The sequence below is a fragment of the Peromyscus maniculatus genome, chromosome 1 (assembly GCF_049852395.1).
Source record: "Peromyscus maniculatus bairdii isolate BWxNUB_F1_BW_parent chromosome 1, HU_Pman_BW_mat_3.1, whole genome shotgun sequence".
Taxonomy (NCBI): Eukaryota; Metazoa; Chordata; class Mammalia; order Rodentia; family Cricetidae; genus Peromyscus; species Peromyscus maniculatus.
The window spans coordinates 15,938,197-16,010,285 of NC_134852.1; the positions used below are offsets into that span (position 1 = coordinate 15,938,197).

General features: G+C 42.2%; 1 protein-coding gene and 3 pseudogenes across 1 annotated transcript; 3 read left to right on the plus strand and 1 right to left on the minus strand.

Annotated features, from left to right (window-relative positions):
* The first annotated feature begins 792 nt into the window (after positions 1 to 792).
* Positions 793 to 3,549, plus strand: LOC143273852 (ubiquitin carboxyl-terminal hydrolase 29-like; annotated as a pseudogene).
* Positions 3,550 to 15,107: 11,558 nt separating this feature from the next.
* On the plus strand, positions 15,108 to 19,100 carry LOC143273858 (pre-mRNA cleavage complex 2 protein Pcf11 pseudogene; annotated as a pseudogene).
* A 7,713-nt stretch (positions 19,101 to 26,813) lies between these two features.
* LOC121826594 (elongin-B pseudogene) lies at positions 26,814 to 27,116 on the plus strand (annotated as a pseudogene).
* A 14,906-nt stretch (positions 27,117 to 42,022) lies between these two features.
* Positions 42,023 to 44,613, minus strand: LOC143272999 (ubiquitin carboxyl-terminal hydrolase 29-like). Its single transcript, XM_076570703.1, has 3 exons — positions 42,776 to 44,613; positions 42,569 to 42,718; positions 42,023 to 42,517 (listed from the first exon to the last, which is right to left on the minus strand). The coding sequence occupies exons 1-3, from the start codon at positions 44,604 to 44,606 to the stop codon at positions 42,234 to 42,236; spliced, it is 2,265 nt and encodes a 754-aa protein (XP_076426818.1). The 5' UTR covers positions 44,607 to 44,613; the 3' UTR covers positions 42,023 to 42,233.
* Between the last annotated feature and the right edge of the window lie 27,476 nt (positions 44,614 to 72,089).

A 72,089-nucleotide genomic window follows, 5' to 3' on the forward strand; every position in this document is an offset into this window, starting at 1 on the left:
GTTATAGGTGACCCCCCCTCCCCAACCCCCACACAAGCACATATAGTTTTAAGTAGCTCTGCCCCACCTGCACATAGATCACGTGATCATGCTGCACACATAGTACGAGACCAAGATGCACAGGGATCAGGTAGGAAGAAAGGCACCCAGAGTCTCACTAGAAATTCTGCCATCCTCTCTGGTCTATTTTCTTTTTAGGGTCAGAGGGGTGAGAGAGAGATTGCCTTAGAAGTTTCTGTGTTTCTTATTTTCACTTGTGGGTCTGCAGTCATCAATACCACTGCAAAAGAAGCTTCCTTGCCCCTCCCCCTCTTTTTGAGCCTTCCTCTGCCTTTGCCCACTTGGTTTGGAATTGTGGACCTTCCTGCCTCAGCTTCACAAGTAGTTGAAATTACAGGCCTGAACCCTAGGTCCAGATATATTTTTGTTTTCATTTGATTTTAGAAATGATTTTTAGTTTTATTTTTTTAATTTTAATTTATTTGTATAGTTGTTTTGTCTACATGATTATGCATCTGCCCTGGTAGATTTCAGTGTTTCTTTTTTCTGATAATTCCTTAGTATTCATTCCTTTTCCATTTCAGAATTTGGAATGTATATTTTGTGGTGAGGTTATATGTTAGAAAAATGTCATGTATATGGTATTCTTTTTTGTAGAAAGGGTTTTGCTGAGTAGCCCTGGCTATCCTGGAACTCACTATGTAGACATGTTGGCCTGGAATTCAGAGACCTGCATGCCTCTGCCTCAGTGCTGAGTGCTGGGATTAAAGGCTTGCACCACCTGGTAGAAATATGTTACTTTACCAGGAGCTGCCAATGTAAGGAGTGCCAAGAGTTTCAGTGTCTGAATGGATTTTGGACTCATTATTATTACATTTACTTCGCGTGTGAGTGTGTGTGTGTGTGTGTGTGTGTGTGTGTGTGTGTGTGAGTGTGTGTGTGTTTGTGTGTCTAACATATTGGGTATTGTCATCAGAGGACCACTTACAACAGTTGTTTCTCTCCCTCCATCAAATGGATCCCAGGAATGGAAATCAGGTCCACAGGCTTGTTCGCAAGTAGCTTCACCTGCTGAGTCATCTTGTCAGCTTGGGCTTTGGGCTTTTAGATAGTGTTGGAATAGTTAATGATGACAGATCTTTTGCAATTGGACTGAATGCATTTTGTGTGATTAAGTCTCTGAACACGTGAAAGCAGTGATCCATTTTGCAGAAAGCACCAGGAGTCAGTTTGTGGATCCTTGAATACTATACAAGAAAGTGGAGCTCCATTCCCCATGAAGATGCCAGTTTCAGAGCCAAACTCCAGCAGTAGTCATGTTGAGAAAGAGAGTGGAGAAACACAGAGCAAAAACAGGAAGATAAATGTAGCATGAATCGTAACAGGTCTTAATATAAACAAACCCAGAGCCAGATATTGGGGTGAATGCTGGAAGATCAGAGAAACAGAACTGTGGAACCAAAATAAGACCAAAATGCTCTCACCCCCAAACTAAAGGCCTAAGACTGCTCCTTTTAGCTACAGGCCATAAGTTACTGGAACAGGCCAGAAGTTACTGAGACCAGTCAGTCCAGATTCCAGAAACCAGGAAGTGTAAAAGTACAGAGCCACAAGATAGTCACGAGGTAATGCCTGCCAGACTATGGAATGTCCTCTCCCTGGTTTCCAGGGTAACTGACCACAGAAATGCCCCCACCTGAGGGCAGCCAATGAGAAATGGTGGCGGGCAACCACTCCCTTAGAAGTAATTTCTAGAAGTCCCTAGAAGCGAGCCAATCAGAATTGTACCCGCACTAGCACCCCTAAATGATGTAACTTTGTGACTTTTCCCTTTAAAAACTGAGCTTGCAGATAGGTGGGCGCTTCCTCCAGCCTCCACTGCGTTGGATGTATTGGACGAAGTCCCTGCCTAGGCTTGTATTGCTTTTGGATATCCAGAATTAAACCTTGCTTTTGCATTCCGGCATGCTCGTCTTTGGTGGTCTCTCTGGGGGTCACGATCTGGGCACAACAAGAATAAGCCACAGCTTCCTAACCTTGCCAGTTCCTCAGATGATCCTGTTTCCTCAGACTGGAAGCCTCTGAGTCCTCATCCAGAATGAATCTCACCTGAACTGCTGCTAAAAGCTTAACCAGCTCCACTTCCTGGTTTTCACACCTTATATACCTTCCTGGGATTAAAGGCTCACTTTGTGGGATTAAAGACATGAGTCACCAGGCCTGGCTGTTTCGAATGTGGCTTTAAACTCAGAGAGATCCAGATGAATCTCTGTCTCCCAAGTGATAGGATTAAAGGCATGTGTGCCACCATTTTCTCCTCTCTATGTCTATCTATGGCTGTTCTGTCCTCTGACCCCAGATAAGTTTATTAGGTTGCACAATATTTTGGGGAACACAATATCACCACAGAGAAAATCCACCTCCAGTGTAGAAATGAATGAGGACATCTTAAAGAAAAATAATCCTGAATCAGAAAAGAAATTCAAGACCTCTAACTCCAGGAATAAAAAAGGTGAAGGAGAGAAACCAATGGCTTTAAGAGATTAGGAAAAGGCTGACATTGGGAAACTTGAACCCTCATTCAATCCTAACATGTGCTTGAAGCCTAAACTGGATGACACTATTCTTCCAACACTAACATGATCTGATGAAAGTTGATCAAAGTTTAGCCAGGAGACACACACATACACATACAATGAAGTCCAGCCTTCTCAAGACATTTATGTAAAGGAATTGAAATGTGAAGACTTCTCCAATTTGGGAAACACAGTTACATGAATTCCATTTTACAGCCTGTCTTTGGGATTCCAACCTTTGCAAAGGACTTGCTCACACAAAGTATCCCATGGGAAAAAGTTTCAAATGATGATCTTATCAAGCCTGTAAGCCAACTGCTTGTCTTGAAAGACATCCAGGATATAGAGGTCAAAGGAATGTTACTCATGGATATGAAGAAATCCATTATCACAGTTGCAGACACATTCTTGGGTGATGAACAGAATGATGCCCATGAATTTCTAAGTCAGTGTTTAGACCAGTTGAAAGTGAACATGGAAAAACTAAATACCATGTAGATTATTGAGAGAGATAATGAAGCCAAGAGGTCATCTCCATCACCGTATGCTGGGACTGCCACCACCAAAAAGTTTGTTTGTCATGTCAGTGCTAATTCTGAATTATAGCTGCAGAGCTCTATTGTTTGTGACCCCTGTCGTGAGACTACTCTCAAAACTGAAGTGAATAATTACCTCTCTGTTGATCTGCACCAAGGAACAAGAGAAGAGCCTCTATCTATTCAAAAGTCTCTTGATCTCTTCTTTACACCAGAAATGAAATTGTTTTAATCATGAGAAGTACAAGAACAAGAATTCATTTCTCGGGTACACTTTGAAGAGGAGCCCCAGTGTCCTCATTGTTCATCTGAAACGCAACCACTTGACTGCTAATGGATTCTTGATCAGTCGGCAGCCAGTTGAGATTTCTAAGTATCTAAATGTATCTTCCCACTATAATGAAAACAGGAAACCACCATTTCCCTTGACTGATTAGGGCCCCCTTGATGACTGTGATGTCCCAAATGTCTCTGGAGGGAATCTGCCTCTCAGCCAGTCAAAAATCATCTAGAAATGTGAAGAACTATGAGAAAATTAATGCAGATGGGATGTGAGATCATCACACTACCACTAAGATTGTCAATTGTTATTGTCACCTTGATGAAGAAACAAATCTGGAAATTTTCACTAAATGGCTAAACAGCTGCTCCCTAATCATTGGAATAGATTCCACAAAGAATACCTTTCTCAGGCATCACTGTAATGTGTTAAGGGTACTCAGGAGGAAACAGAGGAGGATCTGAATAAGTCTTCAGAATTGAGAGATCAGAAAGATGATGAAAATATCCTCAGTACATCAGGGAATCCTAGAAATAACAATGTTCCAGGAAGCAACAACACAGTAGATGCTGACGAGTCAAAAAATGTGGCATTGAAAGATGATCCTCAGAATTATAGTCTTATCAGTGTTGTTAGCTATTTTAGGAGTTCCCAAGATTCAGTTCATTATGTAAGCTATGTGTATGATTTTCAAAAGCAAGCATGGCTCCTGTACAGTGATGTCCAAGTGTTTGAGATCCCAGAGGCCTTGACTCAGGAGAATTAGCTTCACATTGGATATTTTTTTTAACATGCATAAGGTGATATTGGAGTGGCTGCTGAAAAAGGCATCAGAGTGCTAGTCACTTGCAAGAACTAAAGAACAAAAGAAGCTGGGTGGTGGTGGCACAGGTCTTTCATCCCAGCACTCAGGAGGCAGAGGCAGGCGGATCTCTGAGTTCAAGGCTAGCCTGGTCTCTAGAGTGAGATTCAGGACAGGCACCAAAACAACATAGAGAAACTCTGTTTCAAAAACAAACAAATAAATTGAATATTTTTTAAAAAGAGCAAATGAAGAATGTGGATCTCTTCTCATCATTGCTTAATGGCTTTACACACTGCCTAGAAGAATCCTAAATTCTACTCACAGTGAAGACTCATTTAGGTCAACTGAAAACTCAGTAAACAAAACAAACATCATATTAGGACAGACACCCATACATCCACGATGCCATTTAATTTGTTTCCCTTGCATGTCTGTCTGTGTGAAGGTGTTGGGTTTTCTGAAATGAGTGACAGGCAGTTGTGCCCTGCATATTTGTGTAGGGAATTAATCCAGAGCATAGCCAGTGCTCTTATCCACAGAGCCTTCTCTCCAGCCCTAACACAATGGTTTTGGTTTGTGTTTTTTTTAAAAGTCATTCATTACCAATACAACACAGAAAGGAACTGACTAAATGTCCCAATGTTAGCTTCCAACATCATAATGGGTTCAGAACTAATGCCGATGGTCTTCAAGTTTTGAGATGCAGTATATAAAATGTCTCATTTTGTGAGTGTATATATGAATTGCTCATGTCATCTGGAGGATATTCATGATATTGTTTGCTTTCCCTAAATTCATGTATACCATTCTATTGTCAATTTATTAAAACCATTGTTTTCTGCATGTGTCCGTGACTATTGCTGGTGAAATTATCTAACTGCCCACCAACTGGTTTTGTGCTTCCTTCTCAGAATTGCAGGGCATAGCATCAGGGTTGCACGGGAAATGAAATAGAGAGTGTGTTAAAATGTGAAAATTCAAAAGCTCTCTAAAGGCTCAGTGGATAAAAACACCTGCCACCAAGGTTGATGACACCAGTCCTGCAAGTTGTTTTCTGACCTCTAGAGGAGCCAGCACGTGTGCATATATATGGGTAAACGATGAACAAAAAAAATATAAGTTTTTGAATCTCACTATGTAGCTCTCTCTGGCTCGGAACTCTCTATTTACATAATGCTACTGTGAAATGTAGAGGTTCCCTGGCTTTGATACCTGAGTGTTGGTATTTAAATGTCTGGGCCACAATGCCTAGCACAATAACATTTTTAAGGCACTCTTTTAAAAAAAAATTGAAGTGCCAAATATACTTCTTATATTTAAATCCTGATATGAGAAAATGGAGGGGTTCAAGGGACAGGGGGTCTGAGACAGACAGTCCTTTGTGTGAGAGCCTCATAAATTAACACCAACAGCCTGGTGGGGCTCTAAAGAGAACATTTCAGTTCATAAGACAGAACAAGGTTCCCCTTAGTTCCCAAGAGAAGGAAGAGACCCTGTGCCATGAAGCAGCAGGCTTCCTTAATACAAAGTACCAAAGCACCTAGTAGTTTCAACCTGATTCCTGGGTCGCAAGGGGAAGGGAAAACCAGCTGGTGTTGCTGGCTATGAGGTATGTAGCCTGATCTGAGACACCCACACCACATCTATTTCAAATATAAAAATAATATTAGTACAGATCCACTCTCAAGGACCTGGGATGCTAGTTCTGTGGGTCAGAGCACTTGCTGTGCAAGGAGGAGGACCTGAGTTCAAATCCCCAGCACCCAGGTAACAAACTCTTCATTGCCATGTATGCCTGTGACTCAGCAATGGGAGGCAGGCACAAGTAGATTCCACAGCTCATTAAGCAACAAACAGAGCCACAATATGAAGTGTAAGTTTCAGATGTGGGACATTCACCAGAGAAAACTGCTGGGATGTTGTGCTAAGGTCTTGAGCCCTGAGAATATAATTAATGAAGACCACAAATGTAATTAATATCATGAGTGTAATTAATGAATATAATGAATGCATATAAGAAATAAATTTTAAAAACTATGCTTTAATACAAAAAAAGATAAAAGGTAGATTTTTGGACCTACTCAAAAAAAATATAGATATAAGATAAAAAAGGGAGATTATTAAATCTACTTTTAGAAAGGAACTACTTGTCTTAAATAGGATAAGTAATGAAAATTTTTGTCTGAATTTGTCAAATGTTAATGGACTAGACATTGTTAATGTAATTCTAGACTGTATATATTATATATACTTATTAGATATAGTTTTTCTTGTATTAGTTATAAGCTTTTTTAATTTTAGACAAAAAAGCGGGGGAAATGTGGTGATATTGTGTTCCCAGTATATTGTTCACTTTAATAAACTTATCTAGGGTCAGAGAACAGAACAGCTGCTAGATAGACATAGAGACCAAAAAATGGTGGCACACACACCTTTAATCCTAGCATTCAGGAGGCAGAGATCTGTTTGGATCTCGGTGAGTTCAAAGTCACACTGGAAACAGGCAGGCATGGTGACACATGCCTTTAATCCCAGGAACTGATGGCAGGAAACAGGTATTTAAGGGGCGAGGACCAGGAACTACATCCTGGTTAAGCTTTTAAGCTTTTAGCAGCAGTTCAGCTGAGATTCATTCTGGATGAGGACTCAGAGTCTTCCAGTTTGAGGAAATAGGATTGACTGAAAAGTTGGCAAGGTGAGTTTCGCTGTGGCCTGTTGTGTCTCTCTGATCTTTCAGCATTCACTCCCCCTGTAACCCCAAAAAAGAAAATAACACTTTACTTAACCAGGACCACTCAGGAATGTCACAGCTGTTGCTCACGATCCTGCTGTATGCCTCTAACTAAAGTTTCGATCTTGCTGCAGGCTGTCACCTAAAGAGTCCCTCACAAATTGTAGCTTAATTTAAAGGGTCCTACTTTATGCTGGAGAGGATGTGGAACTCGGGGGAACTCTCCTCCACTGCTGGTGGGAATGCAAGCTTGTACAACCACTTTGGAAATCAATATGGCGCTTTCTTAGAAAATTGGGAATCAATCTCCCCCAAGATCCATCTATACCACTCTTGGGCATATACCCAAGAAATGCTCAATCATACCACAAGAGCACTTGCTCAGCTATGTTTATATCAGCATTGTTTGTAATAGCCAAAACCTGGAAACAACCTAGATGCCCTTCAACTGAAGAATGGATAAATAAATTGTGGCACATATACACAATGGAATACTACTCAGCAGAGAAAAACAATGACATCATGAGGTTTGCAGGCAAATGAATGTATCTAGAAATAAATCATCCTGAGTGAGGTAACCCAGACTCAGAAAGACAAATATGGTATGTACTCACTCATAGGGAGATACTAGATGTGGAACAAGGATGACTGGACTGATACTCACATCACCAGTGAGGCCACCTGGAAAACAGGACCCCAAGAAAGACACAGGGATCACCCAATGATGGAGAAATGGATGAGATCTACATGAACAGCCTTGACATGAGTGGGAGCAATGAACAGCGAGGGTCGAGGGAAAGAGAGCAGGAGATCCCAGCTGGATCAAGAAGAGAGAGGGAGAACAAGGAATAGGAGACCATGGTAAATGAAGACCACATGAGAAAAAGAAAAAACAAAGTGCTAAAGAGGCCCACAGAAATCCACAAAGATACCCCCACAAAAGACTGCTGGCAATGGTCGAGAGACAGCAGGGACTGACCTACTCTGGTGATGGGATGGCCAAATACCCTAATAGTTGTGCCAGAAACCCCATCCAAGTACTGAGGAATCTGGATGCAGACATCCACAGCTAGACCCCAGGCAGAGCACTGGGAGTCTAATTAGTGAGAAAGAGGAGGGTTTATATGAGCGAGAATTGTTGAAACCAAGGTTGGATAAAGCACAGGGACAAATAGACAAACGAATGGAAACACATGAACTATGAACCAAAGGCTGAGGGGCCCCCCAGCTGGATCAGGCCTTCTGAATAGGTGAGACAGTTGACTGGCTTGATCTGTTTGGGAGGCATCTAGGCAGTGGTACCGGGTCCTAGGCTCATTGCATGAGTTGGCTGTTTGAAGTCTGGTGCTTATGCAGGGTCGCTTGGCTCAATCTGGGAGAAGGGGACTGGACCTGCCTGAACTGAGTCTATCAGGTCGATCTCAGTCCTCGGGGGTGGCCTTGATCTGGAGGTGGTGGGAATGGGGGGTGGGCTGGGGAGAAGGGGAGCGGGACAGGAAGGGGGAGAACAAGGGAATCTGTGGCTGTTGTGTAAAACTGAATAGTATTGTAAAATAAAATAAATAAAAGAAAAAAATCAAAAAAAAATTAAAGGGTCCTAAAAAGGCCACGCCCACATCTCACATCATCACCTCTTAGGAACAGGGATTGGGGAAAGAAAAAAAGGATGAGTGAGAAAGAAGATACAGAATACAGAAGAGGCTGGAGAGAATCTCAGTGTTGAAGAGCACTTGCTGTTCTTCCAGAGGACACCTCGGGAGTCAGAGGCATGTGGATCTCTGAGTTCCCTGCCACCCTAGTCTACAATGAGAGTTCCAGGACAGCCAAGGCTACACAGATAAACCTATCTAGAAGAAAAAAACAAAAAACAAAAACAGAGAGAATCATGGATAAGACAGATCAGGAAAAGATGTTTACCAAGTAGACATCTAATTCAGAGCTAATACCCAAAATAAATAAAGAATCCAGAAAAATGGATATCAAGAAAGCAACCCAAATAAACACTGGGATACAGATTTAAACACAGAATTTGCAAAAGAGGAAACTCAAATGCCTGAGAAACACTTAAATATTAAATATTCTTAGCCATCAGGGAAATACAAATCAAAACAACTCTGAGATTCTTATACCTTATACCTGTTAGTAATGCTATGGTCAATAACAGAAGATAAGACATGTGGTGGTGCTCACCTTTAATCCCAGCACTTGGGAGGCAGAGAGAGGCAGATCTCAGAGTTCAAGGCCAGCCTGGTCTACAAAGTGGGTTCAAGGACAGACAAGACTTTACCAAGAAACCCTGACTCAAAACACACACACACACACACACACACACACACACACACACACACACACAAAAAAAAAAAAAAAAAAAAAAAAAAAAAAAAACAATGCCTGACCTGATGGCCCATGCCTTTAATCCCAGCATTCAAGAGACAGAGGCAGGTGGATCTCCGTGAGTTCCAGGCCAGCCTGGTCCTCAAAGTGAGTTCCAGGACAGCTAGAACTGTTACACAGTGAAAGCCTATCTCCGAAGACCAAAAATAATTAATAAATAGCACAAGATAGCTCATGCTGGAGAGGATGTGAGGAAACACTCCATTATTTGTGGAGGGAGGGCAAACTTGTACAGCCTCTATGGAAACCAGTGCAGTGGTTTTTAGATAAATTGAAATTGATGGACCTCAAGATCAGCTGCATCACTCTTGGGCATATACCCAAAGGACACTTCATCCTACCACAGAGACACTTGCTCTAACATACACATCACTGCTGTATCCATAATAGCCAGAAAATGGAACGGACCTGGATGATCCTCAACAGAAGACTGAATAATGAAAATGTCGTACTGCTGGGATGTGGTGGCACATGACTTTAATCCCAGTATTCAGGAGGCAGAGAAAGGTGGGTCTCTGATTTCCAGCACAAGTTGGTCTACGGAGCTAGTTCCAGGACAGTCAGGGCTACACAAAAAACTTCATATCAAAAAACAATAAAATGAAAAGAAAGAAAGAAAGAAAGAAAGAAAGAAAGAAAGGAAGGAAGGAAGGAAGGAAGGAAGGAAGGAAGGAAGGAAGGAAGGAAGGAAGGAAGGAAGGGAAGAAGGAACAAAGGAACGAAGGAAGAAAGAAAGAAAGGAAATGTGGTATATTTACAAAATAAAGTATTATTCAATTGTTAAAAAGAGAATGACATCATTGGGTAGTAGTGGTGCTTGCTTTTAATCTCGGCTCTTCAGAGGTAGATTAATAATGATCTGAGTTCAAGACCACACTGGTATATAAAACATGTTCCAGGACACCCAGACTACACAGAGAAACCCTGTCTGGATAAAACAAAATGGAAACCATACCCAATGCTGCTTGGATGACCAAGAGCAAGAGATACATAGCCCAGAGTCCTAGGGTAAAACCAAATATTACTGTTATCCACAAATAAAGAAATGAAATAATGTACTGATTAACTCCTAATGACATTCTGCTATACTCATAAATCAGTGCTTTGCTCAGCCAACATCAGTTAAGCTTCATCCTGGATTAGAAAGGAGCAAATATACCAGGAACCAGTGTAAGACCCAGAGGGGATGGAGGACACCATGAAAACAGGGCCTTCTAACTCAACATGATCAAAGCTCATATGAACTCACAGAGACTGAAGAGGACTGCAGAGGACTCCATCAGGTTCTCTGGGTACACCTTATGGAATCCAGTTTAATGTTTTAATGAAATTCCAGTGTTTGAAAGACTGGTTCTCAGAAGTTTCAAAACTTACCACTAAGCAATGAGTCACAGACATTGTTTCCTGCAAATGTATAGAGGGTTAGGGACATGAATAACACAAGGAACACTTTATAAGGAGATTTTTGGCTTCAATATTATTTTCTTACAGTTTTGGGGATTGAATGGAGGATCTTGAGCATGCTAGGAAGCACTCTGTTAGTAATCTCCATAAATAAACATGTTTACTTACTGAGAAGATTTTGTTTGAATTATTTTGAGACATGGTACTCTATTATTATTATTCATGTTTGAAGAAAGGAGAAGGATTTTTCAGCTGGGTGGTAATGGGGTAGGTGGAGTGGTTAGTTGGTATGAGAAGGAACTTCACAATCTGCATTTAACTTTAAAAGATGACAGTTCCTTACTCATAGATAATGAAAGGCTGAAGTTATTCCTGGATTTTTTCATCCATCTGTATCCCAATAATCCAAGGAACCCAAAAGTTATCAGAATGTTCTTAAAAGCAATAATGTTTTTTCAGGAAGCACCAGGAGCCATTTTGTGGGTCCTAGAATACTACACAAGAAAGTGGTACTTCACTCCCCATGAAGATGCCATTTTTGTGGTCACAGCCCAGCAGCAGTCATGTTGAGACAGTGAGGGTAGACAAACAGAGCAGAAAGAAGAAAAGAAAATCAACATCCAGTATAGAAATAAATAATGACATTGTGAAAGAAAATAATCCTGAACAAGAAAAGAAATCCCAGACCTATAACTCCAGGAATAAAAGAAGTGAAGGAGAGAATCCAATGGCTTTAAGAGATCAGGAGAATCAGAACATTTGGTAACTTGAACTTTCATTCACTACCAACTCTTGCAAGAGGACTAACTTAGGTGACACTGTTCTTCCAACCCTAACAGGTTCTAATGAAAGAAGTAGATCAAAGGTTAGCCAGGAGACCTCCAACAAATAATGATGTCAAGTTTCCTCTTGACACTTAAGCAAAGCAACTGAAATGTGAAGGCTTCTTCTATATGGGAAATACCTGTTGCATGAATTCCATTTTACAATCTCTCTTTGGGATTACAAGCTTGGCAAAGAATTTGCTCACACAAAGTATTCCATGGGAGAAAGTTTCCTATGATGATCTTATCAAGCCCTTAAGTCAACTCATTCTCTTGAAAGACATCCAGGATATAGAGGTCAAGGGAGAGTTACTTATAAATGTGAAGAAATCCATTTCCATCGTTGATTTTCAAAAAGAAGCATGGCCTCTGTACAGTGATGTCCAAGTGTTTGAGATCCCAGAGGCCTTGATTCAGGAGAATCAGCTTCATACTGGATATATATATATCTGAAGTTTTCCTTGTCCTGCCTGTCCCATGGTCAGGACAAATCTTTCTCACCCACCAGTCCCACAGCCACTTGGACCCACTCCAGCACACAGAGACTTATATTACTTTTAAAACGTATGGCTGTGGCAAGCTTCTTGATACCTAGTTCTTATATCTTAAATTAACCCATTTCTATAAATCTAGACCTTGCCAGTGGCTTGTGGCTTACTGGTATCTTACATCATGTTTCTCATGGTGGTGGCTGGCAGCATCTCCTGACTCATCCTTCCTCTCCCAGAATTCTCCTCTCTCCTTGTCCTGCCTACTTCCTGCCTGGTTACTAACCAATCACCACTTTATCAATCAATCATCCACAGCACTTCCCCCTTTCCTTTTTTTTCAAAAAGGAAGGATTTAACTTTAACATAGTAAAATTACATATAACAAAACAATTATCAAGCAAGGATTACAGTTACAATATCTAATCTATTCATAATATCTAGTCTTTTTCTATTTGGCAAAATTAAAGAAGATATCTATCCTATATTTGTGAGTCTAAGGTTTCATATTTACCTTATATTCTATCATAACTAAAGACATTATAACTATCTAGTCTTCACCTACATCAAAGACCTCAGAAGGATATAATATTACCTGAGAAAGAGAGAAGGACACAAGCAACCTTCAAAAGTCTTGACATAGACAGAGACAGCTGGCAGCCTGAACAGTCATCCAAAGTTTTTTGATGACAGTAATATTGGGTTTTACTCTAGGACTCTGGGCTATGTATCTCTGTTTCTTGGTCACCAAAACAGCGTTGGGTATGGTTGCCACCCAGAAGCCATGATGAATGAGATGAGGAGAAAAATGGGATGCGGAGAAGAACGCATGCCAAGATGAAGCCATCGACAAGCCAAGGAGAATGGACAGCTGACTTCCAAAAACACCAACAATTTTCTGAATTTAAAACGCTGAATCATGACAGAACACTAGTGGAATTCTGATGTTTCTGGTACATGGACTACTCTCACCAAATGTGAGGTCAAACTGTAGTCGTTGTGTACATCCTACTTCACAAATAAGTCTGTCAGATATGACAAGCATATAAGCTGAAGATGATGCCCCAATGTTGCAAAGAAACCTCAGGTGACTGTCCAGGCAGCTGGCTCTTTCTGTCAACTCACAATTTTTTTTTGAAAGTCCCTTGTTTGTACTTCCTGTTTTTTAGGTAATATTATTTCCTTCTTTGGTCTCTGAGGAAATTGAAGATTAGATTATTATAGTTACAGTGAGTTAAAACTAGATACGATCATAGTTATATTTAAAGATTAGATAATTACAGTTTTACTTGTTAAGAATTTCAGAAAAGAAACTCACTAAAGAGGTGTAAGTGTATAAATTTGAAAGACATTATAAGATAGTTCTGTTAGTAATATAAATTAGGATAGAAAGTGAATCAGGTACATTTTGGACTTACCAAAATAGGATAGATAATGGAATATTTTCTCTGAGTTTGTCAAATGCAAATGGACTAGAAATTGTTTAAGTATTTATTGTTTGTACATATTGTATATAGTTATTGTACTTATTGTATATAGTCTTTTTTATACTAGTTATAACGTTTTTTCTTTTTATTTTTATTAGACTAGAAAGGGGAAATATGGTGATAATTTATTTGTGCTGAAATGTGACTTTTATTTGTATGTTAATAAATAAAGTTGTGTGGGAATCAGAACTAAGAGCAAGCCATTAAGCAGAAGTCTGGGAGTGGTAGCACACACCCTTAATCTGATCACTTGGCAGGCAAAGTCTCTGTGGGTTCAAGGACACAGGCAGCATGGTGACACACACCTTTAATCCCAGTATCAACCATAGAGACCTGGTGGTTTATAAAGACAGGCAGTGTCGAGGAGGTCATGTGGTTGGGTTTAGAACCAATCAGAAGGCAGACCAGAAAGGCTATAAAAAGAGAGGACACAGGAAGAAGGTCTCTGTGTCTCAGGGGAAAGACGCCAGCAAGTGGTAAGAATATGTGGTCTTGGCTCTTGGCTACTGCTCTTATCTCTAGGCTTTTACCTCTTTATTTGGCTCTTGTGTTTCTTATTTTAATAAGACTGCTTAGAATTTCTTAATTACATGCAATTGAGATTTTTGAGTGGCTGTTGAAAAAGGCATCGGAGTGCAAGTTAATTAGCACATCTAAAAAGCAAAAGAAGAATACGGATCTTTTTTCACAATTGCTTAATGGCGTTACATACTTGATAGAGGAATCCTAAATTCTGTCCATAACAAAGACTTACAGCTCAATTAAAACTCAGCAAACAAAAAACAAACAACAACATATTAGGACAGAATCTCAAACTTTTAGAAGCAGGGTGTGCACCATTCTCTTCTCCAAGGTTATAGTGATGCTCTTCATGGTTCAGTGTTTGTTTGGTTTGGTTTCTTTGAGACAGTGTTTCTCTGGGTAGCCCTGGTTGTTCTGGAAGTCACGCCATAGAGCTGGCTGGCCTCAAACTCAGAGATTCACCTTCCTTTGCCTCCCAAATACTGGGATCAAAGGTGTGTGATATGACCTCCCACCAATTTTTTAAAATGTATTTGTTAGTTACTGTGCAACTGCTGTTTTGCATGCATGTATGTCTGTGTGAAGGTCTAGACTTAACTTCACAGGATCCATCCTAGGGTAAGGGCCACCATCTCAGACTTGACCTTACATGTTTCATCTTAGGGAAAGGATCACCTTCTTAGACCACCTGCTGTGCTCAGTTCCAGGAAGAATCTCAGGAATGTGCCATGACACCTTGAACAGATACAGGGCAGAAAAGTGAAACAGGATCCAGATACTCCTGCAGACACCCGGTCTCCAGTTTATACCGGAAAGGAAACTTTAACAGAATCCAGATACTCCTAGAGAGCTGGAAGTGGACAGAGATTCCAGGTGAGGCTGTGACTTTTCTTCCCCGAGGTTCCAACTGGGTAGTCCCCTGTCCTTCCTCCAAGGTCTGCATGCAGTGAAGCCCCAGCCTCAGGAGAACCAGGGAGCAAGGCCCAGGCTTCAGAAGGGTGGGGGTGTCCAGCAACTTCACCTTAGTTGGTAGCAGACCTTGGAGTGCTGCCTGGGCACAATGTCAGAGCAGATGCTGGCCAAGGCTGGGGCTGCCTGGACACTAGAAGACATCTGTCACGATTATCAGTCTTCACTGGAAGACCTGACTTTCAATAGCAAACCGCACATCAATATGCTGACCATTGTAGCTGAGGAGAACCTGCCCTTCACCAAGGAAATTGTCTCTGTCATTGAGGCCCAAACGGCCAAGGCTCCTTCCTCAGAGAAACTTCCTCTTATGTACCTTATGGATTCTATTGTGAAAAATGTTGGAAAAGAGTATATCACTGCCTTTACTAAAAATCTAGTTGCAACATTTATTTGTGTGTTTGAAAAGGTGGATGAAAATACAAGAAAAAGATTATTTAAATTATGTTCCACATGGGATAAAATATTCCCCTTGAAGAAACTTTATGCCTTGGATGTCAGAGTCAATTCAATAGATCCTGCTTGGCCTATTAAACCTCTGCCGCCTAATGTGAAGACATGTAGCATCCACGTGAATCCCAAATTTTTAAATAAATCACCTGAGGAGCCTTCAGCACCTGGTATAGTGGTCAGCTCCCCCAGTATTTCCACACCTCCAATTGTACCTGACATACAAAAGAATCTTACTCAAGAACAGCTAATAAGGCAAGAGATAATTGAAAAACAAAAACAGTTGTTAGAACTTCAGCAGAAAAACCTGGAGCTTCAGAAGGAAAAAGATGAGCAAATGAAATCATCTGAACACAGGCTGATTGGAAGTAGAAGTCAAATCATAAATGGCATTGTACAAAAACAGGACATGGTTATAGAAGAATTGGAAAAACAGGGGACAAAACCAGGGAGATTAAGCACTCAAAAGAGATCAAGATCGAGGTCACCTAAGTCTTGGTCACCCAAAGGAAGGCAAAGAAGTATGTTTTCAACTTTGGCCTCCAAAGCTGGAAAGACGCAACAGTCAGAACTTACACAGTCACATATGGAAGAGTTCTCAGCATCTTCGAGGGAAGAAAGAAACGTTAAGAGAAGTACTAAGCAGGATGTTAAAGTTCCCAGACTGCTGAAAAACATGCATGATATCGGCCTCAAGAAACTGCAAGTAAACATTCTATGAAGTCAGATGCTGAGCCAAAAGAGAATATAGAGAATTGGCAAAGCTCTAAGTCTGCAGAAAGATGGAAATCTGGTTGGGAAGAGAGTCAAAGCTTCCAACAGTGTGATGATCAGAGTAAAGCACCTCATCTAAGGCATAAGGAGAGCTGGTCAAGCACTAAAGGAATCTTGTCACCTGGAAGCCCAAAGCAGCCCCATGGAGCAAGGGTAGATGCCAATCTTCAGATTCCTAAAGAGATAAGTCTGGCAAAAAAGAGAGAATTCCTTCAAAGGACAAGTGAACGTTTAGCTTCTGGGGAAATTTCACATGATGAGTTCCTTGTTGTTGTGCATAAAATTCAACAGCTCTTTCAGTATCAACAAGGTGGAGGAGAGGAGCAGAGATCTCCATTCAATGATCATTTTCCACTTAAGCGACCTAGATATGAAGATTCAGACAAAGCATTTGTAGATGGCTCAGCATCAAGATTTGCTGCCCTTAATACAAATCAGTGGCTTACAGCTTTAGTTGAAGAGGGACCATTATTTGATGGGCCTGGTAGGCCATCTGTGAGGAGAGATGGCCCAGCCAAGATGATTTTTGAAGGACCTAGCAAATTAAGCCCTAGAATTGATGGACCTCCTACACCGGGTTCTGTTCGGTTTGATGTGTCACCAGGACAAATGGGGGGAGGAGGCCCTATGAGATTTGAAGCACCACATGGTCAGTTAGGAGGTGGGTGCCCTTTGAGATTTGAAGTTTCTCGAGGACCAGTAGCAACACCTCTGTGGTTTGAAAAGACAATTGTTCGAGGAGGTGGAGGAGGCAGCAGTGGCAGCAGCAGTTTTCGATTTGAAAGTTTACCTAGTGTCAGTTTTAAGGGATCCACAGGTGGTTCGGGATTTGAAGGATTTGGGGGTAAGCCTGTGGGTGGTCTGAGGTCTGAAGGTCCTCATGGACAGCCTGTGGGTAGTCTTAGATTTGATAATCCTCGATGTCAGCCTGTAGGTAGACTTAGATTTGAGGGGGGTCATGGTTCATCAGGATCAGGAATTAGGTTTGATGGTCCTCATGGTGAGCCAGGTGGTGCTATCAGATTTGAGGGCCCTTTGCTACAGCAAGGAGATGGAATGAAGTTTGAGGGTCCCCAATGTCAGTCTGTAGCTGGTCTGAGATTGGAAGGACATAATCAACTAGGTGGGAATGATATATCTGAGGGACCACATGGTCGACCAGGGCTTGGGATCAGGTTTGAAGGACCTTTAGTAAAACAGGGAGGTGGAATGAGGTTTGAAGGTCCTGTACCAGGAGGTGGCCTGAGAATTGAATCACCTCTGGGTCAAGGTGGTTCAAGATTGGAAGGTTGTAACTCTTTAAGATTTGATGGACAGCCAGGTCAGCCATCACTTTTGCCAAGATTTGATGGAACACATGGCCAGCCAGGTCCTAGATTTGAAAGAATTTTTCAGCCAGGTCCACAGAGATTTGCTGGGCCACCTGGACAGCAGGTTCAACCGAGATTTGGTAGTGTACCTCCAAGATTTCATGGGCCACAACAGCAGCAAGCATCAAGATCTGATATTTTTATTGCTCTGCAAGGTACGCAACAAGACAATCATCCTTCACAAAAGCTTGAATATTTCAATCAGACTGGCCCATATAATGACCCACCTGGCAATGCTTTGAATGTTCCATCTCAAGGACTACAGTTCCAAAGACATGCACAAATATTTGATACACCTCAAGGACCAAATTTTAATGGACCTCGTGACCCTGGAAACCAGAATTTCCCAAATGCCCTTAAATGCCCTTACCAGAGCTTCAGGACACTATTTTGATGAAAGGAATCTTCAGAGTTCTCAGTTGGGAAACTTGGGCAATTTACCTAGTCTAATGTCAGTGGGAGATATTCAGACATCTGAACAGGTTCTGACTGGTATTTCTCAGCCAGTAGCTTTTGGCCAAGGACAATTGTTACAAGTTCATGCACAGAATGCTGGAACTTTTATTCAGAATCCTTCAGGAGGTCTTCCTACGGCATATCCTGATCATCATCTCAGTGAGGTGGATGTAAATGAATTGTTTACAAAACTGCTAAAAGCAGGAATTCTCAAATTGTCACAGCCTGATACAGCTATAACACAGGTAAATGAGGCTGATGCTCAGCGTCCCCCTGAAGAGGGGAAGGATCAGAATGAAGATCAAGATATTCCAGATCTCACTAATTTTAAACCTGAAGAATTGAAACAATGTTATGACAGTGTCATAAACCGGCTGTACACTGGGATTCAGTGTTCTTCTTGTGGAATGAGGTTTCCCACATCCCAGAGAGATGTTTATGCAGATCACATGGACTGGCATTATCGGCAAAATAGAACTGAGAAAGATGTTAGCAGAAAAATCACTCATAGACGTTGGTACTACAGTTTAACAGACTGGATAGAATTTGAAGAAATAGATGATCTGGAAGAACATGGAAAAAGCCAGTTTTTTGAACAGGTTCATGAAGAGGTTGTCCTCAAAACTCAGGAGGCTGCTAAAGAAAAGGAGTTCCACAGTGTCCCTGCTGGACCAGCTGGAGCACTTGAGAGTTGTGAAATCTGTCAAGAACAATTTGAACAGTACTGGGATGGAGAGGAGGAAGAATGGCACTTAAAAAATGCTATTGGAGTAGATGGAAAGATTTACCATCCATCGTGTTATGCAGATGACCAAAATATAGCTTCTTTTGATTGTACATCAAATCCCATCAAGACTTCAGTTGAAAACCCTTCGAACATTATGGTGAACACTGTCAAAAACGAATTGCAAGAACCCTGTGAAAGTCCCCAAGTTAAGGAAGAGCAAACTGATGCCCCACCAGCTTGTTCAGAAGAAAGTATAGCAACACCCACTGACATTAAAACAGAAAATGATACAGTTGACTCATTTTAAAAAAATGAGAAAGTATGGTTTTGTATTTGTAACAAAAGCTGCTGTTGGATCTAGAAGTTCAAGAATTTTTTATGTATTTATAGACATCTATCTCTATAAATTGACTAGCTGAGGCAGGGCCTCAGCTGTCATTTGGTTTATAAATAGGTTTTAGTATTTGCATTTCCTACTTCCTGCATGGTTTCAGGTGCTTGTTGTGGGAAAGTTCTCTAGATGAGTGCAAATTTAACCAAATGAAATTGTATGTGTAAAAATGTGCGATTTTCACTTGTGAACTTTAAATTAAAAATAAATATATTTGCTGTAGAAGAAACTGTAAACTGGATTTTATAATGTGTACACAGAGGACCGGATGGATTCCCAGGCAGGCCCTGGGCTGGCTTCTTCAGTCTCTGTGAGTTCATATGAGCTTTGATCATGTAGGGTTAGAAGGCCTGGTTTTCTTGGTGTCCTCCATCCCCTCTGGGTCTTACACATTTTCCTGTTCCTCTTCCAAAATGTTCCCTGATCTCTGAGGGGACAGAATGCTAGGAAACATCACATTTAGGGAAGAGTGTTCCAAGATCTCTCAGTCTCTGTGTAATATCTGGCTGTGGGTCTCTATATTTGCTCCCATCTGAACAGGAGGAAGCTTCTCTGATGATGGCAGAGCAAGGCACTGATCTATAAGTATAGCAGAATGTCATTAGCAGTGAGTTTATCACTGTATCTTTCCTTTCTTTACAACAGTAATATGTGGCTTTACCCTAGGATTATGGACTATGTATCTCTGGTTCTTTGTCACCAAACAATGATGGCATGGCTTCTATCTCATGAAGGGGGACTTGAGTCAAATCAGTTATTGGTTGACTACTCCCACAAGCTCTGTGCCCCCATTGTCCTAGCATATTTTGCAAACAGGACAGATTGTAGGTTAAAGGGTCTGTGGCTAGGCTGGGTTTATGATTCTCTTTTGATAGCAGCCAGAGTGCCTTCTTGTACCAAAGGTTTTGGAATGATGGGGTGAAGGCTCTGTGTAGGCACCAGCTTGACTCTTCCTTGTTCATTAGCTGTGTAGGTGTTGTCTTCAGCCATGTGGGCTTGCTGCCAGTTTGTCAAGAGCGAGCCATGGTCTTGGTAACTGCTTGGTTGTTTGGGGATTCCCATGGGACCCCGTGAACAACAACTCAATTAGATGTTACCCAATCCCAGTACTGGAAGCCTCACTGGGTGACAAGTGATGGTCAGTTGGGGCTCTGTCTCCTTCATTAGTGGCAATTTCATCTAGGTTGCCTTCATATACGTATATATTCTAGGAAATTTCTGCTGTTAGGTTTTCATACTAGTCCTCAAATTTTACCTGTCTCTCCCTATATCCTCCCCAACTCCCTTTCCCACTCTATCCTCTCAACCCTCCCCCTTTCATCCATATCTATTCATTTTATTTCCCCTTCCTAAGGATATCTATTTATTCTCTCAGGCCCTCTCTCTGAACCTACCCACTGTGATTCTGTGGGTTGTAGCTTGGTTATCACTGACTTAAGAGGCAATATCCACATATAAGCAAATATGTCAATATTTGTATTTCTGTCTCTTGTTTACTCGCCCCCCCCCATGATTTTTTGCGTATTCATCCATTTGCCTGCAAATTTCACCATATCTTTTGTTTGTTTGTTTGTTTCTGTTTGTTTGTTTTTCTAGACAGGGTTTCTCTGTGTAGTCCTGGATGTCCTGGAACTTGTTTTATGTACCAGGCTCGTCTTGAACTCACAGATCCTTCTGATTCTGCCTCTGAAGAGCTGAGTTTAAAAGCAAGCACCACCACTGTCCAATGATGTCATTCTGTTTTTAACAACTGGGAATCAATGGGGGCGAGAGGGAAAGGAGACCAAGCGCATGAAGAAAGACAGAGTCAGTCTGAGTTGTGTCAAGATCTCATTTATTGGCTGGGGCTTGAGGCTTAAAAGCAGGACTTCAGGCAGGGAGGGGGAGCAGGGGAAGAGAGGGGAGGAGAATGGAAAATTCTTGAGGTCGCTTTGGTCCCCGACCTTGCAGGTGGCCGATAAGCACCCGTCCAGGAAGTTTATCTAAAAGCACGTCTCATGGTTTTGGCTAGAGCATCTTGTCTTTTTCAAGGCCTGCTGGAGCAAGAGAAAACTTATACAAAGTTCAAGACACAGTTTGCCCAGTTGCCCAAGGTTGGTCTCCAACAAATCCCCCTCTTTCTTAAAATAAAATGGACGAAATCCATATAGTCGGTGTTCAGGGGTGGTCCGAGAGGGCCCCTGTCTTAGGCTATACAGGGGGACCCCCACGTGGGCCCTGTACTATTCCCGTCATTGAGTACCCTCTAGTAAGACCGTGGGGACGTTAGGGCCTTAGGACACTGAATCTGAGTCCTTGATGGGGCTCCTGTCCAGCCTTCTCAGAATCTATCCTGTGATAATGAATTGAGACGTGTCGTGGTAAAGCCGAATCAATCTGATTTTTGATAAACCGAGTCAACCGCTGAAAGGCCCAGGGACCAAAGGTAATGAGAAGGAGAAAAACAATCAAGGGGGCTAGAATGGTAGGTAGCAAGGTGAAGAGCCAGGGTGACCCTTGCAGCCAACTTTCAAACCACCCATGCTGATCTTCAGACTCCCTTTTTCTTTGAGCCAGCCTTTCCCTTAATTTTTCCATCAATTCCCTGACAATACCAGTATGGTCTGTATAAAAGCAGCATTCTTCCTTCAAGGTGGCACATAGACCCCCTTCATTCAGGAACAACATATCCAGGCCCCTTCTATTTTGCAGCACTACTTCTGACAGTGAGGTAAGTGATTTCTCAAGGGCAGAAATGGATCTTTCTATTGCCTCCAGATCGGTGGTCATGGCCATCTGTAACTGCATCAAGTGATTATTTTGTACAAGGGCGGTGGTTCCTGTATCAATTCCTGCTGCAATGCCTCCAACACCCAACAAGAGGGCTATAGTCAATGACACAGGTTCTTGAGCGTATCTACTCCTTTGCTCGAAGAATTCCATAATCGAGCTTTCTTCAAGATAGGTGACACGAGGCCACAGCTGAACCAATACACAGAATTCATGGGAACCATTAAATATCTGAGCAGACACACAGGGGGTTAACCCGGTATTGCAGGCCCAGTAGGACCCATTGGGTGCCTCAAGATAATATCCTCCTTTATAGGGTGTAGAGGTGTTGTTACAGAGATGCCTATGGGTCAGTGGGACTTTGCCTAAACAGGAGCCTTGTCCAGAAACCTCAGAGAGTGTTAGTTTATGAGGCTTAGTCTGACACCTACTGCTCGGGGAAGTGAGGTTGCTGGCTGCAGACTGAAAGGCAATTCCCTCATAGTAAGGAGGACTGGATGTAAGGCAAAGCCAGCAATTCAAGGTCTTATCTGGGCTTGTGGCATTTAGAGCCATATATGCTCCCTGCACTAAACTGAACAACCTGTTGCCTGTATTTTGCGGGATAACAGGAGATGTGCTACGCACAGGGAGGTTTGCACGGGTGTAACTTGGATTGGTTTATTTTTATCTCTGTTTTCTTTTAATTGGGTGAGGGTATGTAACCTTTGAATTTACTGGTTGGTGGTTACAATTATCACTTTGGGGGCTGTCCAGCACAAGTCCCAGGCTTTGTCCTTGAGCCGCCATGGGGGCTGGCTGGCCTAGCACGTCATGCACATAACTCTAAGTTGTGAGGGGTCCCAGACAGTAAACAACTGGCTGAAATTTAGCAGTCAGAGTACATGCAGAAAAGGAGCTACTGCAAGGACTATGTCTTTTGTTCACAGCCCTCCCAAAGACTGCTTGCTCAGTCTCAGGAAACTGACATTGAGGCCTGATCTCTGAGACAAGACTGAGCAGCCTGTTATGGTATCTGCTTGGTCCTTTCATCCCCCCCCTTTTTTTGGCAAATTTTAATCTTAAAATTATGGTATTACATTTGGTAACTCATGGCCTATTTTAGTAACTTATGGCCTGTAATGGCCATGCATAGTCCATGTATAATTAGCCATCTGGTCTCTATGTCAAGGAGTTTTCTTTTGACCCAGCATTTCAGCCTCTTTTGAACAAGGAATTGGGACAATGTATTCTCTTCTGGAACTGCTTCGAGCTGGCATTGGGGCGTCGTTATCAGGGCCTCTCCCCCAAAAGTCTGAAAAGCTGGTCAAAGACTGGGCAGGGGGCATTTGTCAGTAGCATGTAGCTGCCTGACCCATAGGGACAGAGAAGAATCATGTTAGCTGGGCTGGTCCACATTAGCCTTTAGCATGTCCGGAGCCCACAGTCGTCTGGAGCAGTAGAGTCAGCAACTGAAACTTGGAGGTGTCTGCCAGCCAAGTAGAAATCTGTTGAGACAGATTTAAACTAGGAACAGAAGTTAAAATTTATGAACTTATTTGGAACCCTCAGGTCCATATCTTTAGTAATGGGGAAAGCACTAACCCCAAGACCAGGAGAGAGGAAAAATACCATCTTTAGGAATACTTATCTTGGGTCCTTTCGACCTCTGTGAAGTGGGTCTATGTTTTTATAACTCTTTTGATCCTTTGAGGCCTACTTACAAAATGACATAAAGTTTTTGATACATTAGTGTTACCAATCTGTACTGAAATCCATATTGTAGACAAAGCAGGTAACGGGTATCTGTGAAACAGCAGAAGTGGACTCATACCTTTGAGTCCCAACAAGAACTACAGATTTGGGCATTTTTCTTTTGTCCAGAAAGCCAGGTATAAGTTGGACAGAGATTTTAGGCCTGGTGAGAAGCACTTTTAGGTTCACATTAGACATATTTAGATGACATCTAAAACAAATCTAAAATGTTGAGCTTGTGACTGAACAGTAAGTAGTCATTGTTCTACCAGCTCATCAGGACTCTTAAATGTTAAGCTCTGAACCATAGAACAGGAGAGTAATCTGAAACATATCTTATTTTAGACTCATATCTGAACCTTTATGATTTATTTAAATTTTTATGTCTTAGAACATTTTTTTTAAAGTGAGCTAAAAGGCTAGCTATGGCCTTGCAGAAAGATCTGGTTGATGCTGCCATGCTGACAAAGTTAGAGCTAGCCTAGCCATCAGTACTGTCAGAGATCTGAAAAGGATAAACTATGACTGAGTGCAGACCAAGAAGCATCCAGTCCTATAAATAACAGTGGTCAATGCCTACCCAGGTCTCCATAGCTTTGGAGGTACCAGTCAGAACAACATCAATCATCTACCACCATCAGGCCCATAAGGCAGAGTACCTTTTTTGTGGAATAGGGACACAGAAGTCTGACAGTGTCCTACTACTTGACAGCTCAGAACTTGGGTTATTTGTTTGTTTGCTTGCTTGCTTGATTTGTGTTTAAATTTTTTTCTCATAGCAGAAATGTCTCAAAATTAAAACTCGCTTTATGGAGAACATTTTTTGTTATTCCTTCATGGTGGGAAAAACTCATTATCAATGATCCCTTCAGGGGAGAAAAAATTAAAACAAGTCCAACTTATAGTATAGAAACAATTGCAATCAGGGCATAAAGCACTAAGACAATGTAGTTTAAATTTCTAGAGGTATTAGTCATGCGTTATATGGAGGATGTTACCTTCTTCTCATCATCTAATTAATGCTTAAATAAATGCTTAACTTTTATGGTAAGAGCAAAATTTAAAATTTGGGGGTCATATAGGAACTCTCTAATCTGTTTATCACTGCTAGAGATCACTCTGTGTTTTTAAGTTGCTTTCTGAAAGCTCTCAATTAAATTTTACAAAATGTAACATTTAAAACAGAGCAGGCTATTAATTTATCAAATAATGTGATTGCTGAAGTGTTAACTCACAATAATCCCTTACTCATAAAGAGCCTATAGAACTTATTGTGCCTCTAAATAAAATACAGGTCAATTATTTGTTTCACACCTACAATAACATTAGCATGTTAGTTGGATTCTAGATATAAATATCCACAATTTTCCCTCTTTTAATTTTTAAAGATAGATTCTGTGTAATACCTAAAAAGTACATCTAAAAATCCACACATTTAGGATATAAAAATTTTTTAGCAACCTGGTGGTGGTGGTGCATGCCTTTAATTAAGGCAGGGGAATCTCTGTGAGTTTGAAGCCAGTCTGGCCTACAGGGAGTTCCAGCACAGTCAGGGCAACACAGAGAAACCCTCTCTGGAAAAATAGAGATTGCACTTAATGTTTTTAGAGATGACTTAAAAAAGGACAAGAATATGTATGCTGTACACAAATTCCACATGCTCCTCAAGCTTGTACCCATCCCAGGTGATATAGCTTAGAAGTCATACTTGCTAGAATCAATCAGCTTTAATTAGATGCTTCTCAGCCATTAAATATTTTTACAGACTTTGCTCTTTATTTAAATTTGGTGAGAGTTTATTGGATCGATTTAGAAGAATCAGAGTCGTCCGATTATAAATGGACAGCTTTGGATTCTCAGTTTGCCCACCCTCACCCAAAATAGGTATCCTGAAAAACATTATGGTTCAATATTAACTGATGTTATGTATAAATTAGCACATAGAGAATAGAGGTATCTCTCTGTTCAATATACTCCTTATCTCAATATTTATAAGATCATTGGGTATGGTTAAAAAAGTCTTTAAAGTCTCCTGTTCACAATTTTTTTTAAAAAATTAACTTAAAACTTGTAACAAAAGGCTGAAGAAAAAATGAGCTACACATGGGTGATTTTAATTTACTATAGCATGCATATATATATATATATATATATATCTGATTATATATTGTGTATCTATGATTCAAATCTTGTGTAAAAAATTAGATCTGCTATAACATCACATAAAATGGATAGTTTTATATAGCAGCCATATAGTTTTTCTTCATCCCAGCTGATGCCTCTTGAGGATAAAAAGATAGTGTGTGTGTGTGCATGATAGCCATCTTTACTAAGGTTAAAATACATGCCACATAATTTCATCACCATCTTAAGATGACCATGTGATATAAACCAACTATGATAATACTGTTAAAACTTAGTCTTGTGGGGCAGTGGTTATGCTCACCTTCAATCCCAGCACTCGGGAGGCAGATTCAGGGGGATCTCTGTGAGTAAGAGGCCAGCCTGGGCTACACAGTGAGATCCAGGACAGTCACCAAAACTACACAGAGAAACCCTGTCTCAAAAACCAAAAATAAAAAAATTTAAAAAATTAACAAACTAAAAACGTAATCATACTATCTTCCTTTTAGACTGAAGAAACAATGACAAGTCTCCAAGATATTTTGGCTTAGAATCGAGTTCTGTATGATAAATTCCTATGTTGGAAAGGTATACTCAGGTTAACAATAATTAATTTGGAAATGTATGTCTAAAACTGTAAAATCCTAATCTTATGAAAGCTATTAACTTGTTGTAAACCATTAAAATAGTTAAAACATACAAATTAATGGTCAATCTCCTTATAAATGATCAGATTTTTTAATGTGCTCAAAACTAAGTTTATAGTCATTCTAAATACAGATATGAACCATTTAAAAAGCAGCATTGACCTTCTATATTTATTTTCATGGTTAAGCCTAGAGCAAATAAGTAAAAACAAAGTTTGCTTAAAATCAAAGTGTATGGCGGGTGTGAGGGGCTCAGGGCTGAGTGGGGGCGGTGTAGATGATAACGGAGGGAACAGGGCAGGGTAGGGGCCGCATGCTGGAGTTGACATGGTCTTGCCATCCTTAGGTGTTTATCATGATCCGCCGCCAAAAGACCACCGTCTTCACAGAAGCCAAGGAGTTGAGCACCGTGTTCCAGCTAGAGCGTGTTGTCCAAGGCATCCTCCAGCGGCCTCCAGAAGAGCAGCGGCTGTACAAGGATGACCAGCTCCTTGATGACAGAAAAACTCTGGGCGACTGTGGCTTCACTAGCCAGACAGCACGGATACAGGTCACAGCCACAGTGGGCCTGGCCTTCGGTGCAGATGATGCCTTTGAAGCCCTGCACATTGAGCACTTCTCCATCTTTCTGGAGCTTCCAGATGTGATGAAGCCATAGGATTCTGGAGGCAGCGCGAATGAACAAGGTGTGCAGTGAGCTTCCCAGGCCTAGAGACATATTCCCTCAATGAAGACGATTTGGCTGTCAAAAAAAAAAAAGGTTACTTAAATTAGGAAATATTTAATAGATGGCTGTGTCGTTAAATTAGCGCCCATTCAGTAACACACTTTAACATTAACAAAATACAAATTGTATCCTGTCTTTATTACTAAAACTTCAACTTTTAATTTTTATTTTTGTACAACATAATAAACTTAAAATAACAATGTAAACAGAATTAGGATAGATTAAAAATATAAAAATAAATTAAAAGGAAAAGACTTTTAAACTATTTCTACTAAATAATACTAAGACCCAAAAATACAAATATAATTATATACTTCTCAAATTACCTTCAAGGCCGCAGGAAATTAAACCAAAATATAGTCAATAAAAAATAGATTATTTTAAAGGGTTTTTAGTTTGTTTTTGTTTGTTTGTTGGTTTGCCAAAAACTAGTTTGTAACAGGCTAAATATCTGTTATACCACACTGTAGTAAAAGTTAAATCCTTTAAACAAGTTCTTCCTCTGTGGAGCTGTCATGCTTGGATATTATTCACATTTTTGTTTTCATTTATAATATGAGCTGATTCTAAATTTTCTTTCTTACATAAAGAAAAAAAAACTCTGTTAATCCTACCTATCCATGAGCATGGGAGATCCTTCCATTTTCTGATATCTTCTTCAAATTCTTTCTTTAGAGACTTAAAGTTATTAACAGGTCCTTCACTTGTTTAGTTAGTGTTATCCCAAGGTATTTTATATTATTTGTGAATATTGTAAAGGTTGATGTTTCTCTGACTTCTTTTTCATTCCGTTTTATCATTTGTGTATAGGAGGGCTACTGATTTTTTTGAGTTGATCTTGCATCCTGCTACTTTACTGAAGGAGTTTATCAGCTGTAGGAGTTCCCTGGTAGAGTTTTTGGGGTCACTTATGTATACTATCATATCATCTGCAAATAGTGAAAGTTTGACTTCTTCCTTTTCAATTTGTATCTCCTTGATCTCCTTTTGTTGTCCTACTGCTCTAGCTACAACTTCAAGTACTATATTGAATAAATATGGAGAGAGTGGACAGCCTTGTCTTGTTCCTGATTTTAGTGGAATCGCTTTGAGTTTCTATCCATTTAATTTGATGGTGGCTGTTGGCTTGTTATAAATTGCCTTTATTATGTTTAGGTATGTTCTTTGTATTCCTGATCTCTCTAAGACCTTTATCATGAAGGGGTGTTGGATTTTGTGAAAGGATTTTTCAGCATCTAATGAGATGATCATGTGGTTTTTTTTCTTTCAGTTTGTTTATATGATGTATTACATTGACACTGTTGGTGGGAGTGCAAACTTGTACAATCACTGTGGAAATCAGTATGGTGGTGTCTCAGAAAACTGGGAATCGGTCTACCTCAAGACCAAGCCGTACCACTCTTGGGCATATACCCAAGGAATGCTCAACCATCCCACAAAGATACATGTTCAACTATGTTCATAGAAGCATTATTCATAATAGCCAGAACCTGTCAAAAACGTAGATGCTCATCAACTGAAGAATGGATTAAGAAAATGTGGCACATATACACAACGGAGTACTACTCAGCAGAAAAAAAAATGACATCATGAAATTTGCAGGCAAATGGATGGAACTAGAAAATATCATCCTGAGTGAGGTAACCCAAACCCAGAAGGACAAACATGGTATGTACTCACTCATAAGTGGATACTAGATATAAAGCAAAGAACAATCAGCCTGGCAACCACAGAAGCAGGGAGGCTACATAGCAGGGGGGGATCCTAGGATGACTGTGGTTTTACTCAATCACTGGGCAAGCTTCAGTGAAACATTTCATATTAGGATAAGAATTTATACTGTATTGAGCTGAAAATAAATAAAAAAAAGAATAAACCAGGGACTTGGTGGGAGGAAAAGAAAGAAAGGAAAAGAAACTCAATTGTTTTCTCGTTCAGGATTTTCTGTGATTCTTTCTCAGGTAATTCTAAGTATCCTGTTACCTAATAATTGAATCTTAAGCTCAAAATTAAAACTGCACTAAATTTAAAGATCTCAAATTTTATAGCCTTAAGTTTAAATCTTTTTAAAAAATTAATGACCTATGTTCATTAAATATGTTTTGTTTGCTTTTAATTTTATACTTTTCTTTGGTCTGATAAATGGTCAGACACTGACAAGAGATAGAATTTTAAAACACCACAAAAGCCTAACCTCCATTAAAGGCTAGCTTAAGACCCAAAGAACACACACTCAGGGCTCCCTCTGCCTCTTCCTCTCTCTCCTTCTCTCTCTCCCTCTCCTCTGATGGTAGAGACTGACTCAGGCAGCAGGAAGCAGCATGGGACCAGCTCTCAGCCTTCCAAGAATTTGAGCAAGCACAAGAGAAAGAGCTCCTCGAATTGGTGCTCTTCAGGTCTTGAACTGGCCAAGAGGCCATGACTAGGGGCTGGTACCCCAGGTTACCCCAGGTGGAACAAATGCCCACTGCAATAAAGACATTATATTATTCCCAGCTGCTAGTGCATTCCCAAGGGGAGAGGCAAAAGACCTCCCACTTTCAAGATCAAAGCACAATGAATAGCCAAATATAGACCCTTCAAAACACCTGGTAACCATGCCTGTGACCAAATTATCCCATTCTGCAGCCATGCTAGGTAAAGCAAGCTCAGATTCTCTGACTTTGAGTAAGGTCTTATGGGGGAGCCTCTGTGGGTCCACACACACTAGGCACCTATAAACCCGTTACATACATACACAAGGACACATATTTTAAAAGAAAAAACAAATATCTGTGAATGAATGAGCTAATCCTATCTTCAAAAGAAAGTCTCAGTGAGTTTAAACCTCAATGTTCTCTGTAATAGACTCAAAAATAGTGACCATTTTGCAGTCCATTTTTACCATGACTATTCCATGCCATCCTATAAATGAAGTTCCTCATATTTTTTAAGTGCTCAAAGCCCCTATCTAGTGTGAAATCTTTCTGGTGTCCATCAAGATACAGCTTCTCTGCAAAGCCTTTTCCACACTCAGAGCATTTATAAGGTTTTTGCGCAATAAGGAGTTTTATGTAGGATCCTTTGCTGCTGAAGGATTTCCCACATTCATTACATGCATATGCTTTATCTCCACTGTGAATTTTCTGATGTTTTCAGGTTTGACTTCAGAGAGTCATCATTGCTTGGGAGAAACATCTTTTCATGTACAGCACCTTTTTGCTTAGTGAATGTTTTTTTTTGTGTGTGTGTGTATTGATACAGCTCCTCTCTTGAGACTCTTCTCCACACTCATGGACATCCTAACATGCCTTTCCATATTCTGCTCCTTTTTGAATTGAATTACAGAGAAATGTTCTATTAGAAATTTCCACTCTTGTGATTTGAGATGAAAATGCTAGAAATCACCAAGTGGGGCCATTCTGGTCTCAGGGATTTGGCCTTAGTCTAGCCTCCCTGAGGAAGTGTCTGATCAGCTATTTCAACCAAGGTGGTTGGCTACCAGGGATGAACTGCCAGCAGCACTGGTCAGGGGCTGGAGAGATGCCCTCTTCTGGACTCACATAAACATGCTGACCCACAGATACACATAATTAAACATAAAAGAAACCAGTGCTGGAGACGTGGCTCAGCAGGTAAGAACACTTGATGCCCTTTCAGAGGACTCCAGTTAGGCTCCAAGGACCTACTTCTGGTGGCTCATAAGACTTATGACCCCAGATCCAGGGGACTGATGGCCTCTTTGACCTTTAGTGCCCCCTGAATACACATGCCCTACACACACACAAACACACTAAATTTAGAAAAATTATCCTTAAACAAAAACAACAAATGGTCTGTGTGGTGATGGCTTGTGGTCAAGCCCTGGCTGTGAGAGTGTTAGGACCTGAGTTTGAATCCCCAGGACTCAGGTATAAACTGACATGGCAAAGACACTTCTGTAATGTCAGCAAAGCAGAGACTGGAGAATTCCCAAAGGCTCGTGGACCAGCTAGTCAGTTGTATTCAGGAGTGAATGAGAGACCTGGTCTCCAACACAGTCAAAGGGTGAAATGAGGCTGAACCTCCAAATGTCCTCTGACCTCCACCAGGCATGACATGACATGAACACGCTCACGTTCACACTCACAGACATACACATCAAACAGACATAGACACAGACACACACAAGCAAAGCAATAAAGCAATCACAAAATTAGGCACCACACTACTCTCTTGCGTCATCCTAATCCTGACTCACATAGGATACCCCAACAGTGTAAAGTGGACCAGAAACAAACCTGCTGAACCTGGAAAAGGTCCTTGTCTATTTCAGACTTCAGGCCATCACCCCCCTCCCCAGTCCCAAAGCCCTCCTCACCCAGAGGCCGGGTTGCTGTAGTTCTCCAACATCACATCCTTATACAAGTGTCTGTGCTCAGGGTTCAAACCCTGCCACTCCTCTGGGGTGAAGGTCACAGTGATGTCCTCAAAGGTCACTCTCCCTGTAACAGCAAATCTCCATCTGTAGGAATCCATCACTGAAGGCAGGTGTGGTGCCTAATGCCTAGAAACTCAGTGTTCAGAAGGCTGGGAAGGAGGATTGCTGTGAGTGAGAAGCCAAACAGGGCTAGATATGAAGTTCCAGTGCAGTGTGAGACCCTGTCTCAAAATGATAACAAGGCTGGGCTTGTGGTGGGTGCACACCTTTAATCCCAGCACTCTGGATGCAGAAGCAGGTGGATTCTAAAGAAATATAGAAATATAAAAAGGTGTTCCATGGCCTTGTGTGCAGGGATCACTGAATATTATATTCTTGCAGAAAACAAATTGAACCTTTAAATACTATGCAATCTAATCAAAACCCTGAGGCTAATGCATGCAACCATCTTTCTGAACCTTGTTAAAAGAAAAGACACCAGGAATTTTATGTTTCAGTGTTACATCTGGGGATGAAGTCTAGACAAGGTGGGGTGGTTTCAGGGAACAAAATGTGTTCACCTTGTCTGGACATGATCGTGTATTTATCCACACCCACAACAGTAGGTTTTCTGTCTTTTTCAATATGTTCATGTATATGGAGGGCTTATTAGAGAAGAACATGTACACTAACGGAAAAGGAGATATAAGGCAGGGTAGTGGTGGTGCATGCCTTTAAATGCAGCACTGGGGAGGCAGCGGCAGGCAGCTCTCTTAACTGAAGGCTAACCTGGTCTACAGAGCCATTCCAGAACAGCCAGGGCTACATAAAGAAACCCTTTCTCAAAAAGCCAACCAATAAATAAAAAAAAATCCTCTTATCCACAGAGGTTTTGGAGGTGGCCTCATTCTTAGCCTGTGCAGGAGTGGGTGTTTAACATTGGATATAACTGTCACACCTCTCCATACAAGGGTTTGATCAATTGCAATTCCCAAACTCAAGGCAGAGATGTGCTGGTTCCTTCTCAGGTGTCCACTTGCATGCTATGCCAATCTTAAGAATCACTTTTTGCAGCAAGTTATGATCATGGCTAAAACCTGTTTTTACATTGTCAATTGTTGCATCTGTGGATCTCAAGGCTTCCTTCTGTTCTGCTTGAGGTCTCACTGAGGATAAATCTGTCTATTCCCTAAAGCATTCCTATCTGTTGTACATTAGGATCTTTAGATTCTTTTATGAATTCTAAATTCAGGGTCCAGATTGATGGCTGTTAAGCTCCAGCACCTTAAATGTGGCTCACAATTCTCTCTGGTCACAATTCCAAGGTATCTACCCCCATCTTGTGGTCACTGTGGGCACTGTGTGCATGTTATGCAGAGAAAAACCACAAAGGCGAAATAAATAATTGAATTTCCTGATGACAAAGGATGCTGAACAATTCCTTTAGTGTATCTTGGCCATTTGAGATTCTTCTGTTGAAAAGTCTCAGTTTAGATCTGCACCCAGTTTTTTAATTGGATAATTGGGTTTTTTTGGACCACTGTTCTTAACTAATCTCTTCTTTCGCCTATGACCCTCATTTAATTTTGCCCCATATTTTATACATTACCAGGCTTTTAGTATGTTTTCTACCCTCAAAATGTTAACTTATGTATATGTTCTTACACAGTATGTTACTGGGAATTGTATTAGCTCTTTAAATTAGCCACAAAGCTGTGTTGTGCCTTTTTGATGGTGGAAGTGGGCAGTGCTATAATGTAGAGGTGTTTTGTCTGCATACCACAAAACCAGAAGAGGGCATTTGATCCTCTGTATCTGGAGTTACAGAGAGTGGAAACCACCATGTGGATTCTGGGAAGAGAACCTTGGTCCTCTGAAAGTGTAGCAAGTGATCTTAACACTTTCTGCAGCCCAAATAAGGAATTTGGAAAATATCCTTTGTGTGGTGTTTTCACCTGTGAGCTTGCACATGTGAAGGCCAGAGGACATGGGGTGTTTTCTATCACTACCCACATGTTTCCTTTTCAAAATACAATCTAACTGTGAACAGGGCCCCAGACCTTAGCACATTGGTCCAGCAGTTTTCTCTGGTGAATGTCCCACACCTGAACCTTACACTTCCCATTGTGGCCATGCCGAATGGTTAGTGAGCTGTGGAATCCACCCTTGTCTACTCCCCAGTGCTGAGTCACAGGCACACACAGCAATGAGGAGCTTGTTATGTGGGTGCTGGGGATTTGAACTCAGGTACTCCTGCCGACAGAGCAAGTGCGCTGACCTGCTGAACTATCTCCCCAGCCCCTTCAGAGGATCAGTACTATGTTTTTGTGCATCTGAAACAGATGTGGTGTGGGTATCTCAGATCAGGCTGCACCCCTCATAGCCAGCAACCCCAGCTGGTTTCCCTTTCCACTTGCTAACCAGGAATCAGGTTAACAGGCTGAAAGCAAGTCTGTCTTTTGGGCTATGTATTAAGGAAGTCTGCTGCTTCATGGCACAGGATCTCTTACTACTCCTGGGAACTAAGGGGAACCTTGCTTTGTCTTATGAACTAAAATGTTCTCTTTAGAACCCCACCATGCAGTTTGTGTTAATATAGGAGGCTCTCACCTAAAGGACTGTCTGTCTCAGATCCCCTGTCCCTTGAACCCCTCCATTTTCTCATATCATCAGGATTTAAATATAGCAAGTAGCCCCCGACTTCCCTTCTGGACCAGAGGTGAGTACCCGGGTCCAGCCTGGACCCCATCCCTGGGCACCAGCCACTCCGGGGAGGCCTGCACAGCTTGGCGCCGGGTTCTGGCCACCGGGCAGCTCCCCTTCTAGCCCCACCGGGAGGGATCCCCTTTTCCAAGCCCCCAGACAGCCCCTGCAGTCTCCGCGCCCTGCCCCCACGCCCATCTGCCTGAGACCCCAGCCACTTCCTGAGACTTAGAGACCGGCCCCCAGCTCCCAGCCTGCCCCCGACTTCCCTTCTGGACCAGAGGTGAGTATCCGGGTCCAACCCGGACCCCATCCCTGGGCACCAGCCACTCCGGGGAGGCCTGCACAGCTTGGCGCCGGGTTCTGGCCACCGGACAGCTCCCCTTCTAGCCCCACCAGGAGGGATCCCCTTTTCCAGCCCCCCCCCGGAAGCCCCTGCAATCTCCGCGCCCTGCTCCCACGCCCATCTGCCCAAGACCCCAGCCACTTCCTGAGACTTAGAGACCGGCCCCCAGCTCCCAGCCTGTCCCCGACTGCCATTCTGGACCAGAGCTTGCCCCTGACTTCCCTTCTGGACCAAAGAGTTGGACAAGAGAACTCCCTTTTGGACAAGAGAGAGAGTCTTCCTGAGTCTGTCAGCTCTTTGTGAAACAAGTACACTGATAAGACCAAGAAGGAACCACAAGGAGATGGGCAGACGTCAAGGCAGAAGTACATACAGCAAAATGAAGAGCAATACAGCATCACCAGAACCTAGCTCGCCTCCAACATCTAGACCTGAACACCAAAAATTGGAAGAAGCAGAAGAAAGTAGCCTTATGAGTAACTTCATGAAGAAGGTAAAGGCTTGTGTAGAGGAAAAGACAAGAAAATTGGAAGAACACTGTAAACAACTAGAGGAAAGGGCAAACAAATTAGAAGAAAACAATAAAGCCCTCCAAGAAAACAATAAAGTCCTGGAAGAAAACAATAAAGCACTGAAAGAAAATCATGAAAAAGCAATGAAACAAACAAAGGAAACAGTCCAAGAACTGAAAAGGGAAATTGAAAAAATAAAAAAGACACAAACAGAGGGAATGCTGGAAATAGAAAACCTGAGTAAAAGATCAGGAACTTCGGATACAAGTATAACCAACAGAATGCAAGAGATGGAAGAGAGGATTTCTGGCATTGAAGATACAGTAGAAGAAATAGTTCCATCAGTCGAAGGAAACACTAAAGCCAACAAAGTCATGAACCAAAATGTCCAAGAAATCTGGGACACCATAAAAAGACCAAACCTACGAATTATAGGGATAGAAGAAGGTGAAGAATACCAACTCAAAGGCACAGAAAATATATTCAACAAAATTATAGAAGAAAACTTTCCCAACTTAAAGAAGGAAATGCCTATGAAGATACAAGAAGCCTATAGAACACCAAACAGACTAGACCCCAAAAAAAAGTCCCCTCGACACATAATAATTAAACAACTAAATGTACAGAATAAAGAAAGAATATTAAGAGCAGCCAAGGAAAAAGGCCAAGTGACCTATAAAGGTAAACCCATCAGAATAACACCCGATTTCTCAATGGAGACTTTGAAAGCCAGAAGGACCTGGACAGATGTAATGCAGACACTAAGAGACCATGGATGTCAGCCCAGACTAATATACCCAGCAAAACTTTCAATCATCATAGACGGAAGGAACAAGACATTCGAAGACAAAGGCAGATTTAAACAATACCTATCCACAAACCCAGCCCTACAGAAAGCACTAGAAGGAAAATTCCAACCGAGGGAAGTCAGATACACACTTGAAAACACAGGCAATAGATAAAGCCACAACAGTAAACCCCAAAGAAGAGAAGTACACACACACTACCACCAAAAATAACAGGGATGAAGAATCACTGGTCATTAATATCCCTTAACATCAACGGACTTAATTCACCTATAAAAAGACATAGACTTACAGAATGGATACGAAAGCAGGACCCATCTTTCTGCTGCATACAAGAAACACATCTCAAATTCAAAGATAGACACTACCTAAGAATAAAAGGCTGGGAAAAGACTTTTCAATCAAATGGTCTTAAGAAACAAGCAGGGGTAGCCATCCTGATATCCAACAAAATAGACTTCAAACTAAAATCAATCAAAAGAGATCAAGAAGGACATTACATCCTCGTCGCAGGAAAGATCGACCAAGATGAAGTTTCAGTTCTGAACATATATGCCCCAAACACAAGGGCACCCACATATGTAAAAGAAACATTACTAAAGTTTAAACCACATATAAAACCCCACACATTAATAGTGGGAGATCTCAACACCCCACTTTCACCACTGGACAGATCTCCCAAATCGAAACTTAACAGAGAAATAAAGGACTTAACCGATGTCATGACCCAATTGGACCTAATAGATATCTACAGAACATTCCATCCTAACAAGAAAGAATATACTTTCTTCTCAGCACCCCATGGAACTTTCTCTAAAATCGACCACATACTTGGCCACAAAGCAAATCTCAACAGATACAAAACAATCAGAATAACCTCCTGTGTTCTATCAGACCACCATGGTTTAAAGCTAGATTTCAACAACAACAAAAACTACAGAAAACCTACAACCTCATGGAAACTGAATAATGCTCAACTGAATCACCAATGGGTTAAGGAAGAAATAAAGAAAGAAATTAAAGACTTCCTAGAGATCAATGAAAATGAAGACACCACATACCCAAACTTATGGGACACTATGAAAGCAGTGTTAAGAGGGAAATTCATAGCACTAAATGCCCACATAAAGAAGTTGGAGAAATCGCACACTAGTGAATTAACAGCACATCTGAAAGCTCTAGAACAAGAAGAAGCAAAGTCTCCCAGGAAGAATAGACGCCAGGAAATTATCAAAGTGAGAGGTGAAATTAATAAATTAGAAACTAAGAGAATAATACAAAAAATTAATGAAACAAAGAGTTGGTTCTTTGAGAGAATCAACAAGATAGACAAGCCCTTATCCAAACTAACCAAAAGACAGAGAGAGAGAATCCAAATCAACAAAATCAGAAATGAAAAGGGGGACATAACAACAGACATTGAGGAAATCCAGAGAATTATAAGGTCATATTTCAAAAACCTCTACTCCACAAAACTGGAAAACCTAAAAGAAATGGACATTTTTCTGGATAGATACCACATACCTAAGTTTAATCAAGACCAGATAAACTATTTAAATAGTCCAATAACCCCTAAGGAAATAGAAACAGTCATTAAAGGTCTCCAAACCAAAAAAAGCCCAGGACCAGATGGTTTCAGCGCAGAATTCTACCAGATCTTCAAAGAAGAGTTAATACCAATACTCTCTAAATTGTTCCACATAATAGAAACAGAAGGAACATTACCAAACTCCTTCTATGAGGCTACAATTACCCTGATTCCTAAACCAAACAAGGATGCAACAAAGAAAGAGAACTACAGACCGATCTCCCTCATGAACATTGATGCAAAAATACTCAATAAAATACTGGCAAACAGACTCCAAGAACACATCAGAACAATTATCCACCATGATCAAGTAGGCTTCATCCCAGGGATGCAAGGGTGGTTCAACATACGAAAGTCCATCAATGTAATACACCATATAAACAAACTCAAAGAAAAAAACCACATGATCATCTCACTAGATGCAGAAAAGGCATTTGACAAAATCCAACACCCCTTCATGATAAAAGTCTTGGAGCGATCAGGAATACAGGGAACATACCTAAACATAATAAAGGCAATATATAGCAAACCAACAGCCAACATCAAATTAAATGGAGAGAAACTCAAAGCAATTCCACTAAAATCAGGAACGAGACAAGGCTGTCCACTCTCCCCATACTTATTCAATATAGTACTTGAAGTTCTAGCCAGAGCAATAAGACAACATAAGGAGATTAAGGGGATTCAAATTGGAAAGGAAGAAGTCAAGCTTTCCCTATTTGCAGACGACATGATAGTATACTTGAGTGACCCCAAAGATTCCACCCAGGAATTGATAAAGCTTATAAACACCTTCAGCAACATAGCAGGATACAAGATCAACTCAAAAAAATCAGTAGCCCTCCTATATACAATGGACAAAGAAGCTGAGAAGGCAATTAGAGATACATCACCCTTTACAATAGCCAAAAATGACATAAAATACCTTGGGGTAACACTAACCAAGCAAGTGAAGGACCTATATGACAAGAACTTTAAGTCCCTGAAAAAAGAAATTGAAGAAGATCTCAGAAAATGGAAAGATCTCCCATGCTCATGGATAGGCAGGGTTAACATAGTAAAAATGGCAATCTTACCAAAAGCAATTTACAGATTCAATGCAATCCCCATCAAAATACCAACACAATTCTTCACAGACCTGGAAAGAACAATACTCAACTTCATATGGAAAAACAAAAAACCCAGGATAGCTAAAAGAAACCTGTACAATAAAACAACTTCTGGAGGCATCACAATCCCCGACTTCAAGCTCTACTATAGAGCTACAGTAATAAAAACAGCCTGGTATTGGCATAAAAACCGACATGTGGACCAATGGAATCGATTGAAGACCGTGACATTAACCCACACACCTATGGACATATAATTTTTGACAAAGAAGCCAAAAGTGTACAATGGAAAAAAGAAAGCATCTTCAACAAATGGTGCTGGCATAACTGGATATCAGTGTGTAGAAGGCTGCAAATAGATCCATATCTGTCACCGTGCACAAAACTTAAGTCCAAGTGGATCAAAGACCTCAACATAAATCCAGCTACTCTGAACCTGCTAGAAGAGAAAGTAGGAAATAGTCTTGAACGCCTTGGCATAGGAGATCACTTCCTAAATATAACACCAGTAGCGCAGACACTGAGACAAACAATCAATCAATGGGACCTCTTGAAACTGAGAAGCTTTTGTAGAGCAAAGGATACGGTCAACAAGGCAAAGCGACAGCCTACAGAATGGGAAAAGATCTTCACCAACCCCACATCTGACAGAGGACTGATATCCAGAATATATAAGGAACTCAAGAAATTAGACATCAAAAGGACCAACAGTCCAATTGAGAAATGGGCTTTAGAACTAAACAGAGAATTCTCAACAGAGGAATCCCAAATGGCTGAAAGACATTTAAGGAATTGCTCAACTTCCCTAATCATCAGGGAAATGCAAATCAAGACAACTCTGAGATACCACCTTACGCCTGTCAGAGTGGCTAAGATCAAAAACACTGAAGACACTTTATGCTGGAGAGGATGTGGAACTAGGGGAACTCTCCTCCACTGCTGGTGGGAATGCAAGCTTGTACAACCACTTTGGAAATCAATATGGCGCTTTCTTAGAAAATTGGGTATCAATCTCCCCCAAGATCCAGCTATACCACTCCTGGGCATATACCCAAGAAATGCTCAATCATACCACAAGAGCACTTGCTCAGCTATGTTCATATCAGCATTGTTTGTAATAGCCAAAACCTGGAAACAACCTAGATGCCCTTCAACTGAAGAATGGATAAATAAATTGTGGCACATATACACAATGGAATACTACTCAGCAGAGAAAAACAATGACATCACACGGTTTGCAGGCAAATGGATGGATCTAGAAAAAATCATCCTGAGTGAGGTAACCCAGACTCAGAAAGACAAATATGGTATGTACTCACTCATAGGAAGATGCTAGATGTGGAACAAGGATGACTAGACTGCTACTCACATCACCAGTGAGGCTACCTGGAAAACGGGACCCCAAAAAAAGACACGGAGAAATGGACGAGATCTACATGAATAGCCTGGTCATGAGTGGGAACAATGAAGGGCGACAGTCGAGGGAAAGAGTGGGAGATCCTAGCTGGATCAAGAAAAGAGAGGGAGAACAAGGAATAGGAGACCATGGTAAATGAAGACCACATGAGAAGGTGAGAAGGGGAGGAAGCAGAGAGCTAGGGAGGCCCACGGAGATCCACAAAGATACCCCCTCAAAAGACTGCTGGCAATGGTCGCGAGACGGCAGGAACTGACCTACTCTGGTGATGGGATGGCCAGACACCCAGATAGTGGTGCCATAAACCCCATCCAAGGACTGAGGAATCTGAAGGCAGACATCCACGGCTGGGCCCCTGGTGGAGCACTGGGAGTCTAATTAGTGAGTAAGAAGAGGGTTTATATGAGCGAGAATTGTTGAAGCCAAGGTTGGATAAAGCACCGGGACAAATAACCAAATGAATGGAAGCACAGGATCTATGAACCAAAGGCTTAGGGGCCCCCAACTGGATCAGGCCCCCTGAATGGGTGAGACAGTCATTTGGCTTGATCTGTTTGGGAGGCAGCTGTGCATTGGTGCCAGGTCCTGGGCTCGTTGCATGAGTTGGCTGTTTGAATCCTGGGACTTATGCAGGGACACTTGGCTCGGTCTGGGAGGGGGGAATGGACCTGCCTGGACTGAGTCTACCAGGTCAACCCCGGTCCTCGGGGAAGACCTTGATCTGGAGGATGTGGGAATGGGGGGTGGGCTGGGGGGAGGGGTGGGCGAGAGGGGGAGAACAGGGGATTCTGTGGCTATTATGTTGAACTGAATGGTGTTGTAAAATGATAATAATAATAATAATAATAATAATTAAAAAAAGGAAAAGAAAAAAAAATAAATATAGCAAGTATATTTGACACTTCAAAGTTTATTAAAAGTGCTTTTAAAATGTTATTATGCTCGGCATTGTGGTCCAGACATTTAAAAACCAGGGCTCAGTTGGCAAAGCCAGGAGACATCCGTGTTATAGAACACAAGATCTAAATAGAGTTCTAAGCCAGAGAAAATTACATAGTGAGATTCAAAAACGTATTAGATTTTTCACTCATTGATTTTCGCGTACATGTGCACATGTGCTGGCTCCTCTAGAGTCAGAGGACAGCTTGCAGGACTGGTGTCATCAGCCTTGGTGGCACGTGTTTGCATCCACCGAGCCCTTATGGAGCTTGTGAATTTGCACGTTTTAACACACTCTCTATTTCATTTCCATTGCAACCCAGAAGCTATGCCCTGCAATTCTGAGAAGGAAACACAAAACCAGTTGGTGGGCAGCTCCGTACTTTCATCAGCAATGAGTCATGAGCACATATACAAAACAATAGGTTTTCTTTTAAATAAATTGACAATAGAATGGTATACATGAAGTGATGGAGAGCAACCAATATCATGAAAATCTCCAGATCACATAAGTAAATCATATATACACTGATGAAATAAGACATTTTATACACCACTTCTCAAACATTTAAGTCCATCAGTACTTGTTTTGAACCCATTATGATGTAGGATACGAACACGGGGACATTTAGTCAGTTCCTTGCTGTGTTGTGTTGGTACAGAATGACATCTAAAAAACCATTGTGTTAGGTCTGGAGAAAAAGGCTCAGTGGGTAAGGGCACTGGCTGCTTTTCCAGAGGGTCTGGGTTCAATTCCCAGCACCCATGTGCAGTTCACAACTGCCTTTAACTCCTGTTTCAGGAAACCCAACACCTTCACACAGACATACATGCAGGAAAAACACATTAAATAAAAATAAATATTTTTTAAAATATTCTCCCATAGATGGTAGCAGACGGAAGGCAAAAGAAGTTATATCTCTGAGTTTGGGGCCAGCCTGCTCTACAGAGTGACTTCTAGAACACCCACAACCACACAGAGAAATAGTCTCAAAACAACAAAAATAAGCAAAACAAAAAAAATGTAAAAAGCATCACTATAGTCTTGTAGGAGAAAATGGTATATAGCCTGCATCACGGATGTATGGGTTTTGGTCCTAATATGTTGTTTGTTTTGTTTTGCTTGCTGAGTTTTCAATTGACCTAAATGAGTGTTAAAAATGGATTCTTCTAGGACGTGTGTACAGCCAATAAGCAATGGTGAGAAAAGATCCATAATTCTTCTTTTGCTCTTTAGATGTTCTAAGTAACTAGTACTCTGATGCCTTTTTCAACAGCCACTCAAATATCTCCTTATGCATGTAAAAACAAATGTATCCGGTGTGAAGATGAATCTTCTGAATCAAAGCCTCTGGAATCTCGAACACTCGGACATCATTGTACAGGAGCCATGCTTGCTTTCGAAAATCATACACATTGCTTACATAATGACCTGAATAATGGGACCTCCCAAAATGGCTGACAAGACTGACAAGTCTGTAATTCTGAGGATCATCTCTCAATACCACATTTTTTGACTCATCAACAGCATCTACTGTGTTGTTGCTTCCTGGAACATTGTTATTTCTAGGATTCTCTGATGTACCAAGGGAATCTTCATTATCTTTCTGTTCTCTCAATTTTGAAGACTTATTCACATCCTTCTCTGTGTCCTCCTGAGTACCCTCAACACTTGGAGGTGATGCCTGAGGAAGGAATTCCTTGTGGAATCTATTCCTATAATTAGAGAGCACCTGTTTTGCCATATTTTGAGATCCTTCAAGAATCTTTCCTTCATTAAGATCACAATCATTGACAACCTTAGTGTTAGTGTGATGATCTGACATTCCATCTGCATTAATTTTCTCATAGTTCTTCACATTACTAGATGGTATTGACTGGCTGAGAGGCATCATCCCTTCAGGGACATTTGGGACATCACGGTCATCAAGTGGGACCTTATCAGTCAAGGGAAATGGTGGTTTCCTGTTTTCATTGTAGTGGGAAGATACATTTAGATACTTAGAAATCTCAACTGGTTGATGACTCTTCACCAACAACCCATTAGCGGTCAAGTGGTAGCGTTTCAGATGAACAATGAGGACTCTGGGGAGCCTCTTCAAAGTGTACCTGAGAACTGAATTCTTGTTCTTGCACTTCGCACAATTATGCTCAATTTTTACTGGTGTAAAGAAAAGATCAAGGGACTTTTGGATAGATAGAGGCTCTTCCCTTGTCCCTTGGTGCAGGTCAACAGAGAGGTAATTACTCACTTCAGTGTTCAGAGTAGCCTCACCACAAGCTTCACAAACAATGGAGCTCTGCAGCTCTAATTCAAAATTAGCACTGACAGGACAAACAAACCTTTTGGGGGTGGCAGTCTCAGCATATGTTGATGGAGATGACCTCTCAACTTCATTATCCTTCTCAGTGATCCACATGGCATTTAGTTTTTCCATATTCACTTTCATCTGGTCTAAACAGTGACTGAGAAATTCAAGGGCATCATTCTGTTCATTACCCAAGAATGTGTTTGCAACCATAGAAATGGATTTCTTCACATCCCTGAGTAACATTCCTTTGATCACCATATTCTGGATATCTTTCCGGACAAGCAGATGGCTTAAGGGCTTGATAAGATTATCATTTGAAACTTTCTCCCATGGGATACCTTGTGTGAGCAAATCCATTGCAAACATTGGAATCCCAAAAATAGATTGTAAAATGGAATTCATGTAACACGTGTTTCCCAAATTGGGGAAGCCTTCAGGTTTCAGTTCCTTTATATAAATGCCTTGAGAAGGATGGACTTCATTATGTGTATATGTTTTGGTCTCCTGTCTAAACTTTGATCCACTTTCATCAGACCATATTTGTGTTGGAAGAACAATGACATATAGGTTAGGACCCAAGCGGGTGTTGGGGTTGAATGAAGGTTCCAGTTTCCCAATGTTATGCTTCTCCTGATCTCTTAAAGCCACTGTTTTCTCTCCTTCGATTCTTTTATTCCTGGAGTTATAGGTTTTGGATTTATTTTCTGATTCAGGATTATTTTTTTCAAGAATGTCCTCATTCACTTCTACAGTGGATGTTGATTTTCTCTTCCTGTTTTTGCTCTGTGTTTCTCCACTCTCTTTTTCAACATGACTTCTGCTGGAGTTTGGCTCTGAAACGGTCATCTTCATGGGCAGTGGAGTCCCACTTTCTTCTGTAGTATTCAAGGATCCACAAACTCGCTCCTGGTGTTTCCTGCAAAATGGATCACTGCTTTCAGGAATATGCTGATTACTCTTGGGTTCCTCGAGTTGTTGGGATTCAGATAGATGAAAAGAATCCAGGCAATTCTTCAACCTTTCAACATCTGTGGAAGATAACTTGTTAATGAGTAAGGAAGTGTCATCTTTCAGAGTTAAATGCAGATGATGCTCTCCTGTCTCACAACAACTAACCATTACACCTGCAACATTATCACCCAGCTGAAAAACCCTGCTCCTTCCTTCCAACTTCAAGGAAACCACCAGATTAACCTTCTGTTTTCTTTCTACTATTTGGATGACTGCTTCTTTCCACTTAGAAGCCCGGGTGTGCTTGATCCGGTTCGTGCTTCGGATTTGGACAAAGCCGTTTATCTCTAGAGGAACCATTCTTTCTTCACAGAGAAAGCTCCTGTAATCTAAAAACAAACAAAAAACACATTACAGAGATTGTGACTCAAAATACATTGATCACAATGTATATGTAAAACTCTAACTGACCAAAATTGGCTTTTATTTCTCTCTTCATGCCTCAATACTACAAAATGGGAAAGCTTATATTTTCTTTAAATATTTACAATTATGATTTATCAATTACAATTAGCAGAAACTGGAGTTACTTATAACCTTTAAATAAAAATTATTTCATTATGTGTGTGTGCATTTGTGCACATATGAGTACAGTGCCCTCAGAGTCCAGAAGAGGGCATCAGAGTCCCTAGAACTAGCATACAGGCAGTTTTGATCCACCCAGTGGAGGGGCTAGAAACTGAGCTCAGGTCCTCTGTAAGAGCGCTGAGCCATCTCTATTACATTCTCAAGTACATGCTTTAACCTCTGAGTTATTGAAGCTGTGTTCATTCTCTGGAAGACACGCTCAGAGTGTGTTTGCTTTCTCTTTTTCTGACCCGATGTTTAATTGTGATGGTTAGTTCTATTTGTCAACATGCCACAACCTACCAGCACCTGGAAATTGAGCTTCATGAGGTTCCCCCCCATTGGGTTGGCCTGGTGGATTATCTCGGTTGCCTTAATTAGTGTGGAAAGACCCAGCTTGAAAGTGTGTGGCACTATTCCCTGCTTTAGTGTATGGCACTTTTCACTGCTTGGGGAACTAAAGTATATAAGGGTAGAGACATTGTCTGCATGCATTCATTTTTGCTCTGCTCCTAGCTGTGACTGTCATATGACCAGCTGTTTCAAGTTCATGCAGCTGTGACTCCCCAAAGTGATGGACTGTAATCTGTGACTGTGAACTGAAATCCTTCCCCCTCATCCTGAGTTTCCCTGAATTTGGTTTTCCAGAGTGTTTTATCATAGCAAAAGAAATAAAAACTGCAAGTACCTTAAGTAAACTGTGGAGACAGTGCACGTCTGCTCTTCTCTGTCCCTCTGATGATGCTGAGACAATGAAGTTCTGGTCAGATTCTAGTCTCTGGTGCAAATGCAACAGTTAGGAAGATGAGCCTGAGTGGTCACCTCTGGGGCTGGCCTTTTTGATTGCAGGCTCCAGATCCAGATATACCGACCTGAGGTGGTCATGATAAAATCAAGGAGCACAAATGTAAATGTATGAAGGGCTGAAGATATAGTTGAGAATTTAAAGGACCAAGTATACACAAGACCCTAAATTCAATCCCTAGACTCACACACAAACAAATCTGCTCTATGTGACTGTATATATGTAGGCAGAGGTTTCCTGTCCTACAGCCACTCTCAAATACGCACACTAAGACTTATATTAATTACAAATGCTTGGCCAATGTTCAGGCTTATTGCTAACTGGCTCTTACGTTTTAAGTTAACCCATATTCCTTATTTCAGCTCTTCCATGTGATGGTACCTTTGTTAACATGGCAGGTTCATGGACTCCATCTCTGTGTGGTGGTTACTCCAGACACTGTTCATCTTCCTTCCAGCATTCTCCTAGTGTGCCTATCCTGCTTAACCTGATTCTGGTCAGCTATTGGCCAGTCAGTGACTTCATTAAACCAATCACAGTGACAAATCTTCACAGTGTACAAAATGATTATTCCACAGCATATATGATTATAATTTCAGCACTAGAGAGGCTGAACCAAGACTTTTGTAAGATTTATTATTAGTCTGCCTGTAGTGACACACTCATCTTTGATCTCAGTACTGGAGAGGGAGGAAGGAGGGTCTGTGACTTGGAGGCTATCCTGGGCTGCATAGCCAGGAGAAGAAGAAGGTACATGATAGGAAAGCTACTTAATAAACTCAACCTCAAAATTATTTTCAGTTTCATGTGTGAGTTTATGTGGTTGTCTGTGCATCACTTGCATGCAGTGCCCTAGGTGACCACAAGGGGTGTCAGATCCCTTGGAACTCTAGCCAGAGAGGGTTGTGAGTCAGCATTTAGGTGCTAGGATCAAAACAGCCCTCTCTCTGGACCCTGAATTTAGAATTCCTAAAGGAAACTAAAGACCCTATTATAGAACAATGAGGAAAGCTTTAGGGAACAGACAGATTTATCCTCAGTGAGACCTCAAGCAGAGAGTAAAGGGAAGCCTTGAGATCCACAGATCTAACAACTGACAATATAAAAACAGGGTTGTTTTTTCTGCTTATACATTCATTTATTTTTCCATTTTCAAGCCATCAATATTAGGACTATACAGAGTCCTAACTCCCTGCATTTTGTTATTCCCCAGTAAAAACAGGTTTTAGGCACCACCACATCCTGCTTCCAAAAGAAATTCTTAAGATTGGCAGAGCATGCAAGTGGACATCTGAGTATAAACTCTCAAGTCTAGCTTGAGTTTGGGGATACATATTAATCAAACACTTGCATAGAGTGAAGGTGTGGCATTTATGGCCAATGCTCAAAGCCCTGCTCCTCTACTGGCTACACACGAGTCCAACTCCAAAACTTCTGTGGACAGTAGTGCAGGCGATAACTTCGCTCCGACCTAAGATTTCACAAATATCCTAGCAAGAATGGAGATATGTTCTCTTTTTTGTTTGCTTGTTTTAATTTTTTGTTTGGCTTGGTTTTTTAGGACAGGGTTTTTCTGTGTAGCCCTGGCTGTCCTGAAACTCACTCTATAGACCAGGCTGGTCTTGAACTAACAGAGATTCACTGTTTCTGGCTCCTGAGTGCTGAGATAAAGGAAATTCCTGATGAGATGTTCTGAAGAGGCGCTTGAGGCCGTTCATCTTCCTATCACAGAGTTGAGACAACGAAGCCCAAGAAATGGGACTTTCCCAAGAAATCTTTTTCCCTGACTGACATAGTTCTGTGTAGACCATGCTGGCATCAAAATCAAAGAGATCTGAACCCGGCTGTGTGCTGGGAAGAAAGGCATGCACCATCATACTGGTTCTCATTCTGTCCACACTAAATCTGATCCACATAGATCATTCAAAAGGTTTCATTTCATAATGACCTTTCTTTAAATTCTTGCAGAGGACTAGGCTGGAGGACAGTGGAGCTCTGTGAGTTCGAGGCTTAGACTGGTCTGCATAGTGATTTCCAGGTGAGCCAGTTCTATGTACTAGTGGTATTCTATCTCAAAAACAAAGCATCTACAATGGACATGATCACATTCTTTTGGACCTTGGGTCCAAATAGAAAAGAATCATTGGGACCTAAAGGCAGCATACTTCTTTGAAAGTTGCCTACCATCTTCCCTCCAGTCCCATAAATCTCAAAACCAGTCTCTCACAGGATAGGTCATTTCATGTCCTAGGAATTCTCAAGCTGCTTAGACACTTTTGCTTGTTTATATTTTTCTACACAGGTTTCTTTTTCTCTCTTTTTCTTTTTAACTTTAGTGTTCTGTGTTCATGTACACCTGCAGGCCAGAAAAGAGCCCAGATATTATTACAGATGGTTGTGAGCCACCATGTGGTTGCTGGGAATTGAATTCAGGACATCTGGAAAAGGAGCCAGTGCTCTTAACCTCTGAGCCATCTCTCCAGCCCTGAGGCAGGGTTTCTCTGTGTAGCCCTGGCTGTCCTTAACTTGATCTTAGAACAGGCTGGCCTTGATTCAAGATCTGCTTGCCTCTGACTCCAGAATGCCGGGATTAAAGGTGTGGGCCACCACTACCCTCCTTATGTATTCTTATTCCTCAAAGTTCATGCTACTCTTTGTAATAAGATACATATATATGTAATGCTTGAAAAGACAGGAAACCTACTGGTGGGGTGACAATCCATACATATTTCAACAAGGGAGTGATCAATTAATGCAACAGTATTTGTTGGGTTTTATGGCTGCTTCCTTCATTTACCTTTTAGAAAGGATCTCACTGTGTATCTCAGGGTTGGCCTCAGACTGACAGAGATCCATTTGCCTGGGCCTCCTGAGTACTGGGTTAAACTGCAGGGTACCACCATAACTTGTTAGTTTTCTCCTATAGCCCCTCGTATTTCTTGTTTGTTGATTCATATTCTATTTCTCAGTCCTATCTTTCTTGTTCCTTTTCTTCTCTCTTATCTCATTGAGACACAGTCTTGGTCTATATCCCTGAGTGCCAAAAACTCACTACATTGACCAGACTGACCTTGACCTGGAGGCAGTTCTTCAATCTACCTCCTTAGTGCTGGAATTACAGGTATGTATTAGCATGCCAAAGCCTTTGGCATTTTATCACCTTCATGTTTCTTTTTTTTCTTTTGGTTCCGTAGTGCAAGCAGACCCTCAGTTATACCAGCAAATCCCCATACTTAAGGACAAATACTAATATCCAAGCCCAAGAGGCATTTAGAACCCTAAATAGGAATGAGCAGAAAAGAACTCCCACAGTGGAATATTGGCAGGATTATAAGACTAGAGAAAAATGAATAGTAAATACATATCCTTTTTTGTTCAGTCCAGGACCTCTTCCATGATATAATGTCACCCACAATTAAGGTGGGTCTTCTCATCTTAAATAGCCTAGCATAGACAATCATGGACTAGCAGATAGGTTTATTTATCTAGCAAAAACTCATGGTTCTGCTCAGAGACTGGTCTCCTGTAGCATGAATCTTAAAGGGTCTTATTAATAAAAACAAGCCTGGAGCTGGGTATTGGGGTGAATGCTAGAAGATCAGAGAAGCAGAATAAGCCACAGCCACCTCAACTTGTCAGTTCCTCAGCTGATTCTGTTTGCTCAGACTGAGTGCCTCTCAGCTGAACTGTGCTGCTCAAAAGCCTGAAAGCTTAACCAGCCAAGTTCCTGGTTTTCATTCCTTTTATGCCTTTCTGCTTTCTGCCATTACTTCCTGGAATTAAAGGTGTGAGTCACCATGCCTGGCTGTTTCCAGTGTGGCTTTAAGCTCACAGAGATCCAGATGGATCTGCCTCCCAAGTGACAGGATTAAAGGTGTGAATGCCACTATTGTCTGGCCTCTATGTTCTGTTCTCTGATCCCAGGTAAATTTATTAGAGTGCACGATATATTGGGGAACACGATATCACCAGTCTCCTGCTTGATGCTAGAGTTAGCAATATTAATCATCCTAACTCTACCTCTTGTCAACCTGACACCCAAACCATCACCTTGCAGAGATAAGTTTGCTTTTCTCCTCCTCATATGTTCAGACACTTAGTTACAGAAAATGTAGTCAGTTCGATTGCAAAAGATCTGTAGTCGTTAACTGTTCCCACACTGACTAAAAGCCCAAAGCCCAAGCTGACAAGATGGCTCAGCAAGTGAAGGCACTTGCCACCAAGCCTGTGGACCTGAATTCCAACCCAGGGACCCATGTGATGGAGGGAGAGAAACAACTCTTGTAAGTGGTCCTCTGATGACAACACCCATGTGTGTTACACACACACACACACCAAGTCAATGTAATAATAAGAGTCCAAAGTCCATTCAAACACTGAGACTAAGGCAGTCTTTAAATTGGCAGCTCCTGGTAAAGTCACATATTTCTGCCACATGGTGGTGGTGTATGCCTTTAATCCTAGCACTCAGCAGGAGAGGTAGAAGCAGGCAGATCTTTGAGTTCAAGATCAGCCTGTCTACATACTGCTTTCCAAGATAGCTAGGGCTGCTCAGACAAACCCTTTCTCCAAAAAGGAAAACCAAACAAGTTATCTATTTCTGACATACACCCCAACCACAGAATAAATATTCCAAATTCCAAAATGAAGAAGGAAGTGAAAGGAAGGAATTATCAGAACAAAGAACCACTGACATCAGCATGGCAGATGCAAGTCATGTGGACAAAACAACTATACATATAGAATAAAAACTTAACAATATTAAATATTATTTCTAAAATCAATTAAAAACAAAAATATATCTGGACCTGGTGCTTCAGGCCTGTAATTTCCGCTACTTGGGAGGATGAGGCAGGAAAATCCCCAATTCAAAGACTGGTGGGCAAAAGGCAGAGGCCTGAGTTCACCAGCCTGGTTTATATTGTAAGTTCCAGGACAGCCAGGGTTTGTTCCAAAAGGAGGGGACGGGCAAGGAAGCTTCTTTTGCTGTGGAATTGATGACTGCAGACTCAGTTGAAAACAAGAAACAGAAGGCTTCCATGACAACTTCTCCCCTGCCGCACCCACCCTAAAAAGAAAACAGTCTAGACGGTAAGCCACTTAAAGGAACTCTTAAAATTGTGATAGGGATACTGAAGTGTAACTCTTCACAGTTAATGACTTCTGGTGGGGGTGGGGAAGGACTGTTTTCTTGAAGGTACCGGACACTGGGAGTTTGACCATGTTCCAGTGAATATATGGGCAATAGAAATTGGGCTTGGTTTTATTTTTTTCACTCTTGTTTTCTTTGGGGGAGGTCACCAGGGATGGGGGATTAACTGTGAACAGAATGCATTATGTGAACTCTAAATAATCAATAAAAATGTTATGTTGGGGGGAAAAAAAACAAATTCAAACCTTTCCTTGTCTGCAGAGCAGCTTCTGGGCTAACCTAGGGAAATAAAGAGTACTGAGAGGAGTGGGGATATAACTCAGAAAGCTGGAGCCAAGAATCCCATAGTTTCAATTCCAAACACTAGAGAGAACAAACCACTGCTTTCTAGAACCTTTAGGACAGAGTAAATTAGTGACATTAATGCTTCCATTAAAAAGAAAAACCTTGGGGCTGGAGAGATGGCTCAGTGATTGGGATTGATGGCTGCTCTTCCAGAGGACCAAGTCTGAGCAACCACATGGCAGCTCACAATGTTCTATAATTCCTGTTCCAGGAGACCTGACACCTTCACACAGACAGAACACCAACGTACATAAAAACTAATTAATAATTCTTTAAAAAAAAAGAGAGAAAAGAATAACTCAAGCCAGGCATGGTGGAACATGCCTTTAATCCCAGCACTTGAGAGGCAGAGGCACAAAGATCTGAGTTTGAGGCCAGCCTGGTCTACAGAGAGTTCCAGGACAGCCTGGATTATACAGAGAAACACTGTCTCAAAATTGCTAAAAGCAAAAGAGAGTACAAATGGAGAGAGAGAGAGAGAGAGAGAGAGAGAGAGAGAGAGAGAGAGAGAGAGAGAGAGAGAGAGATTTCTCAAGTCATGTGTCCTAGAACATGCCTTTAATGCTAGGATTCAACATGCAGAGACAGGAGAATCTCTATGAGTTTAAGACTTGAGTTTGAGGCAACCCTGATCTACAAAGCAAATTCCAGGACAGCCAGGAATTACACAGAGAAGCCCTGTCAAAAATAAACAAAAAACTTCTCAGGCTTAACATGGTAGCTCATATCCTTAATTTTAGTATGAGAGGACCTGATGCAGGCTGATCTCTTGAGTTCCACGCCAGCCAGAGCTGCACAGTAGACCAAGTTTCAAAACCAAACCCCACACAGGAGCTACACATATAACCCAGTCAGTCTTGTGATTGCTCACCATACATAAAGAACTGGGTTTGATCCCCAGCACTACTAAATGGAGCTTAGTAATGTGCACATGTCATTTAACTCTAGGAAGTGGAGGCAGGAGGATCAGCATTTCAAGATTATCTTCCACCAAAGACACAAGAGTTCCAGAAAGGACTACATGAGACCCAGATCATGCCCATGAAGAATCAGGAAATGAGTCTCATGACTCAGGATATATCTGTAAGAACTGAAGAGTCAAATTGCTCCAAATTCAAAAACTTCTGAACAGCAGAAATAGCACTGATTGGAGTGAAGAGAAAGTCTAGAAAATGCAAGAAAAATCATTGCCAGCTCTTTTCTCTTACAAAGGATAAACAACATCCAGAATATACAAAGACCTCAAAAATAAACAGCAAACAACAGAACAGGGTATCCAATCAATGAATAAGCAAATGCACTCAACAGTCAGAACAGACAGAAGAAGAAATACAAATTATCAATATCTACACTATCACAACTCAAAAAAAAATAATGCTTTACTTACCCAGGCCCACTCAGGAATGTCACAGCTGTTACTCACAATCCTGCTGCAGGCAGAATAGTCATAGATATAGAGTCCAGAAAATGGTGGCACACACGCCTTTAATCCTATCACTTGAGAGACAGAGATCCACCCGGATCTCTGTGAGTTTAAAGCCACACAGTAAATAGCCAGGCATGACGACTCACGACTTTAATCCCATGAAGTGAGTCTTTGATCCCAGGAAGTGATGGCAGAAAGCAGAAAGATATGTAAAGCATAAAATCCAGGAACTGACTGGTTAAGCTTTCAGGCTTTTGAGAAGCAGTTCAGCTGAGTGTCATTCAGATAAGGACACAGAGGCTTCTAGTCTGGGGAAACAGGATCAGCTGAGAAGTTGGCCAGGTGAGGTAGCTGTGGCTTATTCTTCTTCTTTGGAGCAGAGTAGGCAATGGAGGCAGGAGGACCAGGAGTTCAAAGTTTAATAATGAGTTTGAAGCCAGCCAGGGTTACACAGAATCTGTTTTTTAAAAAAAATGGGGTCAGGGTATTCTAGCCAGTTTTTCACTTTGCTCTTTATGGGCCTGCCACTCAGTTCCCAAATAAATACACAGAGGCTTATTCTTACTTATAAATGCCTGAACTTAGCTTGTCATATTTCTAGACAACTTTTCTTGAATTACTCCATGTACCTTTGGCCTCTGGGCTTACCTTCCTCTATTTCTGTAGGTCTTTTCTTTCCTTCTTAATCATTGTTGCATGTGAAGATGGTCGACTGGCCCCTGGCATCCTTCTCTCCACCTTTTCTCACACCCCTTTCTTCCTCCTTTTATTTATTCTCCCTGCCTGCCAGGCCGGCCTAAACTTTCTCCTGCCTCACTATTGGCTGGTCAGCTCATTATTAAACCAATATGGTCTTTGAAGCAGGCAAAATGACACAGCCTCACAGAGTTAAACAAATGCAACATAAAAGAACACAATACATCTTTGCATCACTAAAACAACATTCCACAGCATAAAAGAATGTAACACATCTTCAATAATTATTCCACAGCAGGGTATCAGGGAGGTGGTTCAGTAGGTAACTCTATTTGCCACCAAGGATCTGAGTCTGACCCCAGGGACCCATATGAGGAAAGGACAGAAATCATTCTCACAAGTAGTCCTTATTCTGACCTCCACATGCCACAACCCCAAATAAATAAAAATGTAAAATGAAAAATAAAAAAGGTTGGCTGAGGGTGGTGTGTTAAAATTCTAATCTCAGTATTAGGGAAGCAGGGGAATGTGGATCTTAGTTTGTGGCCACCCTCCTCTACACAGTGAGGTTCATGACAGCCAGGGCTATACAGAGAAACCCTGTGTCAAAAAAAATAAAGATTATGAAATGTTTGTTCATGTGTATGTGTATGTAAGCAAAATGAATCCACACAAAATAACTCATGATTTTATTTAGCTAGGATTTTAATGACCTGAAAATCAAATACTCTACTTAAAATGGATATTATCTTCAGTTCCCAAGAACTTCTTGAGCAATCTGTGTATAATGTATGCATGTTCGTGTGTGTGTGTATGTGTGTGTGTGTGTGTGTGTGTGTGTGTGTGTGTGAATGTATATGTGATAAATGTATGTGTAGTGAGGTTGAGTTGATGTTGGGTATCTTCCCGTCTCGCTCTCCCCTCCTTAATCTTTCAGAGACAAGGTCTCTCAGTGAATCTGGATCTCACTGAATCAGCCTAACTCTGTGACCAGAAAATTACTAGATCCTGTTGTCTCCCCTTCCTTAGCTCAGGAAATACAAGCATACAGGAGTGTGCCCATATTTCTATATGGGTGCAGTTACATATATGAGATTATAATGCAAAGCCTCATATTTGGGTGATTAGCACTTCACCCTTCCCTAGTATACTAAACACCTATTTTAACCATCTCCTAATCTTGGCTTTCTGAATGCCTTAGCCAGATGTTGTAGTCCATGCCTGTAATCCCAGCTCTCAGGAGGCAGTTTCCAGGCTAACCTGCATTAGTGTGAGACCCTCATCTCTACCTCCAGCCCTAAACAACACTAAGTCAAATGGCATCTGCTGGCTACCTTACATTCCAGACTTTCTGACTATGGCTTGGTTGGGTAAGAGAATTGTATGAAGAAAAAACATTCAGAGTAACTAAGGTGAACAAATCTTGCAAGACTGGAAAATGAACTAAAATAAACTAACAACAACAAAAAATCTACAGGTAAATCTAATTGGTTATGGATCACTATTACTGATTGCTTTTCATCCAATACAGCAGTTGAGATAAATTATTATCTCTGGAAAAATCAAATGAGGTGGTGAAGGCCAGAGCCTTAAAGTCAGAAAAACATGAATACTAATTCCTCTACATTCCTGCCATTAAAAACAAACAGACAAACAAAAAACTAGGTTTTCTATTTATTTGTGTCAGTGGGCCTCTGTGCATTCTTTATTTGTGGATGCATTTAAGGTGAGAAAAAAACATTAGCTCCCTTCGAGGTGCGAGTTGGGCAAAACTAGGGCTGAACTTGGTAGAAGATCTCATAGCATTGTCTGTTCTTCCAAGGACTTGGGTTCAAATTCCATTATCTACATGGCAGTCACAAACATCTATAACTCCCTTCCAGGAGTTCCAAAGCCTTATTCTGGCCTCCATGTTAACCAGGCACACATGTGGCACATGCATACATGCAGGCAACACACACATACAAACACAGACACACACACACATACACACACACACAATGCATAAATGAAACAGGAGGTGGAGAGATGTCTCAGCACTTAGGAACAATTAATGTTCTTCCAGAGGAATGAATTCAGTTCCCAGCACTGCATTGAGGCATCTCACAACTACCAGCAAATCCATGGCACCTGAAGACATCATTGGCTCCACCAATGTGGGAGGATAGCTCCACCCTGTTGTAGGATTCTTGAAAGAGGTGAGTGCAATGAGGAAATAATAGATAGAAATATAGGCAAAGATGCAGAGAAAGGCAGAGATACAGAATAGCTGTGGTTGGGCCCAGGGTCAATACCATGTCTCCTCAAGTTTTATTATAGTGGGCTTTTTATAGAATACCAAGGGGATAGGCAAATTCCTACCACATTCAAGATCAAAGCACAATGTACAGCCAAGTGTAGACCCTTCAAAATACCTGGTAACCTAGCCTATGGGCAAAGCATCTCATTCTACAGCCCTGCAGGGTAAAGCAAGCTCAGATTCTCTGACCTTGAGTAAAGTCTCACCAGGGGAGCCTCAGTGACACCCTCAAATTCCCCCTTATAATAATATAAAGATCTTAAGTGAGGGTACAGACCTTGACTTTAGTCAGCTTTCCCTAAGAGCTTAAAAGTAGCTGGAATAATCGCAGAAATACACGTCTTCCTTTATGGCTGCTATAACTCCTAATAAAGGAGGAGAGGATGATCAAGATAGAATGGCTGTTTTCAATAGGCCTAGTATGTCTATAGCAGTTGTTGCTACATCAAGCACTTTTTAAAATCAATAAACCCCTGATGCAACCACATCAAAATTAGAAATCCTTAGCATCACCATTCACACTAACATGTTGATATCATAATTCTAGTATGAATATTACGATACAAAATTAAAATTCTCACAAACTTAGAGCCAAAAATAAACTCTTAATAGAACTATTTATACTTCATAAAATTTACCAAACATCCATATTAACATTTTGCGTTTCTTGCTAACAAAACATAGGATACATTAATACAAGCTTACATTATCCATACAAAAAACAAGAAAGTGTTCTGAATTTGAGCTGCTCTAATGCAGGAGCAAATACTTTATCCCACGTCTACCCATTAGTACATTTTATTAAATTAAATAGACTGTGGAATATAACATACCTCCCTTACTTAATATTTTTTGAAGCTTCACATTGAGCCTGGGCAAAAAAAACAAACTTCTCTATTCCTACAAAAAACAGTTTCATTTTTACACAAACACTTACATTTCTACAAAAAACAGTTTGTAAGTCATCACAGTTGATTGTCTCTCTCTCTCTCTCTCTCTCTCTCTCTCTCTCTCTCTCTCTCTCTCTCTCTCTCTGTGTGTGTGTGTGTGTGTGTGTGTGTGAAATCAAAACTGTCCCATTGCAATGAACCACTCTTGTCCATCACGATTCTTAAGTCTGAAAAGTTCAAACAGTCAGTTCTGATACTAGCCTTAAAGATCCACTGAAATCTCAAGATCTGGGCCTGGCTCATCACCTGCCCTGAAATCTCTGTAGATCTGTAGAAGTCATAATGGACCTGAAGCAAAAAGTTCTAACTATAAGGAGACCCACAACCAAAAATTTGTTGCAGATCCCTTGAATGCAACAACCCAGTTCACACAAGAGTCTCTAAAACTTTTGCTCTGAGCTTCAGAGGCACTTCATGGCCTGCTAGCCTATGTGTTTGTGTGTGTGTGTGTGTGTGTGTGTGTGTGTGTGTGTGTGTGTGTGTGCACGAGTGTGTCTGAAATCAAAATCGTCCCATTGCAATGAACCACTCTTGTCCATCCCATTTCTTAAGTCTGAACAGTTCAAACAGTCAGTTCTGATACTGGCCTTAAAGATCCACTGAAATCTCAAGATCTGGGCCTGGCTCCTCATATGCCCTGAAATCTCTGTAGATCTGTACAAGTCATAATGGACCTGAAGCAAAGATTGGGAGACCATAGCTGAGTAGCTGTAACCTCTTCCAAAGAGCTCTCTGTGCAGCTAGCATGAACCAGGAAGCTGTGTCTTAAGGAAGCCATTTATTTGTTCACCGCCAGCAAACAGAGGCTACGTGGCTTTGGCTGCTGACTCCGACCCATTCAGTTTCACAATCCTACCCTGGGGACTGAGGGCCTTCAACCTCCCATGCTGCATGGGCTCAAGGTGCCTCACTGTCCCTATGAGCCTTCCATTCAGCATGATGGTCCTGCCTTGCATCCTCTGTGGACTGCATTATGGTAGCTTGACATTCATGGTGGAGTAAGGCTCTGCCTCACTAAGCAGTTCAAGGTCTGCTGCTAGGGCATCAGACCCTGTGCACAAAAGCTTTGCTGCCCTCTCCATACCTGGGCCCTCCAGCAGCAGTCTCCCTTGGATCTACAGCACTGCTTCCACCATGGCTTCCATCCTTGGGGATGCTGCCTCATCTCCACAAGGACCTTGGTGTTCCCTGAATGCATACACACTCAGAATGGAAGGTACCTGCTTCCTGGTCCACCTAGGGTGCACACCCTGGCATCTTGGTGCCCTGCAGGATCACCCTCCGCTGCCTGCTGACAGACCTATTCTGGTGCTGGGGTTCAAAGCCTCTGGCTGCAGTCTCCAAGCCAGCACCACTGCCTGCCTTTCAGCTCTCCCATGGCATCTCTATGTGGCTCCTCAAGGTTGCAAATGTCAGTCTAGCTCCCACAAACACTCTGACTGACTGTGCCCTCCCCACTGTGGCTTCTTCACAGCAGAGATGGACAGACCCTTGCTGCTCAAGCTGCCTCTCTGGGGTATCTGCTACCTGTGATGTAATGATGGCCTGCATGTCTCACCAGTGCTGATGCTGGCTCAGCGGATACTCCAGCTGTTGATGCTCCTAGTGGGAGCTTCTGAAGCTGCTGCTTATTCTGGGACTGCTAAGTCCACAGTGGATACTCAGTTCTGGATGCTGATTTCTGCATCCTAGGTTCCATGATCAACAAAATATATTCTCTCCTGTTACTGGTTTTTTTTTTTATTAAATAATTTAAAATATGCTTTCGATCATGCAATGAACTCCCCAGAGACCAAGGGAAATCTGATGGTTATTTGATCCCATTTTGTCCAGGTCAAGGCTTCTTGGCCTTGGCCATGGTCATTTGCAGAGGAGAATCTGCTGTTGTGGGCTATTCTGTACATAGTAGATGTGCCCCAGATTCTACCCTCCCGATACCAGAAGCAACATCGGTGTCAGCAGACATAGTCCAGGCCAAGGGGCAGAAGCATGGCTGTGTCTATCAGGAAGTATCCCCACACAGTCCCCACTGTTCAGGGACAACACAGTGCTGAGGCAGTCAGGGCAGAAATGTCATGCCAATCCTGGAGGTGTCTGGCCACCAGAGGCCTTGGTGGACCCAAGAGCCTGGTCTGGACAGGGACAGTGGCCTGTGCTCAGGATGAACACTGCCTCAGCGTCTGCAGTGTGATGTGTGTGAGCTCACAACACAGATGAGTCTTGAACCAAACACTTAGGTGAGAATGTAGTGTCACAGCTTCTTCAGAGGGGTGGGACGGAGGAATGTTGGAGTCGCACAAGGATGAGGACATGAACTCAACTGTTTTAGTAGAGCAAAATATTTTTATTTAAATTTACAGTTCACAAGTGAAAATCGCACATTTTTACACATACAATTTCATTTGGTTAAATTTGCACTCATCTAGAGAACTTTCCCACAACAAGCACCTGAAACCATGCAGGAAGTAGGAAATGCAAATACTAAAACCTATTTATAAACCAAATGACAGCTGAGGCCCTGCCTCAGCTAGTCAATTTATAGAGATGTCTCTAAATACATAAAAAAAAGCTTCACTTTCTAGGTCCAACAGCAGCTTTTGTTACAAAACCAAAACCATAACTTTCTCATTTCATCTAAACTGACTCAACTGTGTCCTCTTCTGTTTTTATGTCAGTGGGGGTTGCTACACTTTCTTCTGCACAGGCTGGTGGGGCATCTGTTTGCTCTTCCTTAACTTGGGGACTTTCACGGGATTCTTGCAAATCGTTTTTGACAGTGTTCAACATAATGTTCCCAGGGTTTTCAACTGGCATCTTGATGGCAGATGGTGTACAAGCAAAAGAAGATGTGTTTTGGTCACCTGCATAACACGATGGATGGTAAATCTTTCCGTCTACTCCAATAGCAGTTTTTAAGTGCCATTCTTCCTCCTCTCCATCCCAGTACTGTTCAAATTGTTCTTGACAGACTTCACAACTCTCAAGTGCTCCAGCTGGTCCAGCAGGGACACTGTGGAACTCCTTTTCTTTAGCAGCCTCCTGAGATTTGAGGACAACCTCTTGATGAACCTTTTCGAAACACCGGCGTTCTGCACCTTCTTCCAGATCAGCTATTTCTTCAAATTCTATCCAGGCTGTTAAACTGCAGTACCAACGTCTATGAGTGACCTTTCTGCTAACATCTTTCTCACTTCTATTTTGCCGATAATGCCAGTCCAAGTGATCTGCATAAACATCTCTCTGGGATGTCGGAAACCTCATTCCACAAGAAGAACACTGAATCCCAGTGTACAGCCGGTTTATGACACTGTCATAACGTTGTTTCAATTCTTCAGTTGTAAAATGAGTGAGATCTGGAACATCTTGATCTTCATTCTGATCCTTCCCCTCTTCAGGGGGATGCTGAGCATCAGCCTCCTTTTCCTGGGTTGCAGTTGAATCAGGCTGTGACAATTTGAGAATTCCTGCTTTTACCAGTTTTGAAAACAATTATTTACATCCACCTCACTGAGATGATGATCAGGATATGCTTCAGGAGGACCTCCTGAAGGATTTGGAATGAAAGCTCCAGCATTCTGTGGATGAACTGGTAAAAACTGTTGTCCTTGGCCAAATGCTACTGGCTGAGCAACACCAGTCACAACATTTTGAGATGGCTGAATATCTCCTCCTGACATCGGACTAGGTAAATTGCCCAAGTTTCCCAACGGAGAACTCTGAAGATTCTTTTCATCAAAAGAGTGTCCTGAAGCTCTGGTAAGGGCATTTGGGAAATTCTGGTTTCCAGGGCCATGAGGTCCATTACAATTTGGTCCTTGAGGTGTATCAAATATCTGTTCATGCCTTTGGAATTGTAGTCCTTCAGACGGAACATTCAAAGCATTGCCAGGTGGGTCATTATATGGGCCAGTCTGATTGAAAGATTCAAGCCTTTGTGAAGGATGGATGTCATATTGGGGACCTTGCAGACCCAGAGGAATATCAGATCTTGATGCTTGCTCCTGTTGTGGCCCATGAAATCTTGGAGGTACACTACCAAATCTCGGTTGAACCTGCTGTCCAGGTGGCCCAGCAAATCTCTGTGGACCTGGCTGAAGAGTTCTTTCCAATCTAGGACCTGGCTGGCCTTGTGTTCCATCCAATCTTGGCAAAAGTGATGGCTGACCTGGCTGTCCATCAAACCTTAGAGAGTGACAACCTTCAAATCGGGGACCACCTTGACCCAGAGGTGATTCAATTCTCAGGCCACCTCCTGGTTCAGGACCCTCAAACCTCATTCCACCTCCCTTTTGTACTAAAGGTCCTTCAAACCTGATCCCAACACCTGGTTGGCCATGTGGTCCCTCAGAAATAGGGTTCCCACCTAGTTGATTATATCCTTCCAATCTCAGACCAGCTACGGACTGACCCTGGGGACCCTGAAACCTCATTCCAGCAGCTTGCTGTAGCAAAGGGCCCTCAAATCTGATAGCACCACCTGACTCACCATGAGGCCCATCAAACCTAATTGCTGCCCCTGATGGACCATGATCCCCCTCAAATCTGAGACTACCCACGCTCTGTCCATGAGGGCACTCAGACCTCAGACCACCCCCAGGCTTACTCCCTGGTCCTTCAAATCTCCTAACACCTGTAGATCCCTGAAAAGTCACACGAGTTGAACCTTCAAATTGAATACTGCCTCCTCCTCGTCCTCGTCCTGGTCGACCACGTCCTCCTCGACCGTGTCCTCCTCGTCCTCCTTGACCAATTGTCCCTCCACACCACAGAGGTGTTCCTACTGGTCCTGGAGGAACTTGAAATCTCAAAGGGCCCCCACCTCCAAACTGACCATTTGGTCCTTGGAATGGCATAATGCCTCCTCCTCCCATTGGTCCTGGTGACCCATCAAACCGAAAAGAACCTGCTGTAGGAGGTCCATTCATTCTAGGGCTTATTTTATTAGGTCCTTCACAAATTATCTTGGCTGGGCCATCTCTCTTCACAGATGGCTTACCAGGCCCATCAAATAATGGTCGGTCTGCAGCTAAAGCTGGAAGCCGCTCATTTGTTTGGAGGCCAACAAATCTTGATGCTGGGCCATCTACAAACGCTTTATCTGAATCTTCATATCTAGGTCGCTTAAGTGGAAATCCATCATTGAAGGGAGATGTCTGCTCCTCTCCTCCACCATCTTGATCCTCAAAAAGCTGTCGAAATTGATGCACAACACCAAGGAACTCATCCTGTGTAATTTCACCGGAAGCTAAACGTTCACCCGTCTTTTGAAGGAATTCTCTTTGGCTTGCAAGAGTTAAGTCTTTAGGAATCTCAAGATTGGCATCTACCCTTGCTCCATGGGGCTGCTTTGGGCTTCCAGGTGACAAGATTCCTTTTGTGCTTGACCAGCTCTCCTTATGCCTTAGATGAGGTGCTTCACTCTGGTCATCACAATGTTGGAAGCTTTGACTTTCTTGCCAACCAGATTTCCATCTTTCTGCAGACTTAGAGCTTTGCCAATTCTCTATATTCTCTTTTGGCTCAGCATCTGACCTCATAGAATGTTTATTTGCAGTTTCTTGAGGCCGACCTTCATGCATCTTTTTCAGCAGTCTGGGATCTCGAACATCCTGCTTAGCACTTTTCTTAACATTTCTCTCTTGCCTATGTGACTGTGTAAGTCCTGACTGATGCATCTTTCCAGCTGTGGGGGCCAAAGATGGAAACATACTTTTCTGCCTTTCTTTGGGTGACCATTTATCTCTTCCCTTTGGGGAATGTATAGTTGGTGACCAAGACTTAGGTGACCTCGATCTTGATCTGTTTCGAGTGTTTGATGTCCCTGGTTTTGTCCCCTGGTTTTCCAATTCTTCTGGAACCATGTCCTGTTTTTGCACAATGCCATATATGATTTGAAATCCACCTCCAATCAGCCTGTGTTCAGATGATTTCATGTGCTCATCTTTATCCTTTTTCTCTGCAGTTCTTCTCTTTTCTTTGACATCTTCATCTTTGCCCTCAGCTCTATCCTGAAGATACATTTTTATAATTGGATCTCTCTTGTTCATATCGCACAACCTCATCCATTCTGATTCTTGACTTTTCAAGTCTTTGGGGTGGGATAATTTGTTTTTCAAAGGTGATTTAGATTCAGATTTAGAATCTAACTGCTCAAGTTCTTGCTTGGTTATTCTTTCACTTGATTCACTTGTTTCTTGCTTGGCCGAATTGAGTTTTTCAGAGGGGACAGTTTGACCTGTTTTAACATCAGCCTTGTTGAATGTGTTCATTACAAATTCCTTCCTATGACTCTGCTCTTTGCCATGGGAAAAATGTTGGCTCCTCCTGTTAAGACGGGGATCCCGGGTAGTTCCTTTCAGTTCTCCAATTTGTAAGGATGGACCTGGACGGCTTTTGTCAGGTTTTACAGGAACCTGATGGGGAGTGTTAAAGGCCATGGTGGGAATCTGTGGAACAGGTAATTTAGATGGTGCTGATCCAGCACCCAAGTTGGCTGTCTCCTACTGAATGCTAAGAGATACTGCCAGTTGTGCCTTAGCTTCTTCTAACTCAAGCTCCAGCTTTTTTTGCTAAAGTTTTGACAACTGCTTTTGTTCTGCAAGTAATTGTTTGTAGACGAATTTCTAAAGAGTCTTATTAAATAAGAAACACAGAGCCAAATACAGGGGTAATAGCCGAAGAGATGAGAGAAATAACAAAAAGCCACCAGGGGCCTTACCTTACCAGCCCGCTGTAGCTTTCACAGAGAGAGCTTCTTCCTGTCTAACCTCTGCTTTTATAGGCTTCCTGTTCTGTTCTGCCTTCTCATTGGCTCTAAGCCCAGCCACATCACTTCCTCTTCACTGCCTATGTATACAGACCTCCAGGTCTCTATGGTTGCTACTAGAAATACAAGGTGTGTCACAGAGACCACTCCTGTCCCATGATCGGATTAAGGGATTAAGGGTGTGTGCTACCAACACCTGACTGCTGTTTATGGCTTTCTTTATGACCTCTGATCTCCAGGCAAACTTTATTGATAAACATACACATACAATATCACATTTCAGCACCAATAAAACATCACCACAACTGTTGTCTTATGAGTTGTTTTTCAGGAAGATTCTTTTGTATGTCAGGTACAATCAAAGGAGTGGAGATACTGGGGCAGCTGACCACTGTGCCAGGTGCTGAAGGCTCCTCAGGTTGTTTATTTAAAAATGTGGGCTTTACGTGGCTGCTACATGTCTTCCCATTAGGGGGTAGAGGTTTAATAGGCTAAGAAGGATCTAATGAATTCACTCTGACATCCAAGACACAGTTTCTTCGAAGGGAATATTTCATCCCATGTGGAACGTAATTTAATAAACTTTTTCTAGCATTTTCATCCACCTTTTCAAACACACAAATCAATGTTGCAACTAGATTGTTAGTAAAGGCAGCCAGATACTCTCTTTCAATGTTTTCCACGATAGAATCCATAAGGTACATAAGAGGAAGCTTCTCTCAGGAGGAACCTTGGCTTTTGGGGCCTCAATGAGAGAGGATCTTCCTGGCGAAGGGCAGGTTCTCCTAGGTTACTATGGTCAGCATATTGATGTGAGGTTTGCCATTGAAGGTCAGGTCTTCCAACAAGGACTGATAATCCCGACATGTGTCCTCCCTTGTCCCCAGAGACCTGGCCTCAGCCAGAGTCTGCTCTGACATGGCACCTAGGCCGCCTCTCTCTGCAGTCAGTGCTGCCAAAGCTGAAGCTGCTCCACACCATGCCTCCCTTCTAACACCTGGGCCACACTCCCCAGGTCTCTAGGGGCTGTGACTTCACCAGAGGATGATCAAGGAGGAAGGATGGGGAACAATCCAGGGGAACCTCGCGGAAGAAACGCCACAGTTTCACCGGGAAACTCTGGCCGCTTCCAGAAGCCACTGAGGCTCCTTTCCCTACAGACACAAAAAGGCCCAGGTAACTGTTTCAATGGGGTTCCAGAGTGTTCAAAAGTTGGGTTCCCAGAAGGTGCCCTCTTACTGGGAAGGTCTAGACTTAACTTTACCGGCTCCAACCTAGGGAAAGGTCCATCATTTTTGCCTTGACCTTACAGGCTCCATCTGAAGGAAAGGGCCACCATCTTAGACTGCCTGCTGTCCTCAGTAAGAGTTGATTAGCCTGGTGGTGGTGACACAAGCCTTTAATCCCAGAACTGCAGGAGGCCTCTGAGTTTGAGGCCTGCCTGGCCTACAAAGTGAGGTTGAGCTTTGGAGATCACTGCCATTCTATCCCTCCATACAAGGGTTTGAATTTTAATCCCCAAGCTCAAAGCAGCAACATGTGTGTTCCTTCTCAGATGTCTGCTTGCCTGCTCTGCCAATCTTCCTTTCTTTGTTTGTTTGTTTTTATTTTTTCAAGACAGGGTTTCCTTGTGTAGTTTTGCTGCCTCTTCTGGACCTCAATTTGTAGACCAGGCTGCCCTCAAACTCACAGAGATCCACTTGGCTCTGGCTCCTGAATACTGGGATTAAAAGCTTGTGTCACCACCACCAGCACCATCACCAGCACCATCACCAGCACCACCACCACCACCACCACCACCACCACCACCACCACCACCACTACCACCACCACCACGACAAGCCGTGCTCTGCGAATCTTAAGATGATATTTTTTGCTTCAGAGTGTGGTGGTGCATAAAACCTGTTTTTTTCATTGTCAGTTGTTGGATCTCTAGATCTCAAGGTTTCACTCTGCTCTCTGCTTGAGGTCTCCCTGAAGATAAATATGTCTGTTCCTTAAAGCTTTCCTCACTGTTCTATATTAGAGTCTCTAGTTTCCCTTAGGAATTCTAAGTACAGGGGCCAGAGAGATGCCTTAAGGTCCCAGCACCTTAAAAAAATGGTGGCTCTCAACCCTCTATGGCAATGGTTCCAAGGTATCTGTCACCCTCTTGTGGTCTCCTTGAGCACTGCATGTAAATGATGTACAGAGTGACAGGCAAAACAAACACACAGGAAATTGAAAATAATTTGGAGGTTGAGTTTACTGTGTAGTATCCTATTATGTTGCTTTTTTTTTTACTGGCTGTGTAGACCAGGTTAACCTCCAAGTCACAGATCCTCCTCCCTCTCTGGTACTGAGATCAAGTGTGTGTGTGTGTGTGTGTGTGTGTGTGTGTGTGTGTGTGTGTGTGTGTGACCACAGCCAGCATGAAAATAAACCTTAATAACAATTGAGAACAGAAGAAAACATTAGAGCCCTTCCAGGTGTGAGGAGTCAGGCAAAACAAAGGCTGGAGATGGTAGAAGAACTCGTAGCATTGTCTGTTCTTCCAAGGACTTGGGTTCAAATTTCATTATCTACATGGCAGTCACAAACATCTATAACCCCCTCCCAGGAGTTCCAAAGCCTTATTCTGGCCTCCATGTGCTTCAGGCACACGTGTGGCACATGCATACATGCAGGCAAAACACAACACACACACACACACACACACACACACACACACACACTGCATAAAAGAAACAGGAGTTGGAGATATGCCTCAGCGTTTAGGAACACTTGATGTAAATCCTAAAGAATGAATTCAGTTCCCAGCACTGCATTGAGGCAGCTCACAACTACCAGCAAATCCATGGCACCTGAAGACATCATTGGCTCCACCAATGAGGGAGGATAGCTCCACACTGTTGAAGGCTTCTTGGGAGAGGTGAGCACAATATGGAAATAATAGATAGAAATGTAGGCAGGGATGCAGAGAAAGACGGAGATACAGAATAGCTGTGGGTGGGCCCAGGGTGAATACCGTGTCTCCTCAAGATTTATTATAATGGGCTTTTTATACTGTACAAAGGGGAGAGGCAAAATCGTACCACTTTCAAGATCAAAGCACAATGTACAGCCAAGTGGAGACCCTTCAAAATACCTGGTCACCTTGCCTGTGGGCAAATCATCTCATTCTATAGCCCTTCTGGGTAAAGCAAGCTCAGATTCTCTGACCCTGAGTACAGTCTTACCAGGGGAGCCTTGGTGGGCCCCCACAAATTCCCCCTTATAATAATATAAAGAGCTTATTCAGGGCGCAGACCTTGACTCTAGTCAGCTTTCCCTAAGAGCTTATAAGTAGATGGAATAATCACAGCAACGCACCTGTTCTTCTATGGCTGCTATACCTCCTAATAAAGGAGTAGAAGATGATCAAGATAGAATGGCTGTTTATAGATATTGGACCAGGAAGTCTAGAACAGTTTTAGCTACATCAAGCACTTTTTAAAATCAATAAACCCCTGATGAAACCACATCAAATCTAAGGACTCCTTCGGATCACCATTCACATTAACAGGGTAACATCATAATTCTGTTATGAATATTAGTATACAAAATTAAAATTCTCACAATCTTACATCCAAAAGTAGACTCTTAATACAACGTTTTATACTTTATAAAATATACCAAACATCTGACTTAACTTTTTGCATTTCTTGCTAACTAAACATAGGGTACATTAATACAGGCTAACATTATCCATACAAAGAACAAGAAAGTGTTTTGCATTTGAGCTGCTCTAATCCAGGAGCAAATATTCCTCCAACTTCTACTCATCAGTACATTTTATTAAATTAAATAGACTGAAGAATATAACAAATCCCCCTTACTTTATATTTTTTGAAGCTTCATCTTGTGCCTGGGCAGAAAAAAACAAACTTCTCTATTCCTACAAAAAACAGTTTTATTTTTACACAAACATTTACATTTCTACACAAAACAGTTTTTAATTCATCACGTTTAATTGTGTGTGTGTGTGTGTGTGTGTGTGTGTGTGCACGCGCCCGCATGTGTGTCTGAAATCAAAATTGTCCCATTGCAATGACCCACTCTTGTCCATCCCATTTCTTAAGTCTGAACAGTTCAAACAGTCAGTTCTGATACTGGCCTTAAAGATCCACTGAAATCTCAAGATCTGGGCCTGGCTCCTCATATGCCCTGAAAACTCTGTAGAGCTGTCCAAGTCATAATGAATCTGAAGCAAAATGTTCTAAATATAAAGAGACCCACAACCAAAAATTTGTTGCAGATCCCTTGAATGCAACAACCCAGTTCACACAAGAGTCTCTAAAACTTTTGCTCTGAGCTTCAGAGGCACTTCATGGCCTGCTAGCCTGGCTCTAAGAAATTTGTCCTGGGACAAAGATTGTGTCACCATAGCTGAGTAGCTGCAGACCTCTTCCAAAGAGCTCTCTGTGCAGCTAGCATGAACCAGGAAGTTGTGTCTTAAGGAAGCCATTTATTTGTTCACCGCCAGCAAACAGAGGCTACGTGGCTTTGGCTGCTGACTCCGACACATTCAGTTTTACAATCCCAGCCCTGAGGCCTGAGGGCCTTCAATCTCCCATGCTGCATGGGCTCAAGGTGCCTCACTGTCCCTATGAGCCTTCCATTCAGCATGAAGGTCCTGCCTTGCATCATCTGTGGACTGCATTATGGTAGCTTGACATTCATGGTGGAGTAAGGCTCTGCCTCACTAAGCAGTTCAAGGTCTGCTGCTAGGGCATCAGACCCTGTGCACAAAAGCTTTGCTGCCCTCTCCATACCTGGGCCCTCCAGCAGCAGTCTCCCTTGGATCTACAGCACTGCTTCCACCATGGCTTCCATCCTTGGGGATGCTGCCTCATCTCCACAAGGACCTTGGTGTTCCCTGAATGCATACACACTCAGAATGGAAGGTACCTGCTTCCTGGTCCACCTAGGGTGCACACCCTGGCATCTTGGTGCCCTGCAGGATCACCCTCCGCTGCCTGCTGACAGACCTATTCTGGTGCTGGGGTTCAAAGCCTCTGGCTGCAGTCTCCAAGCCAGCACCACTGCCTGTCTTTCAGCTCTCCCATGGCATCTCTATGTGGCTCCTCAAGGTTGCAAATGTCAGTCTAGCTCCCACAAACACTCTGACTGACTGTGCCCTCCCCACTGTGGTTTCTTCACAGCAGAGATGGACAGACCCTTGCTGCTCAAGCTGCCTCTCTGGGGTATCTGCTACCTGTGATGTAATGATGGCCTGCATGTCTCACCAGTGCTGATGCTGGCTCAGCGGATACTCCAGCTGTTGATGCTCCTAGTGGGAGCTTCTGAAGCTGCTGCTTATTCTGGGACTGCTAAGTCCACAGTGGATACTCAGTTCTGGATGCTGCTTTCTGCATCCTAGGTTCCATGATCAACAAAATATATTCTCTCCTGTTACTGGTTTTTTTTTATTAAATAATTTAAAATATGCTTTGATCATGCAATGAACTCCCCAGAGACCAAGGGAAATCTGATGGTTATTTGATCCCATTTTGTCCAGGTCAAGGCTTCTTGGCCTTGGCCATGGTCATTTGCAGAGGAGAATCTGCTGTTGTGGGCTATTCTGTACATAGTAGATGTGCCCCAGATTCTACCCTCCAGATACCAGAAGCAACATCGGTGTCAGCAGACATAGTCCAGGCCAAGGGGCAGAAGCATGGCTGTGTCTATCAGGAAGTATCCCCACACAGTCCCCACTGTTCAGGGACAACACAGTGCTGAGGCAGTCAGGGCAGAAATGTCATGCCAATCCTGGAGGTGTCTGGCCACCAGAGGCCTTGGTGGACCCAAGAGCCTGGTCTGGACAGGGACAGTGGCCTGTGCTCAGGATGAACACTGCCTCAGCGTCTGCAGTGTGATGTGTATGAGCTCACAACACAGATGAGTCTTGAACCAAACACTTAGGTGAGAATGTAGTGTCACAGCTTCTTTAGAGGGGTGGGATGGAGGAATGTTGGAGTCGCACAAGGATGAGGACATGAACTCAACTGTTTTAGTAGAGCAAAATATTTTTATTTAAATTTACAGTTCACAAGTGAAAATCGCACATTTTTACACATACAATTTCATTTGGTTAAATTTGCACTCATCTAGAGAACTTTCCCACAACAAGCACCTGAAACCATGAGGGAAGTAGGAAATGCAAATACTAAAACCTATTTATAAACCAAATGACAGCTGAGGCCCTGCCTCAGCTCGTCAATTTATAGAGATGTCTCTAAATACATAAAAAAGCTTCACTTTCTAGGTCCAACAGCAGCTTTTGTTACAAAACCAAAACCATAACTTTCTCATTTTATCTAAACTGACTCAACTGTGTCCTCTTCTGTTTTTATGTCAGTGGGGGTTGCTACACTTTCTTCTGCACAGGCTGGTGGGGCATCTGTTTGCTCTTCCTTAACTTGGGGACTTTCACGGGGTTCTTGCAAATCGTTTTTGACAGTGTTCAACATAATGTTCCCAGGGTTTTCAACTGGCATCTTGATGGCAGATGGTGTACAAGCAAAAGAAGATGTGTTTTGGTCACCTGCATAACACGATGGATGGTAAATCTTTCCGTCTACTCCAATAGCATTTTTTAAGTGCCATTCTTCCTCCTCTCCATCCCAGTACTGTTCAAATTGTTCTTGACAGACTTCACAACTCTCAAGTGCTCCAGCTGGTCCAGCAGGGACACTGTGGAACTCCTTTTCTTTAGCAGCCTCCTGAGATTTGAGGACAACCTCTTGATGAACCTTTTCGAAACACCGGCGTTCTGCACCTTCTTCCAGATCAGCTATTTCTTCAAATTCTATCCAGGCTGTTAAACTGCAGTACCAACGTCTATGAGTGACCTTTCTGCTAACATCTTTCTCACTTCTATTTTGCCGATAATGCCAGTCCAAGTGATCTGCATAAACATCTCTCTGGGATGTCGGAAACCTCATTCCACAAGAAGAACACTGAATCCCAGTGTACAGCCGGTTTATGACACTGTCATAACGTTGTTTCAATTCTTCAGTTGTAAAATGAGTGAGATCTGGAACATCTTGATCTTCATTCTGATCCTTCCCCTCTTCAGGGGGATGCTGAGCATCAGCCTCCTTTTCCTGGGTTGCAGTTGAATCAGGCTGTGACAATTTGAGAATTCCTGCTTTTACCAGTTTTGAAAACAATTCATTTACATCCACCTCACTGAGATGATGATCAGGATATGCTTCAGGAAGACCTCCTGAAGGATTTGGAATGAAAGCTCCAGCATTCTGTGGATGAACTGGTAAAAACTGTTGTCCTTGGCCAAATGCTACTGGCTGAGCAACACCAGTCACAACCTTTTGAGATGGCTGAATATCTCCTCCTGACATCGGACTAGGTAAATTGCCCAAGTTTCCCAACGGAGAACTCTGAAGATTCTTTTCATCAAAAGAGTGTCCTGAAGCTCTGGTAAGGGCATTTGGGAAATTCTGGTTTCCAGGGCCATGAGGTCCATTACAATTTGGTCCTTGAGGTGTATCAAATATCTGTTCATGCCTTTGGAATTGTAGTCCTTCAGACGGAACATTCAAAGCATTGCCAGGTGGGTCATTATATGGGCCAGTCTGATTGAAAGATTCAAGCCTTTGTGAAGGATGGATGTCATATTGGGGACCTTGCAGACCGAGAGGAATATCAGATCTTGATGCTTGCTCCTGTTGTGGCCCATGAAATCTTGGAGGTACACTACCAAATCTCGGTTGAACCTGCTGTCCAGGTGGCCCAGCAAATCTCTGTGGACCTGGCTGAAGAGTTCTTTCCAATCTAGGACCTGGCTGGCCTTGTGTTCCATCCAATCTTGGCAAAAGTGATGGCTGACCTGGCTGTCCATCAAACCTTAGAGAGTGACAACCTTCAAATCGGGGACCACCTTGACCCAGAGGTGATGCAATTCTCAGGCCACCTCCTGGTTCAGGACCCTCAAACCTCATCCCACCTCCCTTTTGTACTAAAGGTCCTTCAAACCTGATCCCAACACCTGGTTGGGCATGTGAGCCCTCAGAAATAAGGTTCCCACCTAGTTGATTATATCCTTCCAATCTCAGACCAGCTACGGACTGACCCTGGGGACCCTGAAACCTCATTCCAGCAGCTTGCTGTAGCAAAGGGCCCTCAAATCTGATAGCACCACCTGGCTCACCATGAGGCCCATCAAACCTAATTGCTGCCCCTGATGGACCATGATCCCCCTCAAATCTGAGACTACCCACGCTCTGTCCATGAGGGCACTCAGACCTCAGACCACCCCCAGGCTTACTCCCTGGTCCTTCAAATCTCCTAACACCTGTAGATCCCTGAAAAGTCACACGAGTTGAACCTTCAAATTGAATACTGCCTCCTCGTCCTCGTCCTCGTCCTGGTCGACCGCGTCCTCCTCGACCGCGTCCTCCTCGACCGTATCCTCCTCGTCCTCCTTGACCAATTGTCCCTCCACACCACAGAGGTGTTCCTACTGGTCCTGGAGGAACTTGAAATCTCAAAGGGCCCCCACCTCCAAACTGACCTTTTGGTCCTTGGAATGGCATAATGCCTCCTCCTCCCATTGGTCCTGGTGACCCATCAAACCGAAAAGAACCTGCTCTAGGAGGTCCATTCATTCTAGGGCTTAATTTATTAGGTCCTTCACAAATTATCTTGGCTGGGCCATCTCTCTTCACAGATGGCTTACCAGGCCCATCAAATAATGGTCGGTCTGCAGCTAAAGCTGGAAGCCGCTCATTTGTTTG

Bases quoted from the DNA above. Each gene is read 5' to 3' on its own strand.
- LOC143272999 (XM_076570703.1), bottom strand. From the start codon at position 44,606: ATGGTTCCTCTAGAGATAAACGGCTTTGTCCAAATCCGAAGCACGAAC. The intron at 42,719-42,775 runs ATGATTGTGATC...ATATGGCAAAAC, and splicing joins CACTAACACTAAGGTTGTCA to AGGTGCTCTCTAATTATAGG. The intron at 42,518-42,568 runs GTACATCAGAGA...GCAACAACACAG, and splicing joins AGATAATGAAGATTCCCTTG to TAGATGCTGTTGATGAGTCA.